This window comes from Mus caroli, unplaced genomic scaffold (assembly GCF_978045245.1).
Source record: "Mus caroli unplaced genomic scaffold, Mus_caroli_1 scaffold_18, whole genome shotgun sequence".
Lineage (NCBI taxonomy): Eukaryota > Metazoa > Chordata > Mammalia > Rodentia > Muridae > Mus > Mus caroli.
The window spans coordinates 71,732,279-71,792,685 of record NW_028227273.1 but is presented as its reverse complement, the minus strand read 5'-3'; the positions used below and the strand labels follow the sequence as shown (position 1 = coordinate 71,792,685).

Below are 60,407 nucleotides of genomic sequence, written 5' to 3'. Positions count from 1 at the left end.
CCATGACAGTAGGGCTCGATAAAGTATATTTTTTGGTTCAATAAATCGGCACTGGTTCCTCATATAATAGTATATACAAAGCTCTCTGGGGATGCCTATTAACCGGGCCAAAGGCATTCTCTTGAATAAGCAATTAGTAAAACAAGGCAAGAAAGCAAGCATAAATTTACTTTCCACTATCTTTGTAATTGGTACATTAGGAAATGGAAAATGCAACTGCTCTTTTACAAGTTTTTTTTTCTTCATGTTTTTATTGGATATTTTTTTTACATTTCAAATGTTATCCCCTTTCCCAGTTTCTCCTTCACAAACCCACTATCCCCTCCCCCTGCCTCTATGAGTGTGCTCCCCCACCTACCCACCCACTTCTACCTCAGCGCCCAAGTATTCCCCTACCCTGGGTCTTTGAACCTGCCCAGGACCATGGGGCTCCCCTCCCAGTGATGACCAATAAGGCCATTTTCTGCTACATGTGCAGCTGGAGCCATGGGTCCCCACATGTCTACTCTTTGGTTGGTGGTTTTGTCCCAGGGAGCTTGGGATGGCGTGGGGAGGGTGTTCTGGTTTACCAGTGATTTTATGACTGAATATTCCTGTAACTCTAAGATAAATTTTTAAAAATCACGATAAATCCCAGGTCACAGGATCTCAAACTTCCGGTCAGTGGTAGGACATCTACAACAGAACTGTGAGAGCTGAGTCCTTAAGAGCAGCTGAGGAAAACACCCCGCTGCTCCGCTCCCGCCCGCTTCCCAGACCCACAGAGCCTCTGACCTGGGACCTTCCGGGGACGCCGCCCGCCGCTGCGCCGCTGACTCTCCCAGGTCCACAAAACTGCGTCTGAGGAGATTTTTCCGGGTCCAGAGAGAGCTAGGACGCAGAAACCGGAAGGTAGAAAGAGGATCGAAGGAAGTTCCTGTTACTCGGGCCTGGAATTTAGGAGCTGCTCTGCTAGACCTGCCCAATAAAACGTGTTTGTGGTCACGTGGTTTCCCAAAACAGTTTGAGAGCAAGAGCTTTCCCCCTCCTTAATTACTACTGCTTTTTTTCCCTGTTCTGTTCAAAGTCCTGCTCTTGCCATTATCCCTGCCCTGGGGGTTCCATTCCCTCCCTCTCAGTCATTGGCTTCCTGCTGCTTGCTGACAGACTTGAAAAAAACTGGTTCTTAATGATGCTGCACTCTGACATCTGAGAGTGAGTCTGAAACCCTCAGATAATAATTAGGCAGCCTAACTTCTTAGCTTGGGACACTAGCCTCCTAGGCTACAATCGCACAGCAAAATATAACCAAGACCCTAAATTCATCCCTTCCTTCCTTCCTTCCTTCCTTCCTTCCTTCCTTCCTTCCTTCCTTCCTTCCTTCCTTCCTTCCTCTTTCTTTCTTTCTTTCTTTCTTTCTTTCTTTCTTTCTTTCTTTCTTTCTTGTATAGAATAGAGTTTATTTAGGGCATGGGGAGGGGAGTTAAGAGAGTAGTGGAGGCAGAGAAAGAAGGAGAGAGTAGGTAAGTGGAGGCTGGCCATGCCCTCCTGGAGAGAGGGTGGAAAAAATGGAGGGCACGGGGAGGCATGACGGAGGAATAGGCAAGAGAGACAAGACTTTAAGAGATAAATTCCAATTTCTTATGTTGCACCCCAACACACAATACTAAAAATGACTCACTAAGTTTAGCTTCCTTCCAAAGCAGGTATCAAAGCATACATGAAGTATAAGAGGGACCACTGGGATGAAAATGTGGATAAAAACAGATGGAACAGAGAATGGCGGGAGGGTGCTCTGCAAGCTCTCTGGGGAGCTCCAGGGACAAAGGTCACTCTGTGGAAACAAGCTGTACAACAGGGCAGTGGAAAGCACTGATGAAGTTAAACTCCAAGGTGTCATGGCCACAATAGCAAAGAAAATAGATAATGCAAATAGTTTGCACAAATATTTTCCTACAAATAGTCTGACAATCAACATGAATGAAAACATCAGCATCAGACCCAGTTCATGTAAGCAAAAATACAGTGATAGTACAACAGAATTTTGATAGCCAGGAAAAATAAAATGCCTTCTGACATGAGTTTATAGTACTTAAAATTCCATGCACATGGGATTCTTGGTCAGGATCAGAACGGTAAGGAAAATGGATGCAGTAATACTTGAATTTTCAAGGGAAAGGGCATTTGTGTCTGACACATCATTTTATCACTCTGGTCTATAACACAGAAGCTGGTATTTGGGTAAGGAATGCATTGAATATATGGATTTCTTTTGGTAGGATGGCCAGTTTTAGTATGTGAATCCTCCTCATCTACAAGCATGGGAGATCTTTCCACATTCTAGTATATTCTTCAATTTCTTTCTTTAAAAACTTGAATCTTTTATCATAGAAGTCTTACACTTGCTTGCAATGTGTTGTGGAAAATATATAATCTCAACTGTTGTTTCTACCCAGGTTTAGATTATTCACTTCCAAGGTAAAAGACACACAATCTTTATAATATGCCTTTATGAGTGCTAAAACTAGGAACGTATCTATCATCTATGCTATTAATATGTCTATATCCCAAATATTAATCCCACTATATTTTGCCATGTTTTATCTTGGCTGCTTTGAACTCCAATTGGCCAGCCAACATGGCCATTATTTAAGACTCTTAGCCCATGGTGGCTTCCTCTTCTTCCACTTTCTTCTCCCCAGGATTCTTCTCTGACACACTTCCCCACCAAGCCTATTTCTCTTCTGCCCATCTCTTAGCTGTAGGCATCTTTATTCACCAATCAGTGATAACTTTGGGGGCAAGGATAAAGTGCATCACTTGAGTACCTGCAGAATCTCTAATCCCTAGGAGGCAACCAGGCCTTGGGCAACTATTTATCATTACAATATGAGCAAAACACAGAACCTCAACAGCATAGAGTTAACACCAACATACTTTATATATTTTGAAGCTATTGTGAAAGGTGTTGTTTTCCTGATTTTTTCCTTTATTCAGTTTGTCATTTGTATAATGGGAGGCTATTGATTTTTGTGCATTAATTTTGTATTTACCTACTTTGGGGAAAGTGTTTATGAGTTATAGAAGTTTCTTGGTTTAAATTCTTGGGTCACTTATGTATACTATCATATCAATTATAAATAGGGTATTTTTAAACTTTCCTTGCCATCCAAATTGTATCTTCTCAATCTCCTTCAGCTGTCATACTGCTCTAGCTAAGACTTCAAATACTATGTTAAATAGATAGAGATTTTACTGGAATTGTTTGAGTTTCTTTCCGTTTAATTTGATTTTGGCTCTAGGCTTGCTGTAATCTGCCTTTATTATGTTCATTTATGTCTCTTGAATCTTTTACATCTACAGGACATTTATGGAGAAGGGGTGTTCTATTTTGTCAAAGGCCATTTCTGCATGTTATGAGATGAACATGCCTTTTTTTCTTCAGTTCTTTTTTTCAGTATGGTAGATTATTTTTATTGATTCTTGTATTTTGAACTTTCCCTTCATCTCTGAGACAAAGTCTGCTTGAGTGTTTTAGTGATACTTTTTATTTATTCTTGAAAGTATTTTATGGGTATTTTTGCATGTACATTCATAAGGTTCTGTAATTCTCTCTAGCCACTTTTTGTGCTTTGCTTTTTTGGCAACTGGAGCCTCATAAAATAAATTGTGGGAAATTCCCAATGCTTATGTCTGGTGGAATAATTTGAGGAATATTAATTTTAACTATTTTCTGAAAGTTGCAGAATTTCTGTGCTAGCATCATGTGGACCTGAATTTTCGTGGTTGGAAGACTTTTAATGACTGCTTTTATTTCACTATAGGTTAAATAGTCTATTTATTTATATGGTGTTGAGAAACATCACTTTCACTTTGGAAAGGGGTAGCTATCAATATTATCATCCATTTCCTTTTATTTTTTCCAGTTTGTTAGTGATTTTTTAAAGTATGATTCTCTGGATTTTCTCAATGTCTGTTTTTATATCCCCGTTTTTGTTTGTTTTAGTTAATTTGGATATGTTCTCTCCACAAACCACTGAGTTTTCAACAGGAATTTTCTATTCTTCATATTTGAGGTCCTTTGGAATACTTCCAGGTTCAAATACCCACTCCCATAATGCTTCTTTACATCTCCATACTCACAACTTTTTAAAGTACTGAATCCATTTCATGCTAGTTGTATGTGCATGAGAACATCTTTGAAGAGATCTTCCCCTCCTTCTTCCAAGGCCAGAGCTGCTGATAACATGTAGTGGTCAGACAACCCCTTTCTCCCATGCTGGGTTTTGAACTGAGTTAATCTTGTACGGGGCTTTTGCTTGCAGGCACAGCTTTGATGGAATTAGTTCTGTAATGACATTCGTGTGACAGGTATGGAAACCAGATCAGCTATGATAACTGTTTACAGGATGCTCAGCCTTACATGAGCATGATGTTGTAGATGATTTGCCTCATCTCATGTTTGAAAACACGGTTCTCTTGGACACTGGCAATTGCAAAGATCCTGGAATGTAACTTCATCCATTATGTCTAATTCTGTTATTTTACTAGTTGACTATTTAAGAGAGTGTCCTTACCCTCTGGTAATATGGCATCCCCAGAGAGTTTTTTAGATATTCATCACATAAGTATCCACTGCAGATTTGATTGAATCAGGAAGTATATTTTATCAAGCTTTAAAGCCTATGGTTGCAAACATTAACCTTTACTGAGGAAACATTTTTCTACAGCTAATTTTTGGGACATCTATTCAGTAACTCTTATCATACAAGTGTATGAGACAAATGGAAATAATTGACTTTTGGCTTTTTTTTCCTAGAAAAGCACACTCCCTATAACACACAACTAAACTGACATCCCTTTTTGTTGTTGTTGTTTTGTGGTTTTGTTTTTTTGAGACAGGGTTTCTCTGTGTAGCCCTGGATGTCCTAGAGATCACTCTGTAGACAAGGCTGGCCTCCAACTAAAAAATCTTCCTGCCTCTGCCTCTCAAGTGCTGGGATTAAAGGCATGCCCCACTACTGCCCAGCCCAAACTGACAACTTGTTGGGTTTTGGCTTTATTTTGTTAAAGAAATATATCACTCTTTTGTCATGTTTGCCTTAGATCTCACTATGTACACAACCTGGTCCCAAAAAGGATCTGCTTGCCTCTGCCTTTTAAGTGCTTGGATTCTATGCAGGGATTCAGATAGCTCAAACACCCCATTCTTTTGTTTTTTAATTTCATAATTTGTTGACAGTCAGGGCTGCTAAAGGGGTACTGACACAAACTTTTAGCCCCTGATGATGACAAGTGGCCAACCTACCTCTGAAATTGGACCTAGTGACAGCAGAATGGACAAACTACTTGAGGTTTATAGTGCCCACTGCCCTGCTAACAAAAGATGCAGACAAATTAATTTTGGGACAGACCCTGACCAAAACTATCCCTCGTGCCATAGAGTAAGTTCTCAATAGCCCCCTTAACTCTAGATTTCAAATTCCCAGCTAGCTCACTATGCCCAGTCTCTATGGTTTAACTGTCCCCAAGTGTCCTTTGTCCCTAATACCTCACTGAACCCTGCTACCCTGCTACCTAATCTAGACTTAGAAAACCCACTGAAATGTGAGTGAGTGCTTGGAAACCCTACAACATGTACATGGAATCCGGCCAGGCCAGTCCTACCAGCCTTAGCCCAATGTAGATCTCACCATGTGTGATGATGGAAGCAGCTATATAAAAAATGGATTCAGATATTCAGGGGGTGGTAGTGGTGGATTTGAACAATACAATATGGGCATCTCACCTCCAGTACTGGACTTTGGCTCAAAGAACAGAACGAATAGCCCTCATTGAGGAACTTAAATTGGTCAAGGACAAAGTGGTTAATATCTACACTGATAGTCAATATGCACATGTTCATGGAGCAGTGTGGAAAGCCTTTTGGAGTACCGCTTGGCATGAGTCTGACATTGGCTAAGGACAAGGAAATGGGCTTCAGGCAGAAATCTGACATTGGAAGTAAACTCAGGCATTAATTAATTAATCTGACATTAGGGCATAATAAGGAAGTAAGTTTCAGCAAGAATCTAACTTCAGGCTATGATAGAGAAGTAAGGTAAGGCAAGAATTTTAGTCTTAGGGTGGAACAGAAGAACTAGGCTTCAGACAAGATTTTGGGCTTGGATGAGGAAGTGGGCTCAAGTATTTCGGTCATTATTACAAGCCCTTTTAAACAACTGTCATGGGAATAATCGCTTGCTGCTTTGTTAGTTCCTTATTGTACTGCTTGCACAAAACACTTGCATGTAATTAAAATGGTATAAAAAGTGGACTGGAAAATAAAAATTTGCCTTCAGTCTCAGAATTGACTGGGGTCACACTACAATGTTGTCTAACTGTCTTTTTTCCTTTTAATCCTCACTCCCACACTGGAGAAACTGTTGACTGACTGAGCAGGCTTGGTCAGAGCAGTTTAAAGTGAAAGCAGACTATTGACTGAAGAAGAAAAGGCAATTAACCAACAGAAGATCTTAGGCCTCCTAGCTTCTCTCTGGCTTCCAAAGTAACTGGTCACCATACATTGTCCTGGACATCAACAGGACTGACCACTAAGGCCATCTATATCTGTAAAGCAGAACTGGTAGTGAAGGAGGCATCCAAACAGCCTGTCCCACATTTGCTGGTGACCCTCCCAGACGTAGTCTTCCCTGAAAAATTCAACCTACTCTAAAGAAGTTGACCAGGGTAATCAACCCTTAGCTAATACCCACACAAAGGATGGATGGCAACATACAATAGATGAAGAAAAATTCTAGCAAAAACTTTGAATAAAACTTTGGCTTGAGCTGGGCGTGGTGGTGCACGCCTGTAATCCCAGCACTCAGGAGTCAGAGGCAGGCTGATTTCAGAGTTCGAGGCCAGCCTGGTCTATGAAGTAAATTCCAGGACAGCCAGGGCAATACAGAGAAACCCTGTCTTGAAAAAACAAAACAAAACAAAACAAAACAAAACAAAAATGCTAGCACACACTCAGAATAAATAAGTTGAAAGAATTAATATGTATAAAGTTGTATATTCTAGGACTAACTAGAATAAAGTCAAGGAATTGCAGGACATTATTACTAGATGCCATTTTTATCAGATGACAAGTCCAACTCCCAAAACAACATATGCTAGAAGAGAAAGGGGAACTTCCCTAGGCATCTACTGGGAAATAGACTTCACTGAGGTAAAACCTGGGAAATTTGATTACAAATATCTTTTAGTGTTTATAGATATCTTCTCCGGATGGACTGAGGCATTGCCAACTGTATTAGTCAGGGTTCTCTAGAGTCACAGAACTTATAGGTAGTCTCTATATAGTAAAAGAATTTATTGATGACTTATAGTCGGCAGCCCAATTCCCAACAATGGTTCAGGCGCAGCTGTGAATGGAAGTTCAAGGATCTAGCAGTTACTCAGTCTCACACGGCAAGCAGGCAAAGGAGCAAGAGCTAGACTCCCTTCTTCCAATGTCCTTATATTGTCTCCAGCAGAAGGTGTAGCCCAGATTAAAGGTGTGTTCCACCACACCTTTAATCCCAGATGAAAGGTGTAGCCCAGATTAAATCTCCTTAAACTCGGAGATTTAATCTTCTGGAATCCATAGCCACTATGGCTCAAGATCTCCATACCAAGATCCAGATAAGGATCTCCAAGCCTCCAGATAAGGGTCACTGGTGAGCCAATTCTGGATTGTAGTTCATTCCAAATATAGTCAAGTTGACAACCAGGAATAGCCACTACACCAACCAAGAAGGAAACTGCTCAAACTGTAAGTAAAAAAAAACTCATTGAGAATATAATTGATTTGGAATTCCTACAACCTTTAGATTTGACAGTGGACCAGCCTTTATCAGTCACTGACCCAGGTATCCATCCCATAATCAGCCAGCAAACGCAGACCCTATTGCATATGCCAGCAAGATTTTGCTGAAAGGGCCGGGCAGTAGTGGTGCAGGCCTTTAATTCCAGCACTCAGGAGGCAGAGGCAGACAGATTTCTGAGTTTGAGGCCAGCCTGATCTACAAAGTGAGGTCTAGGACAGCCAGGGCTATAGAGAGAAACCCTGTCTCGGGAAAAAAAAAAAAAAAAGATTTTGCTGAAAGGACCCTGATATAGCTGTCTCTTGTGGGGCTATGCCAATGCCTGGCAAATACTGAAGTGGATGCTCACAGTCTTCTATTGGATGGAGCATAGGGCCTCCAATGTAGGAGCTAGAGAAAGTATCCAAGTAGCTGAAGGGTTCTGCAACCCTATAGGTGGAACAACAATATGAACTAACCAGTGCCTCCAGAGCTCATGTCTCTAGCTGCATATGTAGCAGAAGATGGCCTAGTCAGCCATCATTGGGAACAGAGGCCCCTTGATATTGCAAACTTTATATGCCCCAGTACAAAGGAACACCAGGGCCAAGAAGTGGGAGTGGGTGGGTAGGGGAACAGAGCAGGGGGAGGGTATAGAGGACTTTCAGGATAGCATTTAAAATGTAAATGAAGAAAATATCTAATAAAAAATTGGGGGAAAAATGGTCTGGCTCAATTACATACAGCCACATCAGTTTTAGAACAACAAGTAGACTCCTTAGCTAATGTGGTCCTATAAAACCATATAGCATTAAACTTGCTGTTCCTCAAGGAAGGAGGATTATATATGGCCCTAGGGGAGCAATGCTGTTTCTATGTCAGTCATTCTTGGATAAATAGAAACACTTTGGCTGAATTTAAAAATCCTCCACCTCAACAGGAAACAAGAGAGGCAACAAAATATGAATTGGTTTGAAATTGGTTTTATTTAATTGGCTCCCTTGGCTAATATCCCTAATTACTGCCTTACTAGGTCCTAATACTTACCTGTGGGCCATGTCTTAATCAATACCCTCCTGTCCCTCATCTGGAGAAGGATTGCAACAATTACACTCATGGTTTTAAAAACTCACTCTCATTCTTTTAAAGGATGGCATGGAGTCAATGATTCAACTTTAAGTTACAGCTCAAGGGGGAATGATGTGCTCTGATATAAACTTGTAGCCATTTTGTGTGTAGCCTCCAAATTGTTCACAAGGTAAATTAAGTCCATCTACCTTTTAGGAGTTCTCATTAATGGACACTAAGAAAATGTAACTAATAAGCCAAGAAGTTATGGTTGAATTATTTCTGCTCTGTTATCTCAATGTACTGGAACTCTCCAGTCCACTAACTCTACATTTCCCCTCTAAATTCATCTACGAGTAATCATCTTACAGGTTAATAGATAATACTTTGTCTAGTTAGCCAAATAGGATGTACCAGTCCCGATATTGCCTTTAAACTTTTTGACCTGGTTTTCCTACACAAAACCAGGACAGACTGTTACCACAGAATTAGGATCCTGAGTCCTTTTTGTAGTCCTTATTATTAGTCTGAAACAAGCATTCAATAATTTCTATTTTTTTGAGACAGGGTTCCTGTGTATAGCCCTGGCTGTCCTGGAACTCACTTTGTAGACCAGGCTGACCTTGAACTCAGAAATCTGCCTGCCTAGCCTCCCAAGTGCTGAGATTAAAGGCATGTGCCACCACAGCCCTGCACATTAAATAATTTTTATCATATCTGAGACTGGTATCTGAGTGGTCAGTAAATATTTAACCCCCTTCCTCAAAAATAACACTGTCTAGTCAGTCAAAATGTCATACTGCTTTCACCCTTATATTCTGCTTTTAGGCTTCCTATAAAAAAAAAAATGCCCTAAGAGCGAACCAGCATTACAGTCTAGCTCCAGACTCCTCTATGAGACCCTGATTGATTAGCCTAATTAAGAATTCAATAAACTCATATCTGAGATCAGTATGTGAAGTGACAAGAGTAAACCTTAACAGTATCTAGGCCTAGAAATTTTCAAGTTCTGAGATTTACTGCTGAATAAGGACATCCCTTCCTAGTTCTTACTGATCTCTGGCTGGCTGATTAAACTCATCAGTCCTGGCTCAAACCCTTCACCAAGCTGACTAATTCAATATGGCTTCTCTCAACTTCTTCTGCATCACTGTTTGGCCTCAAACTAACTTTGGCGATCTGTTCTAATCTTCAGGCTCCTTCTCATTCTCTGGATCATTCTGTGATTGCCTATGTCGGTTGGGAACAAAATTACAAAAGGGGTGGGGGCCCTGGAGGGAGGCCTGGGGAGAAGTGGGATAGGAAAAAGATGCCCACACCTTGTCAGTTTCCCTAGTGTCTGGACAGTCAGGGGTGGGAGGGCTGCTATCCACCCTATCCACTCATTCCTGGGTGGGCATTCATATATTTCACTCTTCAAGGGGTGTTCAGGGGGCAGTCCTTCCTGGGGACACCACCACAGCTACTTTGCTAAAGCCACAAGGGTTGTGGGAGAGAGGGAAGAGGAAGAAGTTCCCAACACTGACCAGAGTGTGCAGCAGAAATTGAGGAGCAGAGCAGAGACTCTATGGTTTTAGAGCTTTATTATATAAATGTAGGGTAAAGAGAGAAGTTCGAAAGAAGGAAGAGAGAGGAAGAGAGAGAGAGAGAGAGAGAGAGAGAGAGAGAGAGAGAGAGAGAGAGAGAGGAAGGAGGAGCAGGAGGAGGAGGAGGAAAGAAGAAGACAAAGAGAAAGGGAAGAGGAGAGAGAAGTGAGAGGTGAGAGGACAAACGAATAAGAGAGTAGGGGGGCTAAGCACCCCTTTTTATGGTCTTCACTGTTGCTAGGTGACTCTGGAGGAGTTTAGCCTGAAGGTCTGAAGCTTGGGCCATTGCTTAAGAGACTACTGAACTTGCTTCTCTTGTTGGGGCTATGGGAGGTGGTACCTCAGGCAGGGGCTGGAGTTCCAGGAGCATGAGAGAATGCCTACCGTGTCATGTAGGTGAATTATGACCTCAGCTCGACTGGAGACCAGCCTGCAATTCCCCACATATGTCTATCTTTTTCTCTCTTCAACTTGTCTCTGTTAAACTCTCCTGGTAAAACTGCCTCATAATTTGCTCTCTGCCTGCCCCCTTAAATAACTTCCCTTTCCTCTCTCCTCTTGTGAGAATTTGGAATATCCTATTTGGTTAAATGTTTGTCTAATTAACCACTCTATCTGCTACTCAACTAGATGTCACTTTCAAACATGAGTTCTTCTTCCATAAACTTACATTACCATCATTTTTGAATTAAAGGTGATTCCCCCAGAGTTTCTTTTATTGTTGAGAATAATTTTTGCTATTCTAGGTTTTTTGTTATTCCAGATGAATTTGCAAATTGCTCTTTCTAACTCATTGAAAAATAGAGTTGGAGTTTTGATGGGGATTGCATTGAATTTGTTGATTGCTTTTGGCATGATAGCCATTTTTACTATATTAATCCTGCCAATCCATGAGCATGGGATATCTTTCGATCTTCTGAGAACTTCTTTAATTTCTTTCTTCAGAGACTTGAAGTTCTTATCATACAGATCTTTCACTTCATTAGATAGAGTCACACCAATGTATTTTATATTATTTCTGACTATTGTGAAGGGTGTTTTTTTCCCTAATTCTTTCTGAGCCTGTTTATCCTTTGTGTAGAAAAAGGCCATTTATTTGTTTGATTTAGTTTTATATCCAGCTACTCTACTGAAGCTGTTAATCGTGTAGGATTCTCTGGTGGAATTTAGTTTTTTAAAACACAACACTTCCTTTATTATATAAGTTTGGCAAACAGCACAAAAATCCAGCAACATTTTAAACATGTAAAAAAGTCAAATGTCAAACAGTACTGAGTATAGTTTTAAAACATTAGAAATAATGAGTGCACGGTTAGGAGGAGTCTGCAAGCTGGCAGAGAGTGTGCTTGGCTTCTGAACATTTGCCATGAAACACACACTAAAGCACAACCACATCATTTATCTTTACAAAAATCACAGCCAGGCAACAGAAACGCACACTAATGGTGATGGTACTGCTCACATGTGCTCACTACGAGTGTCTCACACATGGAGATGCTACACCTCGTACCCTGAAACACCATGTGCACAGTGCAGAACAGAAGAAATGGAGGCTGCTGCCAAAGTTAAAACTTCTTATCTGAGAATAATAATGTTAAATTAATACACAACATCTCTCAAAAAGGGATGCTAGCCACCTCTCTCAGTGTGAATGCCAAGAATATTTTCTTTCTACTCAACCCTCAGAAAGTGCTAATGTTGGAGGTTCAGGTGATGTGGCTGATGGGAACCTCTCCTCCAGGATCCTCTTGGCAATGTTCCTTGAAAAGATGAAGTGGTAGTAATTGTCCATTTTCTCTTTGAGACTCCAAGGAAAGAGTCAGTTCTGCATATGGCAAAAGGCTAGATAAGACTGGAAAATTTTCAATCTCTGGAGGGTAGACTTTTTTTTTAATATCACCCTCTTTGAATATATTTTAACACATTATTTATTCAACATCTATACTGTTTAGAAGAATATATTTGTGTGTTACAGCTTCAATCACTCATGGGGTTAGACATAGGGCATGGGAATCACTCAGACTGTCACTGTCCAGTTTCTGAAACAAACTGGAAGTTGCATAAATTCAGTTTCCAAGGGTATCTGGGTTCCAAATAAATAAAAAAAAACAAGAATTATTTCTAACCCAATTTTCCAACGATTTCTCAATTTCATCTGCAAGCTGATGAGCAGTGGTTAAAAACTGAAAGCTCAGAGTGAAAACCATTAGCGTGATAAGAAGGTATGTCTCTGTGTTTGTGTGTGTGTGTAGGTGTGTGTGTGTGTATGTGTGTGTGTGTGTGTGTGTGTGTGTGTGTTTGTGTGTGTGTGTTTAATGTTTCGTGCAGTTAGGTTAGAAATGATTAGCCTCTAGATGGGGCTAAAAAGATACCACTCAAACTTAACTTTTTGCGTGGTATTTAAATCTTGTTTCCAATGAATTATCTACAGTGAAGTGGTCAGAAGAAAACAGTATGGTTTGCTAAAGCAGAAATGAACACTGTAAAACTACAGTAGTTATAGCTTTTAAAATACCTTGCCAATGTGTCCAAAGTCCAAAATACCCGAAGGTGCTAGAACAGTACCCCTGTAGTTCCTAGCACCAGAATGCCTCACTGCTTCCTTTTGCTTGTCTGTAAACCATTCTCTCCCCTGCCTCAGGGTTGTTGTTCTTCAAGACATCAGGTATGGCTGACCAGTACTGGATATCACTCCCTGGGATTATTCTTCAAGATTATCATTCTGTTGGATTTGGAATAATTGCTTACTCTGGAAGTTCTAAGAATGTGTCTTAGTCTGAAGTGTTCCTTCTGTAAAACTATGTTACCATATGATTGTATTAGCAATATTATTTAATTACCCATTGCTCAGAAATATCTAGAGGCTTTTATTCCATGATACCCAGTATAATTAGGACAGACAATGGTTTGAATTTTACTCCATTTTTTTGTCTGAGAATTTTGGTTATCTACATCACACATAGATATCCTTGGATGGATTCTGCTGTCACTTGAAGAAGTCTGCAGGAGAAGTTCTTCTGATTAGTGGATTTTCATGGAGCTTGAGTAGAAGCAAACAATGGAGGGGTCAGTTCCCAGGAGTCTTGAAGGAGTTAATGCATATCATCTTTGTCCATTGCTCTGGTTACATCTCCCAGACCTTTTTTGGAGGAAGTGTTTCCTTGGGCAGGGGCAGGAGTTGAGGTCTCTTAGTGCTCAAGTTCCAACCAGGATGGAAGACAGTCTGCTCCTGGCTGACTTCCGATCAAAATGTAGAACTATTGGCTCCTCCATAATCAAGTCTGCCTTCACAGTGCCATGCTTCCCACTATGACAATAATGCTCTGAACCACTGCAAATGTAAGCCAGCCACGATGAAATGTTTGCCTCTATAAAAGTTACCCAAGTCTTATTGTCCCAGCAAAGAGACACTAAGTAGGTCATGAGCACTATAAGGAGATACACTATTGCAATTTACTTACAAAGACTTGATGACCAACATACTTGAAAATAATTGCTTGCATTCCGAGTAAAGTGTTGTGCTTAGGCATCATCCCTAAATCTTCTTGCTGATGATATCAGTCATAAGGAAAGAATCATGGGCTAAATGATATAGTAAAAGCTATCATATTTCCCTATGATAAGTGGAATATCTATATCACCTGCACCCCAAAGATCAAGGAATTGTTATGGCTAGAGCAATCTGAAGCTTTCCTGAAGCCCTAATGTATGAAGGGAAAAAGTGAACACCAAGAATATTCTTGGCAGTTTCAAGAATGGTCTGAGCCAAGAAACATTGAGAATGTGGCTTCTAACTTGGAGAACCAAATGCTCTGTACCATAATGAACTGTGAATAACTGTGCCAAAATTGCTGTGTGCTTTTTTTCTGATGGTATTGAGATATCCTGTGAACCCATTTAATTCATTTCATTTTCCTGACATATCCCATTTTCACTTCCAGAAAATGTTTATAAGATGTTATACTTCTTAATAAACATGCTTGGCAAAAGTTATAGTTTATATAAGATCTCTTTATCTTAACTATTCTACCTTCTTTACTCAGAGCCTCAGGAGAGGCTTCCTACTCAGGAGACAGTCACAGAGGATTGTCCTGCTGGTCCAGGACAAAGGAATGCCATAGATAAAATAGTACAAAGAATGGTAGAACAATAATAATTAAAATATGATAAAGAATGCATGGAAAAAATTGTACCAGATGTGCCATTCTTGAACAATGCCTAATGAAACCGGGACTATAAATATTTCTTTATGGCTAAGAGAGGGATTATAAAAGTAACTTTTTACTTCCTGGTGTAATTGTTGTCTTGGAAGCTTTTGCCTCTGTCTGCTAACTTAGGCCTAGACCTGGAAGCTTTTAGACTTCCTTCAATCTCATCTAGGCATAGAATATTTTCAGCCTTCCTAGAGATCTCTGAGACTTACTGCTGAATGAGCCCATACCTTCGCAGTTGTTTATGATTTCTGGTTGGCTGATTCAACTCAACTGTTCTGCCTCGAACTCTACAACAAGCTGACTGACTGAATCAGGCTTCTCTCAGCTTCTCCTAATTGCTCTGCTTGGCCTGATACTACCTTGGTCAATCAGTCTGTCCTAATAGGACTGCTACTAAGTCCTTTCTGATGTCAAAACTGCAATGAGAACTCTGCCAGTCTTCAAGTGTCACTAGTTAATTGTTTCTGAGATAGAAAACAAGCATTTACAACTTACAACACATTCCAAGAGGTTGTAAAACAATTAACCAATGGTAATGAAAAGGACACAAACAATTTATTATATGCAAATACAGAGGAAGACATATTGACTGGGTTTATTCTGTCTAATACATGAAATAAACTGTTAGAGCAGTTGAATCATATGTTGTTTGCAAACAGGGTTCCCTTTGCTGTTTTTGCAATTCCAGTGCTCCTGGAGTTTACATTGATCCATGGTTTCTAACTCCCCATTTCCCCAGTATCCTATTCAAGAGAGTGGCTTTTCCCTTGGGGACTAGGCATCCACAGATAGCTTTGTAGATGACAATTCCTTATGAAATCAGTAGAGATACAATTAAATAAAAATATATATTGTATTATGTGCCACAGATATGGTTGTATAGTTGTTAACATTTACTCAATAAACCTTTAACTCCATATTAATTTTACATCTGAAATATATACACTATGTAAACTAAATATGGAAAATTAGAAATGTTTCTTCATGTGCTGAGTTCTTACTTTATACTTTAGGTCCATGCAAGTGTACTCTCCATCCTGAGAGCATATCAAGCCATACTATTTCGTAGTTAGCAAACTCACTTTAGGTTGAAACAAAATTAGAAAACATCCTTTGAATAATTGTGATCAGTTACCTGTACCAGTAAAAACGTCTCCTTGATTCAAAAGAAACACTCTTCTAATGCCCCCTTGGCCAAACTGTTCACCTCCCCTAGAACCTCCTGGCAGCGTTTATTGACATTCAGTGCTGTGACTTGGACTTGTAGGAGGACTAGGGTTGCCTAGACCCTGTTGGCAGTGGTTTGTTCAGAGATCTCCTATTGGAGAAGGACAACAGTCTCATTTATGAACATATTTTCATACCATTATTAAATGGTTTTTTTACTATAATTTTAGTATAGTATTTTCCTAAAATCATTGATGCTTCTTGGTTTTTGTTGCTCTCAGTGTTTTTTGAGCACTTTGTTGTTCTTTTAGGTTCTGTATCTTTCAGGGTTAATGTTTCCATTTTCTAAAACAATAGCAGGAGGGTTTTGGTAAGTTCTGCTTAATATCTCTGGAGAATATTAAACTCCATCTATATTGTATTCTAATTGATATGCCCTTTCACCCTTCTCTGTACCATCACTCCAAGATTTCCATCACTATAACTTTTCTATATTTTTAAATCACCTCTTCTATTATCCTTCTCTCATAACTGTTGAAGTCTTTATAGTTTGTCACAATTTTATAAATTTTAGGAAGATTTTTCTTCTATAAAAATGCGTATAAATTCTTGTTACAAAATGCCTGTAAATTCTTGTTACAAATTACTTAGAATCTTTACAGAACACAAATATCCTTTTATATTTCTTCCTGCTTGAATGAGAACATGTTAGTTATGAGTCCATATTCATGTCTCATCTTGTAGTTTGTTTTCTATCTTCTGTTAATATGAGTATTCCATTTCAGTCACACTTTTAAAAATTTGATGTGCTCTAGGTTTGAATATATGTTCTATTTATAACACATTAGGAAACTCGAGGCTGCTAGTTGAAGTTTGAGAAGATTGGGGATATTCTGCTGTTGTGTTCATGGTCTTCTGGAAGCTTGCTAGGCATTACTGGTTCTCCATGCTGTTCATGGCCATCTTTCTCAATGGTGGATGTGATGGTTTGTATATACTTGGCCCAAGGAGTGGGACCATTAGAAGTTGTGGTCTTTTGCGGGGTATATGTGTTTCTGTGGGTGTGGGCGTTAAGACCCTCATTCTAGCTGCCTGGAATGAAGTATTCTGTTAGCAACCTTCAGATAAAGATGTAGAACTCTCAACCTTAATATTATTTTTGACATGCTTCCCGGCCATGGACCACCAGAAGGCAATAAAGGAGCCAGAAAAAGAGCAGGATTGAAGCCATAATGTACATACTGTTTATTAATTTTTTTCTTCAGCCTGGGAAAGCATATAACTCTGGGCTTTGGTGCCCTCTGGGGCATTGGGCTATGCAAAGACAGTCTGGTCTCCAGTTGAGCTCCCAGTGAACACTGGGATCCAGTGTTGATAATTCACCTACATGGGATGGAAGGAGTTCTCTCATGTCTCCTGGAAATCTGGCTCCTGTTGAATTTACCACCTTCTCAGCCCCCACAAGAGAAGCATGGTTAGTAGTCAGGTAGGCAATGTCCCAAGCTTCTGACTTTCAGGCTAAACTCCTCCCCAGTTACTAAGCAACAATAAGATAAAGCAGCCCACTATATGAGGGGCTGTTTGGCCCCTCCTCATGCTCTTACTCTCTCACTCCTCTTGCTCTCTTGCTCTCTAGTTCTCTCTCTCTCTCTCTCTCTCTCTCTCTCTCTCTCTCTCTCTCTCTCTTTCTCTCTCTCCTTTCCCCCTTCTTTCCTCTTGGCCTTGGTCAGTCTCTCTCTCTACCTTCTCTCTTTCTTCCTGCATGTCTACAATTAAGCTCTAACACCATAGACAGCCTCTGCTCATCAGGGCCCGCTGCGCAGACACTTGCCCTTGTGGGAATCTCTCTCCCTAACCTTCTCTCCCATAACCCTGGGGCACAGGGTGTTGCCCCAGAGCTTCCAGGTTGGGGGCTGCCCCTGTTCCACCTCCTGTCGAGTGGGGTCAGTGGCTTATATCCCCACCTGTGCCTGAGTAAAAAGTGTCTGGCAGCTGTCCTATTTCCGCCTGCCCAGAGCATAGGAGGAACTCTGGCCGAATGTGGGCTATCCTCCCTCCCAGCTCCTTCCCCAAACCCATTTTAGTGACCACAGTGCCCTTGCCCTCCATTCTTTTGCCAATGGCAGTTAACTCCCCATACTACCCTGTTCTCTCCTCTTTCAATGTGAGTTTGGGTTGTCATCCATGGACTTAGTCACTACTACATGAGGATTAGAAGGCATCTGGCCCATGGAGGATGAGGGAACCTGATGAGGGAACCAGCCACCATTTGGATGACTGTGGTAAATACCACCACCCTTCATGCTGGCACTCTGATGACCCAGACTCACTTATAACCCCTACACAGGGAAAGAGGGATTTTGGTATTACAGCAGTCATCATTGTGGCCATCCTTGCAACAATAGCTGCTGTTGCCTTGATGCAGACAGACACTATGGTGGAGACTGTCAATGGTTTTGTAGTCTCTAAGTCAGCCGAGGCACCTCAGGTGCAGGAGGTACTAAATCAACATCTATATTAAGCCATCCACATTTTACAACAGATTGACTTACTGGCAGAAGAGTTGGACCTTGTTAGGGACATGTCTCTACTGGCATGGGAACCATTTCACTTAATTTGCCTACTTCATTACCAGGTACATTACACCACTTAAGCCCAACAACAGATGGCTCAATATCTTGAAGGTACCTGGTCAGACAAATTCCTTAATGATTCTGTACTCTTAAGGGAGCATATACTCAACCTCAAGGCAACTAGGGTATCTGTGATTTCCCTAGTTGTGAATTTCTTGGGAAAAGTGTGGAGCAATATTAAGAGGCTGTTTTACTCCTTATAACTGGATAGCCTCTTAAGCTATGATGAGAGGAATTGTCACCCTGATAATTATTTTGTTGAACTGTCTTGCACAACATAACTCTGGGCAGCGCTTCATAAATAAGGTGACCCTCCAGGTGCTGATGGTTCTCAAATGTTCTTATTATGCCCTCCCAGGAAGTGGTCAAAGTTTTGAAGGGAGAGATCCATGAGACCACCATGTAATCTGTTCCTCATCCCCTTGTGTAACATGCTTTCAGAGTGAGTTCTCTTTGATGAATGGTAGTCAATGACAGGTAAGATCCTGGAAGACAGGACAACTGACAGCATAGTCCAGTATACTGGGAATCCTCCAAGGTGGGCTCAATGATCTTGAGTCAATGGCAGCACCCTAGCTGGAACTAGATTGCCAAAATCTAAAAACAAAAGGATTTCCAATGTAGCAAGAACTGCAGGGCCAACTCTATATAAAGACCAGGGTCCGTGCAGCTATAAAGAATCTCCTATAGGAGATCCTAGATGAGGACTGCCTGAGAGACAAAGGATTGCTGGTCCAGACAATATCAATCCTCCTGGAATTGTGGTTTTGAAGAGATGCTTTCTTGGGACCAGTGGAACACTGTGTAAGTGTATTAATGGAGATTGGAGCAGCATTCAGATGAGCTTGCTGCAGCATTTCTCACCTGCTTCCACAGTCTGTGTTGTTGATTCTGAGCCACTACACTTTCAACGTAAGGGCTGGTAGGGTCAGGCAGCAAGTAGTCCAGGGTACAGGCAGCACAACAGGACATGAAAAACACCACTAGTTTGACTGGCTTCAAGACCCTCCAGATTGGTAGCCCTCTTTGTCAGGGGGAACTTCTGGACCAACACACTGAAATTTAGTACCAGGAAAATGTTAGTAATCCTGAAAACAAACAAACACACAAACAAACAAACAAACAAACAAATAAAAAAACCAACAAAACAGGAGCCAATCAGATGCAACTCATAGCAGGGTCTTTATTCTATTCAAGACAGCTCCCCCCAACCAAAGCACACTGCTGTCATGCAGGACAGTTTTGCTGGTGGGAGAGACCCAAATATCTATCTGACCAAGGCTTTATAGTAAGCAGCAAGATGGTGATAATTGTTCAGGCATCTAATTGGAAGCTACTGTGGCCTTTAACCTAATTGGCTGGTGCTGACAGTCATATCAGAAACTTAATTTCTGCTTCCCTCTGCATTGGTTGTTGTTAAGTAGGTTGTTGGCTTGTAATGTGATGGCTCCAGTTTGTTGAGAGAATACCTGCAAACACTGGTCTTGTTGAGGATGTAACCTGGAAATGCTGGCGTTCTTGGGGATTAGCCTAGAGACTGGAGTTAGGCTCAGGTTTTGTTGGGGGTGGGGGCTTGGAAACTAATTTTAGGGACCAGCCTGTTAGTTTACCAGAGATCAAACTTAGGTCAGGTTCTCTAAAATGAAGCCTGTGTTTAAAGATTTGGCCTCTCAAGAAATGATGGATTGTGGGGAATTGCAGTGTGCTATCCAGTTGAGCTGAGGTCTGAACCCCGAGGTCATAATTCACCTTCATGACATGGTAGGTGTTCCCTCATGCTCCTGGAACTCTGGCCCCTGCCTAATTCCTCCCCTCGCCACAGCCCCCACAAGAGAAGCATGGTCATTATTCATGTAGGCAATGGCCCAAGCTTCTGACCTTCAGGCTAAACTCCTCCCGAGTTACCTAGAAACAGTAAAGACCATAAAAAGGGCTGTTCAGTCCTACCTTACTCTCTTACCTCTTATTGTCTTTCTGGTCTCCTTCTTACCCCTCACTGCCACCCTCCCTCCCCTCTCTTTGTCTTCTTTCCTCTCTTCTTCTTACTCTATTTCTCTCTCTCCTTCTCTCTCTCTCTCTCTCTCTCTCTCTCTCTCTCTCTCTCTCTCTCCCTCTCTCTCTCTTTCTCTCCCCCTCCCCCCCTCTCTCTCCCTCTCTCTCTGTCTATCCCTACATTTCCATAATAAAGCTCTTAAACCATAGAGAGTCTCTGCTCCATCAAGATCCACTGCGCACTCACTCTGATCAGTGTTGGGAACCTCTTCCCTCATCCCTCTCTCCTATAACCCTGGTGGCTTTAGCAAGGTAGCTCTGGGGATCCCCAGGTTGGGTTGCCCTTTGGACACTCCCTGAAGAGTGGGATAGAGGAAAGCCTACCCAGGGATGAGTGGAAAGGGGAGGTAGCAGCCCTCCCAAGCCTGACTGACCAGAGAATAGGGAAAACTCTGACGGGGCGTGGCCCTTTTCCCTTCCCCCAGATCCCCAGGGCCCCCGTTTATTGTTCCCAACAAAGGAAGAATTTAAATTCGAGGATCTGTGCAATTGCAACAATATCTAAGATGAACCATGTTTTCAAACAATAGATGAGGAAAATTCTCTACTACATCATGCTCATGTAAAGCTGAGCATCCTGTAAACAGTCATCTTAGCTGATTTGGTTTCCACACCTGTCACATGAATAACATTGCACAACTAATTTCATGAAAGCTGTGCCTGCACGCAAAAACCCTGTACAAGATTAACTGAGTTCAAAGCCCCCCATGGGACAAAGGGATCATCAGACCACTACATGTTATTAGCAGCTCTTGGCCTTGGAAGAAGGAAAGTAAGTTCTTTTTAGAGATGTACTCATGCACATCCACCTAGTATGTTGATTTAGTACTTTAAAAAAAGTGAATAAGGAGATGTGAAGAAGCATTATGGGAGTGGGTATATGGAGCTGAGGAAGATGCAGTGCATTTGATCAAAGACAGGGTATGCAGACTAAGTTCCTAAGTTCTTCGGAGTCCCGGAACCAAGATGGCGCGCCCTGCTCCTGAGGCAGAGGGCTCCCTTGCAGGGCGGACCACTGTCCTCTGGCTGGGAGGGTGCTGGATGTCTGCAGCCCCAAAAGGGTGCTGCCTCAGCGGCTCTGTGGCTCCCGCCTGTCCCAGAAGCTGTCTGCCTCTGTGGTGCACACTCTCACTTGTGTGGACTAAGTTCCTAAGTTCGGCGGAGTCCCGGAACCAAAACCACAGCTTTATTTGTAATAGCCAGAAACTGGCAACCATCCAGATCTCCCTCAATCAAAAAATGGATGTAGACATTATAGTTCATTTAAATAATATAATACTATTTATTTATTTATTTAAAACAAATGCATCATGAAGTTTACCTGCCTGCAAATGGATGGAACTAGAAAACATCCTTTGTGATATAACACAGTTCCAAAATGACATGCTTGCTATATACTCAGTGATAAGTGAATACTAGCCATCAAGTACTGAATACCCATGATATATCTCAAAGACTCAAAGAAGTTAAACAAGAAAGAAGGACCAAGCAAAACTATTCTGATATCTCTAAGAAGGGGTGTCTTAGTCAGGGTTTCTATTCCTGCACAAACATCATGACCAAGAAGCAAGTTGGGGAGGAAAGGGTTTATTCAGCTTACACTTCCATACTGCTGTTCATCACCAAGGAAGTCAGGACTGGAGCTCAAGCAGGTCAGGAAGCAGGAGCTGAAGCAGAGGCCATGGAAGGATGTTCCTTACTGGCTTGTTTCCACTGGCTTGCTCAGCCTGCTCTCTTATAGAACCCAAGACTACCAGCCCAGAGATGGTCCCACCCACAAGGGACATTTCCCCCTTGATCACTAATTGAGAGAATGCCTTACAGTTGGATCTCATGGAGGCATGTCCTCAACTGAAGCTCCATTCTCTGTGATAACTCCAGCTGTGTCAAGTCGACACAAATCTAGCCAGTACAAGGGGGAATAAAATAGTCATAGGAGGCAGAGAGGGGGAGGAAACTGCTTGAGAGAGGAGATGGGGAGGGGAATGAAGAGTCGGGATTTGGTGTGGGGAGAGACTAGAGAAAGGGCCAGGAGAATGCATGGAAATCTGCAGTTGCTGGTGGTGGGGAAGTTGGGAGTGGAGGAATCTCTAGGAAGTCCCAGAGTCCTGGGAATGGTGAAGATTTCCAGTAGTCAATGTGGGTGCCCATAGCCAAGATGCCTAATAGTGGGGACACAGAACCTGAAGAAGCAACTTCAAGTAACCAGGCAGGACCCCCAGTGGAGGGATAAGGACACCATCCTACCCACAAAACTTTGGAGCCAGAGACTGAAGGAATGGCCAGACAAGGGCTAGTCTGACTGGAATTTCATCCCAAGGGCAAGAATCAATCTTTGACACGATTTATGGATCGATGTTATTCTTGCAAATGGGAGCCTAGCATAACTGTCCTCTTAGAGACTCTATCCAGCAACTGTCTGGAACAGATGCAGTTACACAGCTAGACAGTGGATATTTGTTTTATGTAAAAGTTGGGAGAAGAATAGAGGGACCCAAAGAAGACAGAGATTCTACAGGAATACCAATACAGCCAATTAACCTGGACCCTTGTGGGTTCCCAGACAATGAACCACCAACCAAGAATAAGCTAGGGCTGGACCTAGGTCCCTGCACAAAAGTAGCTGATTCACAGCTTGGTCTTTATACAGGTCATCCAACAACTGTAACTGGGGCTGTCCCTGAATCTGTTGCCTGCCTACAGGATCCAACCATAACAGTCCTCTGAGAGGCACTACCCAGCAGCCAATGGAAAGAGATTCAGAGACCCACAGATAAACATTTGATGGAGTTCTGGAAGCCTTATGGACAACTGGGTGAAGAATTGAGGGTTATTGAAGCTGATAGGAAGACTAACAAAGTCAAATAACCTGAACTCTTTGGGGCTCCTCGAGACTGAGCCACCAACCAAAGAGCAAACATGGGCTGGACCTAGGCACCCTGCACATGTATAACAGATGTGCTGCTTGGTCCAACAACTGAAAATAGTGGTGTTCCTGAATCTGTTAACTGCCTGCCTGTTTGTCCCATTCCTCTAAATGGGCCTGCCTTGTCTGTCCTTAGTGGGAGAGGATGTGCCTCTTGGGCTTAGGAAAGCAGTAACTGGAAGTGCCAGGGTTGGGGGGAGAAGTGGTCATAATGAGTATGTGAGTGGGGAGGGATGAAGGGAGGAGAGATCTGTGTTAGGGGTTACTAGGAGGAGTAGGTTGCTAATACTGGGATGCAAAGTGAAAATATAAATCAAAAAAAAAATTACAGAAAATATTTTGGCAAGATTTACATTTTACTATTATGGCTATTTCAAAGCTCTGTGAGTTTATTTTCATCCCTACTTTCTAATGCCTCTGTTCTACCACTTGTATTTTCAAGAGAAAACTGACTTTTTCAAATGCAGCTTTCCAGAGAGCTTGAACCATTACATACCCATCATCCTCTGTCCAATCTCTGGTTCTCCAGATTTTATTCCACCTCTTGTTTCATGTATGTTTTAGGGTTGGTTTTGTGTGGTTGTCCAGGTTGTCATATATTCATGATTCAAAATGCAATGTAAATGACATTATGGTTTACCATAATTAACTCCAAATCCTGTAGTGTTCATATTTTCCCAACTCTTCAGTAGTGTTTCCCACGATTCAGATGTTTTAATATGAGGTCATTTGCTATTTCTATCTTCTTGATGGAGAAAACACATAGTACAATGTTGAGCATATCCATAGTGTGTAACTAACATTTTGACACCATAGAATTTGAATCTACAGCAGGGCACTTTTAACAATTTCCTAATTATATGAGTCCTTCAATTTTTCTTGTTATCTTCACTATTGTAAAAGTAAGCATCAATTGCTTACTCTTCAATACTACAGCACAGTTAACAAATCACCAATATTTTAACAATGAACATGTGACTTATATGGTGAGGTATTTGATGGATAGAAGGTGATATGCCTTTCATTGTACACCACTTTACAAATTTCCCAAGCCTTTGGAAATCTCTGAGGATTTAGATAATGATATCAATGTCATCAAGCAGAGGGGATTGAGTTCATAAAATACCTAACATTGACATCACCTGTCTGTCCAAGTGCTTGCATTCTCAGTATTGTTTAGCGAAAGTCTACAAACTGAAGTATCCACTGTCTTCTAATTTAGGTACATTAGCCCAGATAGAGTAGCAATCGATGCCACAAAACTTTCATCAAATCTTGAGATTATATGTGTGTGTATGAGCCAGCATGTAGATTCACTGCCTTAATCACAGCATTCAAGAGGCTGAGGCAGACAAATCCACTCTAAGAATAGGTTTCATCTTTATGGTGACTTCTGTGCCAGACAGGGCAACAGAGTGATACAGTTATCTAACAAAGTAAACCAAGACCAAACAATAACATTGAGCTAATTTGCCCATTCATTTATGAGAACGGTGCGTTTGTTGGAGCAAGAAAACAAAAGATAGATTCTATAATTCTCATATAATTGAATAATATTATTTAATAGATGATTTATAATTTAGTTCTCATTGATAGAACAATTCCTAACTATAAAAATGTATCACAATATCCTCCCACAACATGCATACATTCTGTGCTATTTCAGATGCTAAGGTGTAACACAAAGAAGTCAGGAAATCTGTAAACATAAAAAGATAAGAAATAGCAACTTTCTCACATTGTATTATATCGATAGGTTTCAAATTCAATATGAATTCCTACCTATGCATGCCATAAATATTTAACAAATAAAGGTTTTCCCACAATTAAAAAAACAGAAGTCACCATGTAAATCGAAATGTGGTAACACATACTTTTAATCCCTCTACTTGGAAGGTGGAGGCAGGTGAATCTCTGTGACTTTGTGTCCAGACCAAATAGAGTTACACAGTGAGACCCTGTCTCAAATAAATAAATAAATAAATAAATAAATAAATAAATAAATAAATACCAAAAGAATGCAACATATAATGACACATTTCAGAATGCTGTGTTTACATTATCAAGGGCATTGGTATGATAGAAAATTAATACACAAAGTTAGTTTGTAAATGTTATTTTTATAAATAATTACTGTGTATTGAATAATGTCTATTCTCAGAATCATTTATATCTGCACTATTTCCTCATATAACTAGTTTCCTAACAGTTCTCAGAGAATGCCCAGTCCTGAAGGCAAAGGCACTTTCTTAAATATGTTGGTGAGGGAATACAGGTGACAATGCACCCACTTATTTACTGGTTCAAAGTGTCGATACAGTGGGTGGGAAATTGAACCAGGCTTGGTTTCATGGGGCAATAGCAAGACTGAGGCTATGACAATTTTATTGACATTTTATACCCTTAACAAAAATGGAATTTAGTGGCAAATGCCAGGATCAATCCAGTTGTAGGTACCAGGATGCAGTGATGTTTACAAAGTTTAAAGGGTACAAAAGGTAATGTCTACACAAACTGTTTTGTCAAGGTTTCACACTTCTGTGACTTCTAAAGGAATATATAGAGGAACACAAAATGTTCTGAAGGCTTCCCTTCCTTAAGAAGTACCACAGTTTCTCAGGAACTTTACTACACACACTATACCTGGAGCCCAGAACTCTATACTTCAAAAACAGTGATGCATATTCTGGAGGCAGGGAGGCCATGCCAACACCACAGTTCCATGCACAGGGTGGTTAATATGCATGTATGAATTTAAAATGTAGATGTTTGTAATTGCACAATAGCATGAGAACCATCATTGCAAACAAGCCATAATATCAATCCTCTACCAGATGATTCTTCTTGGTATCCGTACAATGAACAAAACAACAAAATACTCTGATTATTATCAGTTTATATATTCTCAAGTTCATCAGATTTCTAATGGGTAAATAAAAGAGCATATGAGGTGTGTCTCTCTTCATAGGAACAGAACAGTTAATTGCTTCAATGTTACAGTTCAATAAGCCTGTTTCTCATCCCTACACATCAGATGATCCCACTGTGCTGTTGTCTATGGACTATTCAAAGACTGCCCCCACAGTCATATTAGTGTTTCTCATCACTGCTAGATCCCATCACTCTCCTCTCTTTGGTTTTGAACAATGTTACTAGAGAGGTCTCATGGACCATCATGAGACCTCTCTAGTAATCATGAGACCATCAGGTCCAGGTAACCTGACTCCTGTAATTCATCTTTCATCATGTTCAAAATCAAAGCCATCAATAGCTGCTTGGTTATTATACATATGGACTCCAGAAGTCAGAACAGGTAGAAAAGATAAAAAGGACCCTAAATGAGACCTTAACTATATTGACCTAAGAGACTGACGATGACTGAGTAACTCTCGTCTTTGCTCTCTACCAGGTATGAATCTCCCCTTACCAGATGGGACTTATAGGGTTGTGGGTCCCTTGTCTACTCTGCCACAGGTCACAGCCACTCAGGGAGGCAGGACACAGGAGTTGACCATGCTTATCCCACATTGTCACCAGTGGGGTTTGGGATGAAGGGAAGCGCCACAGCGAGGGTGGGAAGATGCAGTCTGAGGTGCTGGGCAGCTAGCACTGGTTTAGGGGTCCCTGGGTCTGCAAGGAAGCTGGAGTCCTCTGGTTCTCAGGCTCTCTGTTCACAGACACCACCACTGGAAGCTTCAGAACAGCTGAGAATGGGGTGGGGGCATGCAGGATGGATCTAGACTGAGGCAAAGAGGGGCGACACAGCTCTGACTGTGGCGATACTTCTTGGCTTGATAGCAGCAGACTTGGGCTTGGGCTTAGTGACAGTCGTGACTGAGAGTACAGAGATGCCTTCTATGGAGATTAGAGAGGGGCTTTGTAGGCAAAAGCTGTCTTCAGGATAGAGCTAGTCTCCCAGGTCTGCTGTTAGAGGCTAACATAATCACCTGAGGAACAAGCTCTAACCAGAGACAACTATAACAACTAGCTCCAGAGAATACCAGATGGCAAAAGGCAAACGTAAGAATCTTACTAACAGAAACCAAGACCACTCACCATCATCAGAAAGCAGCACTCCCACCCCACCTAGTCCTGGGCACCCCAACACAACTGAAAAGCTAGACCTGGATTTAAAAGCATATCTCATGATGATGGTAGAGGACATCAAGAAGGACTTTAATAACTCACTTAAAGAAATACAGGAGAACACTGCTAAAGAGTTACAAGTCCTTAAAGAAAAACAGGAAAACACAACCAAACAGGTAGAGAAGTCCTTATAGAAAAATAGGAAAACACATCCAAACAGGTGATGGAAATGAACAAAACCATACTAGACCTAAAAAGGGAAGTAGACACAATAAAGAAAACCAAAAGGGAGGCAACACTGGAGATAGAAACCGTAGGAAAGAAATCTGGAACCATAGATGCGAGCATCAGCAACAGAATACAAGAGATGGAAGAGAGAATCTCAGGTGCAGAAGATTCCATAGAGAACTTTGGCAGAACATTCAAAGATAATACAAAACACAAAAAGATCCTAACTCAAAACATCCAGGAAATCAAGGACACAATGAGAAGACCAAACCTACAGATAATAGGAATTGATGCGAATGAAGATTTTCAACTTAAAGGGCCAGCAAATATCTTCAAAAAAATTATAGAAGAAAACTTCCCAAACCTAAAGAATGACATGCCCATGAACATATAAGAAGCCTACAGAACTCCAAATAGACTGGACCAGAAAAGAAATTCCTCACAACACATAATAATCAGAACAACAACTGCCCTAAATAGAGAATATTAAAAGCAGTAAGGGAGAAAGGTCAAGTAACATATAAAGGCAGGCCTATCAGAATTGCACCAGACTTTTCACCAGAGACTATGAAAGCCAGAAGAGCCTGGACAGATGTTATACAGACACTAAGAGAACACAAATGCCAGCCCAGACTACTATATCCGGCCAAACTCTCAATTACCATAGACGGAGAAACCAAAGTATTCCATGACAAAACCAAATTCACACATTATCTTTCCACGAATCCAGCCCTTCAAAGGATAATAACAGAAAAAAACCATTACAAGGACGGAAATCACGCCCTAGAAAAAGCAAGAAAGTAATCCTTTAACAAACCAAAAAGAAGAGAGCCACAAGAACAGAATGCCAACTCTAACAACAAAAACAAAAGGAAGGAACAATTACTTTTCCTTAATATCTCTTAATATCAATGGACTCAATTCCCCAATAAAAAGACATAGACTAAAAGACAGGCTACAAAAACAGGAACAACATTCTGCTACTTACAGGAAACCCATCTCAGGGAAAAAGACAGACACTACCTCAGAGTGAAAGGCTGGAAAACAATTTTCCAAGCAAATGGTCTGAAGAAACAAGTTGGAGTAGCCATTCTAATATCGGATAAAATCGACGTCCAACCCAAAGTTATTAAAAAAAAAGACAAGGAGGGACATTTCATACTCATCAAAGGTAAAATCCTCCAAGAGGAACTCTCAATTCTGAATATCTATGCTCCAAAAGCAAGGGCAGCCACATTCATTAAAGACACTTCAGTAAAGCTCAAAGCACACATTGCACCTCACACAATAATAGTGGGAGACTTCAACACACCACTTTCATCAATGGACAGATCGTGGAAACAGAAACTAAACAGGGACACAGTGAAACTAACAGAAGTTATGAAACAAAAGGACTTAACAGATATATACAGAACATTTTATCCTACAACAAAAGGATCTACCTTCTTCTCAGTACCTCAGGGGACCTTCTCCAAAATTGACCATATAATTGGTCACAAAACAGGCCTCAACAGATACAAAAATATTGAAATTGTCCCATGCATCCTATCAGACCACCATGGACTAAGGCTGATCTTCAATAAGAACATAAATAATGGAAAGCCAACATTCATGTGGAAACTGAACAACACTCTTCTCAATGATACCTTGGTTGAAGAAGGAATAAAGAAATAAATTAAAGACTTTTTAGATTTTAATGAAAATGAAGCCACAACATACCCAAACCTATGGAACACAATGAAGCCATTTCTAAGAGGGAAACTCATAGCTCTGAGTGCCTCCAAAAAGAACCTAGAGAGAGCACACACTAGCAGCTTGACAACACATCTAAATGCTCTAGAAAAAAAGGAAGCAAATTCACCCAAGAGGAGTAGACTTCAGGAAATAATCAAACTCAGGAGGGATAGGGAGTAAGAGAGTAAGAGGAGAGGAGAGAGTAAGGAGAGGGACAGAACAGAAGAGAGTAAGGTGGGGCTAAGCAGCCCTTCTTATGGTAGGCTGTTATCTATGATGTTGCTAGGTAACGGGGGAGGAGTCTAGCCTGAAGGTCAGAAGCTTGGGACATTGTCTACATGACTACTAGTCACAATTCTCTTGTGGGGGTTGTGGGGGGAGTAACTTTGACTCCTTGAGTCCAGAAGATATGAGGGAACGCCTACCATCCCATGTTGGTGAATTATCACCACTGGATCAGATGGTTCACCTCTCAACTTGACTGGAGACCAGCATGTCTCTGCATAGCCCAATGCCCCACACAACGTGACAAAGGATCATGTAATATTCCCTTAATGCTCATATCCTTGCAGTGTGGTTTTCTCCTGAACCACAGGGAGGGGCAAGAGATACTATAAGATAACTATTCTCCCCCACAAGAGCCACACAGCTGTAGTTCTACAGCATCTAATCTCTATACAAACCAAGATGCACATGGTCTACTTAAAGACCTTCTGTGAAGGTCCTCTATTTGCTGAAGGACTCAGTATCTAAACACAGAGTGTTTTATTCTTTATTCTGCAGAAATCCATCATTCTGGGGTCTACCAGCTACAAAAATGGAATTACCCCAGTGAGCTCACATCCCTGATTTGAAGCACATTTGGGAATTCTGAGGAGGTGTAGGTGACTTCTATCTTTATCTGTTGGCTCTATCTCTAGGGACATTCCAGAACAACTGCTAGTGTGGGTGTGTGTGGGGGGGGGGGGAGGGGGTAAGTACCTTATTTTTTAAAATCGGTGAAAAATTAGTGATGAAGATTTATCCACTGTAGCATATCACTTTGCCTAAAGCCAGAATTTTCTGAGTTTATCTGAATTTATTATAAACATTCTAAGACTTTTTTGGCTTGGCGTAAAGACTTTCTCTTCTTTCTTTTAGCTCTTTAAAATGACTTTCCAGGACACTTTGGGGGTTCTTAAACTTTACTTGAACATGTCCCTCATCTATTCTTCATAAGTTAGCTCTTTAAGGCTTCATGGTGTCATAGTATTTGTAGGAATGGACTCACATCTGAAATTAAGATAAAGATACTACCCGAGTAATACCAGTAATTCGGTTTTGTTTCAGGATGAATGTTATGGTATGTGTATGGTATTAGCATGCTGGAAATTACTTAACAAAATAAACTGAAATCTAATTGATTACTTGATGCATATAGAATTGAGAATTAAAGTACATTAGGATAAGAGGACTCGACAATGGTCTGTAGTATTTGCCCATGGATACTTTTGTTCTGAGGGTCGAATTCAAGGAAGGGAGCAGCATTATTGCTCAGGCTCCCAAGGCATCTACATTTTGTCTGTGGGGAGCCATTTGAACTGAAACTAATACTACTATGGCAGAAAGCCTGAAACAATGAACAAAATCTTCCCTATTTTATTCAACACAAATGCATTCTCTTTAGAACACTGGTGCCAACTCTCCTAATCCTACATCACTTTCATATAATTTAAAGTACTCTTATGCAAGCAGACTCATGTGGAGACAAAAGAAGGGTGTCTCACTCCTGAGACCACTGAAAATACATTTTCTTATGGTTTTTGGCAACCCCTCTGAGAAGTTCATTCCACCCTCAAAGGTGTTCTACCCAAGCTTTAAAAACATTGCTCTACTATTCATTTTATGTTGCAAGTTTGCAGAAAATATCAATGGGTTTAGCACACTTTTGCCAGAGATATTTTCTGGGGAGATGCCACATATATATTCATCTACCCATCCCAAGTGGAAAATGGAAACAACCAAGTTCAACTTGTTAAACCAATGAGATTTATTGGAGTCACATACAGGATGTAGGGGAAGCAGTTAGTAAATGAGAGCACAAGGGACTCAAAGACAATTGCTATCCTGAAACTGAAAACCAGCATAAGATACAGATAATGAATACTGGACACTGGGAACAAATATATGTAGGCGTCTCTACAGGATAAAGATCACCCTATCTTTGTGGCTCAGTTTTTCAAATCCTCTTTTAAGAAGTATAATTTGAGTATGTTCATTTGAGTTAAACATACAGAATGCTGTCAGTTTCATTAGCTATTTGAGGCATGTATTTCACAGCTTCTCTTTGAAATAGATCCATTCAGTCTCCAGGAATGTTTATACAACTCCATATTCTTTTAGCTTCTCCATCATGACATATTTAAAAGTGAACAAGTAAAAACTTTTAATGAAAGATTTCCTTCATTGCTGCATTTTCAGTTTCTCTGAGCATAAACCCTGAGTTGCTCCTAAGGTTTGAGGATTACTTAAATGTTTTCCCAACTTCCTCACACATATAATAATTCTCTAGTGTAGAGCTTCAAGTGTTGCAAACAATACTGCTGGAATAAAGCACATGCCATAGTTTTTCCAGTGGACACTTTTTTTCTGAATATAAATAACCAGGTATTTTCTTAGGTCTGAGATTTGGGTAAAGACCTTTCCTCATATATCACATTCAGAAGGGTTATTTTTTTAATCCTGAATGCATTGTTTGATGTATTTTAAGTGGTGAACCAACACTGAAGGATTTGAACATTTACTATATTTATAAGTTCCTTCTCCTATATGTAGTCTCTGATGAATTCTAAGGTGATCTTTGGGAATGGATTTTTCTCATTCACTTCATTTGTGAAGGTGTCTACTGTATGCATTCTCTGATAAGTGATCATTTTTGGCTAAAGCATTTGTCACATTCATTATATTTTTAAGATTTTCTTCTGCATGAATTCTCTGATGAATTTTAAGACTGCTTTTAGAGGTAAAGCATTTGTCACATTCACTATATTTGTAAGGCTTCTCTCCTGTATGAATTCTCAAATGAAGATGACGATTGAATTTTTGGGTAAAGCACATGTCACATTCACATTTGTAAGGTGCTTTCTCCTGTATGAATTCTCTGATGTTTTCTAAGATCACCTTTATGGGAAAAGTATTTGTCACATTCACTACATTTGTAAGGTTTCTCTCCTGTATGAACTCTCTGGTGCACATTAAGACTGCTTTTTCGGGTAAAGTACTTGTCACATTCACTGCATTTGTAAGGTTTCTCTCCTGTATGAATTCTCTGATGAATTATAAGACTTCCTTTTTGGGTAAAGTATTTACCACATTTACTACATTTGTATGGTTTTTCTCCTGTATGAATTATCCGATGACACCTGAGCCTGGCATTCAGGGCAAAAGATTTGCCACATTCATTACATTTGTAAGGTTTATTAGCTGAATGTATTCTCTGATGAGTTCTAAGACAATATTTGTTGGTAAAGCATTTGTTACATTCACTGCATTTGTAAGGTTTTTCTCCTATGTGAATGCGCTGATGAACAATAAGATGGCTTTTTCGAGTGTAGTATTTGTCACATTCACTACATTTGTAGGGTTTTTCTCCAGCATGAATTCTCTGGTGAATAATAAGACTGCATTTTTGAGTAAAGCATTTGTCACATTCACTACATTTGTAAGGTTTCTCTCCTGTATGAATTCGTTGATGAATTCTAAGATGGCCTTTCAGGGTAAAAGATTTGTCACATTCACTGCACTTGTAAGGTTTCTCTCCTGTATGAATTGTCTGATGACTTCTAAGACGATATTTCTTTGTAAAGCATTTGTCACACTCACTACATCTATAAAGTTTTTCTCCTGTATGAATTCTTTGATGAATACTAAGATCACTTTTGAGGGAAAAGCATTTGTCACATTCACTACATTTGTAAGCTTTCTTTCCTGTGTGAATTATTTGATGAATGATAAGACTGCATTTTAGAGTAAAGCCTTTGTCACATTCACTACATTTGTAAGGTTTCTCTCCTACATGAATTCTCTGATGAATACTAAGACTGCCTTTTTGGGTAAAGCTTTTGTCACATTCACTACATTTGTAAGGTTTCTCTCCTGTATGAATTCTCAGATGAATACTAAGACTGCCTTTGTGGGAAAAGCATTTGTCACATTCACTACATTTGTAAGGCTTCTCTCCTGTATGAATTCTCTGGTGACATCTAAGGCTGCTTTTGTAGCTAAAGCATTTTTCACATTCATTACATTGGTAAGGTTTCTCTCCTGTATGAATTCTCTGATGTCTTCTAAGATCACCAACTTGAATGAAGCATTTCTCACATTCACTACATTTGTAAGGTTTCTTTCCTGTATGATACCTCTGATGAATACTAAGACTGCCTTTTTGGGTAAAGGATTTGTCACATTCATTACATTTGTAAAATTTTTCTCCTGTATGAGTTGTCTGATGTTTTCTAAACCAGCATTTCTTGGCAAAACATTTGGCACATTCACTACATTTGTAAGGTTTCTTTACACTTTCGGTTTGTTTCAACATGAGGGTTTCTTTAGAGTCAAAAACCTTATCAAGCTTTGCACCATTGTATTCTTGCTTTCCTATGTGGATTCCGTGATTTAGACTAATGGTAGAGCACAAATTGAAACAGTTTACATGATTTTTATCTTTGCAAGGTTGTCTGTTGTTTTCAGTTTCATGTATGGTTAGGTTTGATGATTCAACAGATGTAGCCCTGAGGTTAGTTTTATAAGGTGTACTTCCAGTGGACTCATGGATGATTTTGTCAAGCTCATGACATTCATAAGATTTCACTTGGGTATTTAGATGTTCGTGGACAATATGCTGTAGGTCTTGATCAAACATGTTCTCAAATTTAGGACACATGCAATGATTCTCTGAAAAAAAAAATGCATTTAGAGATGACAGTGATTAGTGGATGAGTAAGACAATATCCCATGTTTCCTGAAATTTTCTAACGTAAATTAGTGATTCTCAAGCATGGAACTCTCAAAAGTGGGCTTTCTTGTTTCACAATCATTACATGGCTGCTTAGAACAATCTCAAAATTCATGCATATCATAAGACAGGAAACAATAGCCTTGTATTTCTTATTTACCACTGTGCTTGGCAGAAAGTAAAAAGAGTAGGTGATTTAGAAGTAAAGGACTTTGAGAATGAATCTCCCTGAAAGACCATGTAAAAAAAGTTTCTCTATTTTCTTGTTTATGTTTTGTGACAGAGTAAGGAAGTGTAGGTTGGGTCAGCTAGGAATTCATTAAGTAATCCACATTGGCGTGGAAATCATGATATAAAAGCCATGCTGTACCAGGACTAAACATAGAGACCACAGGTCAAAAACTAAATAATAAGTAACAACAAAATTCACACAAGCAATAGCACTTTCTGTATTTAGAACTTTCCCGATTTTTAAAATTCATAAACAATTGAAGACATTAATGCAACAGTAAAATTACTACAATTGTAGCAATATATTTTCTTGCTCTGACTATTCAGTGGTTTTTGAACTTTGAAGTTTTGATTAAAAGTAGATACCATGTTTTGAGAGATTACATAGAATACAATACTGAATACTCTTCCAACGAATGAAGAGAATTGTAAAGGAAACACAGTGAAGTACTTATGTTGGTAACCACGATTTCCTTTATTCTGGGAGTCTTTAGATATGTCAGAGGGTTTATATAAGCAAATAGTAGGTAAATTCAAAGAATGAGTCCAGAATTCTACAAGAAGAATATTCTTACCCACAAAAAACAGATTATTATAATTCTCCAACATCACCTCTATGTATAATGCCCTCTGAACACAGTCAAGACATTCCCATTCCTCCTGTGAGAAGTCCACAGCCACGTCCTTGAATGTTAACTGACTCTGTAATGGAAAATTACCTGTTCATCATACGCTCCTGAGCAAAAGTGTTTTCCTGGATAAAAATGACCAAAAGAATAAGAGGCACATTGTGATAAAAATGAGTCATGGGAAATATTTGAGGACAAACAACATCTTCTAGAAGTGCTATAGAAATGTATCAGAAGTTAAGCATTGTTGCTCTTATGAGACAATGCATAGGACGACATACTATATTGAGTCCATTCCTAAGGTCTCTCTCCTTCATGAATTTTCTGGTGTTTTCTAAGACCTTAGCAACAGATGAAGATGCCACTATCACTTCATTTGGAAATCTGTGTCCAGTTGGGATTCTATAATTCTAAATTGTTTCCAAGCATACACATGAACTACACAGCAAACTTTTGTTTCTAATCCTTCAAAAACTATTACTGATTTCTGAGCTCAACGGAATGGAGTAAAATATAGCAACATATGCATACATCAGGCAAATGTACCAACATACATAAAAGAAAACTGAAATTTAATTTTTAAAAAGGATGTTACTTAAAAAGAGTCATAGTCTTTATTGTACTCTCCTTTTCTCTGGAACAGGATTACATAATGGAGTCATAAACAGCAAGCTTTTAGGTAATATAACATACACATGTGAGGTCCACATGGAAGAATGTACCATTATGAAGTATGGGTCTCTATCAAACAGAATCCCAGTGTCACATCACAGATGGTCAAGTTACAAGGAGTAAAACTGTGCTTCTAAATTCTACAGCTGTCAGCCTTGCACAACTATGAACACTGTATCAATCTTGTCTTCAGCTGCGTCTCACCTGACTCTATTCTAAAATGTTTAGGTACAAAGCAGCCTAAGTGCAATGCTGTACTCTTTCTGGAATAAAGAGGTAGAATGTGAATGCAGAATTGTTAGATAAATTAAGAACCACAGTTTTTTCCTTAAATAGAAGAGTGTAATATCAGTGAACACATTCAACATTCCAAAGGACAGACAGAAGCAAGTACTTTGTAAAGCTATTTTATGAGACTATATTCACAACAATAAAAGATATAAGGAAAAAACAGATTTAGTCAGCATTAAAATTATTGAAAAATTTCTCAAAGTTGACCTATGCAATACAGATAATTAAAATTTCATAAAATCCATATGGTCTTTTACTACAAAATAATTAGACATGTATGTATAAATAAATGGTATATGTGACGATGCTCTCAGATGAAGTAGAATCATTTTCTTTGATCAAATTGTGTTATGAAATTGAGAAAATTATACTAAATCTTTTAAATATATTATTGCTAGTAAGAGTGACTTAACTGAAAACTTACATCATCTAGTTTTAACTTTCTTTTCCTTCCTTTCTACACACATTGCTGCTAACTACATGAATGTCTTCAGTCTCAAGAGAGTGATGCTGAATTCAGGGATTCACAGGCATGTCACTCACTATACATAAAAACATACAGATGACCACTTATATACTTAAACATTTAAATAAAACGCTATTGTAAAGAAGCAGTGCCACAAGTCCTCAGAGTTTTTCCCTATGCAATACATAGCTTGGAAGAGAGGGAAAACATATCCATATGGTGTATGGAGTATTCTTCCCATTAAAGAAAAAAGAGAACAAATTAAGAGGAACATTCATTCATGATTGAAATTACATGGCTTATAGGAAGTAACAAGGCAATACTCAGAAAAAAATTAGTAATATATTCCATGTGCTGCAATAAAAAGGTACACACAGTAGTGCTTACACTACTTCTAAAAAACGAAACAAAGGGGTAAAAGAAAATAATCATCTCTATATTGAGAACTGACCACATTGAGCACTATGCAGCCTCTTAGAGACAAACAGATTTCACTTGTCAACACACCCATGATCACTGTGTAACACAAAATGCCAAAAAGAGATGCCAGAATACTGCAATCTGCATGTCCTCACAAACACATCAATATTACGGTCAGAGAAAGCTACATTTTCCTTCCATCATCTGTGCCTCTATGGAGTTGAAATATTTACTATTAGGATTTAAGACGGTGAATATATTCTAATTCTTCTTCCCCATAAACTCTACTCATCCATATATTGCTCCGTGATGTCAGTGGCCATGTATTTGAAGAGCTACATTCAGAAAGATGTTTCTAGAAACCTTACTATTCCTGAAATGCAACTTATGTAGCACCTGAGACCTCCCTTCCCCAGAAATATAAAAGGGCACCTATGTAGAAATAAGTCATCAAAATAGTATTTGAGCATCAGCTACAATACTTTCTCTACCAGAACTGCAGGTCTTCACTCCTTGGAAATATATGTTCACATATTATAAAATCCAGTGAAAATAGAACAGCACAAGGCTGTGCTTGTCCCATTTGAAGTGAAAGATCTAAAGGCTTAATTTTGACCATTGGCGAAGAACAAAGATAAATTAAAGAAGCCAAACAGTTTTGGTAACATTACCAGAGGTAGAGAAGTAAAGTTTCAAATGGCTTAAATAATAAGAGGAATTTCTAAGAAATGTAGACAGGACACTGACCTGAGGAGCATTTAGGAGAGAAGCATTCATTCTTCTTGTTACTCTTACCTGAAAAATTAAAAGTGAAAATTAATACACCTCTGTTATGAACAGTGCTAAACCATATACAAACATAAAAATGAAAATGATACCAGAAACTTGACAACATTCCTACATAAAGGAGAACATGGATGATATATTTTATGTGGCAAGGAAAATGACTACAATCTGAGGCCTTTTTCTAACTTCAGCAGGCAGCAGGCACAAACAGAGCACATGCACACCTGCTGTAAAACACTATTACTCAGTTATTACTGGAAACTTTTCAAGGACTAGAGTCATAGGTTAATGACTAGTGGGGACTAAATGAATGCTGTGCATTAAATAGAGGTTCATTAGTCATCACACTAGAACACAATATCTGACCCTTTGGTCACATTTCATGTCATTCTACCTTACAGATACAGTACATCTATTTTCCATGTGTGTCCTGATGTCCTGATGTACAGACACAGATTCAATCCATAAAATATCATGTTTTCGGTTTTTTTCCCCCAAACTGATAAATCTTCAGATCGAGTTACAGCCACTTCCATCATCATCTAAGAAGGCTTTACATTGTTCCTGAGGTAAAATGTATCTTTCCAATAACTCTTTCTTTCAATGTGGAATTCTTTCTAAATTGCATGCACACCTTTGTGGGGGAATATTGACCAGTGAAATGCACATGAATGCATTTATAAGTAGAATATTACAATGTAGGACAAACCTGTCTTTAAATGGAATGTCCATGTGCTAAATGTTCTAAGCCAGTGGCTCTAGGCCTTTCTAATGCTGAAACCTTTTAATACAGTACAAGGAACTCATGAATTAATGTGTGTACATGAGGTAGGCCTATCTGGAGATTGATATAAAAGGGGTGTATCAGTCCCTAAGGCAATCAGAAATAGATCATTTATGGTAGCCTTAGGTGACTCCTGTGAAAGAGTATATGCCCCAAGGCATCATGACCCTCAGATTGAAAACTGTTCTAGGCAATGCCAAGGCAGAATCATCAAGATGCAGGTATGGCAAAAAACTCTCTGAGGGCTGCTACTCATAAGAGGATATGCATGAAGATAAAGTGAATCATTTCCACAGTACACACAGATTTATAAAGCACTCATTCTATATCATCTTTGGCCTGAGTATATTTTATTCCATATCTTAATTAATCTTCATGGCTCCATGGGAAAACATAATTTTCAGAGCAAATTACCATTATGATAGTGCAATTGTAAAATGAAACAGAATTTAGTATTTTCTCTATTTTTATATGTTCCATAGCTTTTAAAAAGGCTTTGCAGCATTTTTTTCAGCATCTACCTTTTTTTTTAACTTTATGCAATATTTATTTTTAAGCATATTTTATTAGATATTTTCTTCATTTACATTTCAAATGCTATCCCAAGAGCCCCCATACCCTCCCCACACCCTGCTCTCTACCAACCCACTCCAGCTTCCTGACACTGGCCTGACACTGAATATAAATTTAGAGAGATAATATTTATTTCATGAAATATTACTATAATTTTATATTAGTGTCAAGAATTCAGTGTGAGATTATCGAGACAGTATCTAAGCTAATATAGCAAGAGTGTAAATTTTCTTTTTTTAAGGATAAACACATTGATATGTGTTCTCCGGCAAATGGTTTTCTAATCAAAATAATAATATTCTAGAGTCTGAATCTCAGGCTTGTGAATCTGAGTTGAATTCTTCAGAGAAGAATTCAAGAGAAATAGATGTTTCAAACCATTTTGGGCTAGGCACCAGTCTATTATCTTAAAAATGAACCTAACAAACAAGCAAACCAAGAAAGGAATGAGCAAATACCACAACTGTGAATCATTGCTTGCATTTAGCATATACACGTTTAAAAGCAACCATGCTGTATCATCTTCCAGATTAATAGTAAGACAAGACCAAAGTGCTCAGCAGCACAGACAGCTGAGAGATAGGGACAGGATGGGAGAGGACAATAAACTTCATTTTGTCTTTATGTCATTACAATATTTGTTCCTCTTAGCATGTATCCTCATTTGCTTCTATAAAATACTATTTTATGAATTTAAAAAAAGAGTGAATCATTTCAGGGTATGCTCTTGGGATGATTCACACATTATGTCAGATCCATCAAAATCCTACCACTGTAGGAAACATCTTCCTGAACATGCATATATCTGTGTTTTGGTACTGTTCCAGGCAGTTCTGAGGTTCACAATTATAAATATACTTCAAGTGATACCCCTCAGTTCCTGGCTGCTATGGATTTCCCCTATGATGACAACCCTTGTAATTCCACATAAAAGTAAAAATGTGTGACATGGGTCTCCTCTTATATATACTTATACATATATACATTCACACGCAGGCATACAAATTATATATGTCTAAAAATAAGAACTCATTCTGAATGTTGAAATAGTATTACTACAGAAAGTTGTCATGATACTAGCATATATGTAACTCTTTTTATGTATTATATTGACCCAATGTTTCTCTCATATCAAATACTTCTCCAGACAATGAACAGTCACTAGGATGGTCTCTTTCTATGCCACTGCCCAAGTAGTTTAGTGTGACAATGGGAAATAGTAGATGGATGGCATGCTGTGGAAAGTCATACAAAATTAATGAGAATCAAAGAGGAAAAGGGCGATTTTTCTAGAAAAAAAGTGACTATCAACCGTTTATGTCATAAAACTAGGTCAGGCAATGAGCAAGTCCTGACACAGTATCTCCACTTACAATGTCTGCGGACTACATAGACTCAGCAATGAAATCTCCAATTCTTTTAGAAACCCCGAAATAATCTTAAACAGAGGATATTCCAGAATATGCAGAATAATGAAAGAAAGAGGGTGTTAAGACAGTCATCACACAAGTGACTTTACCTTGACTTAAAAAAACAGATGAACAAAAAAATTACAAAGGAAAAAATTATAGAGTAGTTGCAAGGATTTACATTAACAAACAGATACTCTATAATGGATATGGAAAGGGAACGAGTTGATTTCATACCTATAATATAAGACTGCTTCAAGATCCACAAAACAAACAATTCAAAGCAAAAAATATGTAAACCAGTGAGGGAAGACACACAGCCATGTCAACATATCCATAAAACGTCTGGGGCAAAATGTCACATGGGTTCACTATGAAAGCACTGAAGAATATGAGAACAGAAGGAATATACCTCAGCATAATCAAGATATAGTCAACATTCTAACTCGTTATTGCAGAATTTGAACACAGCCTCCATCATTTCACTGTATTCAGAAGAAAGGAAGGAACATGCAATGGCTTCACACTAACTCATAACAGTGTATCAGTGCTTCCAAAGAGCAAGTAACACTTAGAACATTTTCCATGAACCAAAAAAGAAAACGATGCATTTTCCCAAATTACATAATTTGTGAAACATGATTATTCAATTCAAAAATTATAAACATTTCACAAGAAAGCTCCAATCTGATAATACTCCTAATAAGCTGTATAAAATTACAAGAAAATATCGCTTGGTTTTATATATTGTTGGAGAATATGCTGAGAAATCAGCAGACCACTCATTGTCTAAAAATGTCATGGATACGCTGGTGTAGAATTCAAAATGCTAACAGGGCCTTGTAAGGTACTGGGCAAACAATCCATCAGTGGCTATCCTCAGATGTTGAATGCTAGTGCTGCAAAACAAACATGTCCAGCAAAGTAGGATCACCATCATAATAGTCCCAAGACAACCTTTAAGTAAGAGAAGACTTTCTGGTTTGATAAATTACCTTGAAATTAGGACAGATCCTAGTAAAACTTACTGCTACATACCTATCTACATCATCCATATGATAAATCTTTGCCACATTACAATCTACATGAGATATTCGCCACTCTAGAGTCCATGTACAAAAACAACTTTATCACACACAGGGACCACTCTTAACTCTTCCAATGCTGACATGAAGGGATCTGACAGCAATCCTGTTCCATATCCAGGCTCCATATTTAGTCCCACAAGAGGAGTGACAACTCTATGTTCCTTCCTTTACTGTTATCTTGACAGTTTTCAATACCTTCAGATTGTTTGCTGTTTCTTTTCTTAAATAAGGTTTATTATTTTAAGTTGAGTATTTTTGCCTCCTCATTGGTCTGGGCAATTCATGCACACAGCCTCCAGGCGGCAGAAGAGAGATGGAGTCTGAATTCTGAATAGATACAAAGTTTCCAGGCAAACACAGGGAACAGAACCTGGAAACTGGAAGAACAAGCACTCTTAACAGTTGAGCCATGTCACCTGCTCTTAATTATTCCTAATTAACTGCTGTAGAGACTTAAATCAAAGAACAGTGAGATAGAATTCATGGAGCACCAAGGACAATTTCTTACAGTGCCAGGGTGAGTGCCAGTTCAGGAAAGACAATCATACAGAAGTGTTGTGACAGAGACACATTAAAAAGTTTGGCAGCTTCAAGTTTCTCTCCATTTAGTCTGATGTTGACTATTGCTTTGCTGTATATTGCTTTTATTATTTTTATGAATGGGCCTTGAATGACTGAGCTTTCCAAGACTTTTAACATGAACGGGGTGTTGCATTTTGTTAAATGCCTTTTCAGCATCTAATGAGATGATCATGTGGTTTTTTTTTTTTTTTTTGAGTTTGTTTTGAAAAAGTGAAGGAATTTATCCTTCAGATGTGATACCATTTACGAGTTAAAAGGATCAAGTAAGCAACGGCCCAACCATGGTTATACATATAACTTTATTTAAATACATAAACTTAGTTAAATTTTTTTTAAAAAGTAGATGAAAGGAGTAGAATTAACTTCGTTTTTGCAGTTGCCTTCTGCATTATCTGTTCAAAAACTGTTAATCAAATTAGGAGAGGGTCCAGAGTAACTGGATCTCACAGGTACCCTATTGATATCAGGTTTCGTGATGCTGTCTATGCACCCCCTGCATCCAAACACACACATTAGAGTCAAAGTCTGAACATTCACCCTTCCAATCACAGATGGGAAATTCTTTCTCCTGTTTAATGCAGTTGTCTCCACATTTGTTCAATATCAACCTAAGTTTTTCTTTTACAAGAAACATAATGAAATGACAGATGCTGATGAACGATATCTGACAGTCAAGAACATGCGACAGCTCGTATGTGAGCAATACTAATCATAGTTGGGTCATATTTTGTGATTCATTATGAAATCAATCTTCTGTCTGGTATCTCCATGTTACACATCTTTAATAATAAACATCATTCTCAATTAATGTGCATGAAGGATCTCATTTCTGATAGTCAATGTCTGCATTCAAGGTTCTCTAGTAATTTATCTTTCAGGAAAAGCAACAGAAAAAGCTGAGGAACATAGAGTCAGTAGTGATCAAACTTCCTGCATTCACCAAGCAAGTCAGTGTACAGATTCTTCAATAAGGAAACAGCAAAGAATTCGCATAAGTTTCAACTTTCACAGGCGGTTTTGTATGAAATAACTTCTTCCTGTACAATCCTGAACTGATAAATACTCACTGATTGGTAGGTACGTAACAGTAACAGCATATCAAAACTAATTACAGACATGACATGACACAAGGGTAGCATGTTCTCTTTCAAACACAGGAACATGCGACAAGAAGGTTTCTGATTTGTAAAGATTCAAAGCAATGTGTTTATGAACAAGGTAAACCCGACTACAGGTAGAATTTTGAGAAAGCACAGACCATCCAAGACCTTCAAAATATTAAACCAAGATTTCAAAATCAAAATTATTTCAGTTGAAACCATTAAGAAACAACAGGAGAAATCAATGGTAAGATAAGACACACAGTTTCCCATTCTGTAGAGATACTAAACAATCCTTATCAAGGTCCTGCTATCATTGTATCAGTAAAAGGGAAACTGACCACAAAAGGAAATGATTATAAAGGAGCTACTGAACCCTTCAAAGTTAAAAGATCAGGAAAGAAACCTTGAGGCAATAATGCTTAAATGAAGGTAATTAAATTTAGATATTATTGATATGTACACCAAAAAAGTGATACTAATGGAATAAGGATATCATCATACACATGCAGTCAAAAAAAGTGTATTTTCTGTTAGTATTAATTATTACACAGAAAGTCAGTAATGTGTATAATAAGTCAGTAATATGTGTAATAGGCTAATCATGAGATGATTCACAGTAGAATATTCCAAAACCATTTCTATATAAACAGAATGGGGCAAAACCAATTACATGTCACATTTGATCTCACTGCTTTAAAAAATGTTTACAATGTTTTTATTCTAGCTTATGAGTAGGAGTGTTTTGCACCATGTATGTATGAGCTCTGTGTTTGTACATGGTGGCTGGTGAGGTCCAAAGAAGGCATCAGATCTCTTGGAACGGAATACATAAATTGTTTCCGGACATCATGGGGATTCTGAGAACTATACCCATGGCTCTATAAGATGAGGAAGTGCTGGTCACTACTGAGACATCTCTGCAGTGCTCCTCCCATCCCATTTCCACTGTCACTTGCGTTCCCCACTGATTCTACCACAATTCCTCCAAAATATACATGATCCCTTTGCTACAGTCTTTCTTTATACCTTATAGGAGTCTTTGTTCTGCTTCACAGTGAGAACAGGTTTGGCTAATCAGTTAGATCAACATATAAGAAAAACATTCTCGATCTGGTTTTCTAACATGTTACAGTGCCAGTAGACAAAGAGGATTCTACAGCCTGCCATCTTTCTTCTGAGCCCAGCTGTGGCTGCTAAGGGCTCCAGAGTGATCTCCATGCAGCTGGACCTTGGGATCACCTCGGGCTCACGGGTGAGTGGAATGCAACAACAGCTCCAAAGAATTGTGGAGGGTCTTGTGCCCACAGGAACAGGGACAAAGGAACCCCACCCAACCAGAGGCTGGAATCCATTCAGGTAGAGGCCAGCCCCGCTATCTTTTGCATGAACCCAGCTGAGGGCATCTAGGGCACCAGAGGACTCTACATGCCGCAGGACCCCTAGCACACGCAGGACCTCTTGATCACCTGAGAGCATGTGGGCGATAGAAGCAACAGAGAGTATTGGTCAGGGTCCTTTCGGGCCTTCATCCTCAACCAGGAGGCAGAGCTGAGTCCCAGACCCCTGGGTACATTCCTTGCAAGAGGAGAGTCTGCCTACAGGGAGAGTTCTGACTCCAGAACTCAGGAGGTGGATTAGAGCTCCAGATGGCTGGACACCTGCCCTGAAAGAGGAGAGCTTGCCTGCAGAGACTGCTCTGACCACTGGAACTCAGGAGAGAGCTGGACTCCCAGGAGTGTTGACAGAGCAAAAAGAATCACAGGAGGATCAAGCTCCAAACAGAGACACCTTGATCATTAACAACAGAGATTTCCAGATGGCTAAAGGAAAACGTAAGAATTTTACTAACAGAAACCAAGAACACTGGGCATCATCAGAACCCAATACGCCCAACACAATGAGTCCTGGAACCCCAATACACATGAAAAGCAACACACGGATATAAAATCATATCTCATGATGGTGGTAGAAGATATTAAGAAGGGCATTAATAACTCACTTCAAGAAATACAGGAGAACACTGCTAAACAGGTAGAAGCCCTTAAAGAGGAAGCACAAAAATTCTTCAAGGAATTACAGTAGAACACTGCTAAACAGGTAGAAGTCCTTAAAAGAACTACAGGCAAACACTGCTAAACAGGTAGAAGAAACACAAAAATCCTGTAAAAAATTACAGGAAAGCACAACCAAACAGGCAATGGAATTGAACAAAACCATCCAAGATCTAAAAAATGGAAGTTAAAAACAATAAAGAAAACCCAAATGGAGACAACTCTGGAGATAGAAATCCAAGGAAAGAAATCAGGAACCAGCGACAGAATACAAGAGATGGAAGACAGAATCTCAGGTGCAGAAAATTCCATAGAGAACAGAGACAAAACAATCAAAGAAAATGCAAAATGCAAAAAGGTCCTAACTCAAAACATGCAGGAAATAGGAGTAGATGAGAATGAAGATTTTCAACTCAAAGGGACAGAAAATATCTTCAACAAAATTATAGAAGAAAACTTCCCAAACCTAAAGAAAGAGATGCCCATGAACATTCAAGAAGCCTACAGAAATCCAAATAGACTGGACCAGAAAAGAAATTCCTCCCCACACATAATAATCAAAACAACAAATGCACTAAATAAAGATAGAATATTAAAAGCAGTAAGGGAAAAAGGTCATGTAACATATAAGGGCAAGCCAATCAGAATTACACCAGATTTTTCACCAGAGACTATGAAAGCCAGAAGATCCTGGACAGATGTTATACAGACACTAAGAGAACACAAATGCCAGCCCAGGCTACTATACCCAGCAAAACTCTCAATTATCATAGCTGGAGAAACCAAAGTATTCCATGACAAAACCAAATTCACACAATATCTTTCCACAAATCCAGCCCTTCAAAGGATAATATAGGCAAAACACCAACACAAAGATGGAAATTACACCCTAGAAATAGCAAGAAAGTAATCCTTTAACAAACCTAAAAGAAGATAGCCATAAGAACAGATTCCTAACTTTAACAACAAAATGATAGGAAACAACAATTACTTTTGTTTGATATCTCTTAACATCAATGTACTCAATTCCCCAATAAAAAACATAGACTAATAAACTGGTTACACAAACAGGACCCAAAATTTTGCTGCTTACAGGAAACCCACCTCAGGGATAAAGAGAGACACTATCTCTGAGTAAAAGGCTGAAAAACAATTTCCCAAGCAAATGGTCAGAAGCAACAAACTGGAGTAGCCATTCTAATATTGAATAAAATTGACTTCCAACCCAAATTATAAAAAAAGATGAGGAGGGGCACTTCATACTCATCAAAGGTAAAAATCTATCAAGATGAACTCTCAATTCTAAATATCTATGCTCCAAATGCAAGGGCAGCCACATTCCTTAAAGAAACTTTAGTAAAGCTCAAAGCACATATTGCACCTCACACAATACTAGTGGGAGACTTCAACAACCCACTCTCACCAATGGACAGATCCTGGAAACAGAAACTAAACAGAGACACATGGACACTAACAGAAGTTATGAAACAAATGGATTTAACAGATATCTACAGAACATTTTATCCTAAAAGAAAAGGATATATACCTTCTTCTCAGCATGTCATGGTACCTCCTCCAAAATTGACCATGTAATTGGTCACAAAACAGACTTCAACAAATACAAAAATATTGAAATTATCCTATGCATCCTATCAGATCACCACGGACTAAGGCTGATCTTCAATAACAGCATAAATAATAGAAAGCCAACATTCACATGGAAACTGAACAACACTCTACTCAATGATACCTTGGTCAAGGATGAAATAAAGAAAGAAATTAAAGACTTTCAGAGTTTAACTAATATGAAGCCACAACATACCCAAACTTATGGGACACAATGAAAGAAGTCCTAAGAGGAAAACTCATAGCCCTGAGTGCCTCCAAAAAGAAACTAGAGAGAGCATACACTAGCAGTCTGACTGCACACCTAGAAGCTCTAGAAGAAAAGGAAGCAAATTCACCCAAGAGGAGTAGACATTAGGAAATAATCAAACTTAGAGCTGAAATCAACCATATGGAAACAAAAAGAACCTAAGGAAATCCAAAATATCATCAGATACTACTACAAAAGGCTATACTCGGCGCCACAGTGTGATGTATGACCGTGGGCCCTAGAGCACTCTGGAAAACAAAAGTCCTCTTGCAGTTTGCAAAAAGAAAAAAAAAAAAAGGCTCTACTCAACAAATCTGGAAAACCTGGATGAAATGGACAACTTCCTAGACAGATATTAGGTACCAAAATTAAATCAGGATCAGATAAACGATTTTAACAGTCTCATCTCCCCTGAATCAACAGAAGCAGTCAATAATAGTGTCCCAACCAAAAAAAGCCCAGGACCAGATGGGTTTAGTGCAGAGTTCTATCAGACCGTCAAAGAAGATCTAATCCCAGTTCTTCACAAACTATTCCATAAATAGAAACAGAAGGTACTCTACCCAATTCATTCAATGAAGCCACAATTACTCTCATACCTAAACCACATAGACCCAACAAAGAAAGAGAACTTCAGAACAATTTCCCTTATGAATATTGATGTAAAAATACTCAATAAAATCCTCACAAACCAAATCAAAGAACACATCTAAATGATCATCCATCATGACCAAGTAGGCTTCATCCCAGGGATGCAGGGATGGTTTAATATACGGAAATCCTTCAATGTAATCCACTATATAAACAAATTCAAATACAAAAACACATGATCATCTTGTTACATGCTGAGAAAGCATTTGACAAAATACAACACCTCTTCATGATAAAAGTCATGGAAAGATCAGGAATTCAAGGCCCATACCTAAATATAATAAAAGCAATATACAGCTAACCAGTAGCCAACATCAAAGTAAATGTAGAGAAGCTAGAAGCAATCCCACTAAAATCAGGGACTAGACAAGGCTGCCCACTTTCTCCCTACCTATTCAATATAGTATTTGAAGTCCTAGCCAGAGCAATTTGAGAACAAAAAGAGATCTATGGGATACAAATTGGAAAGGAAGAACTGAAAATATCACTATTTGCAGATGATATGATAGTATATATAAGTGACCCTAAAAAGTCCACCAGAGAACTCCTAAACCTGATAAACAGCTTCAGCACAGTAGCTGGATATAAAATTATCTCAAACAGATCAGTGGTCCTTCTCTACACAAAGGATAAACAGGATGATAAGGAAATTAGGGAAACAACACCCTTCACAATAGTTACAAATAATATAAAATATCTTGGCTTGACTCTAACTAAGGAAGTGAAAGATCTGTATGACAAGAACTTCAAGTCTCTGTAGAAAGAAATTGAAAATCTCAGAAGATGGAAAGAACTCCCATGCTAATGGATTGGCAGGATTAATATAGTCAAAATGAGTATTCTACCAAAGCTATCTACAGATTCGATGCAATTCCCATCAAAATTCCAACTCAATTCTTCACTGAGTTAGAAAGGGCAATTTGCAAATTCATCTGGAATAGCAAAAAACCTAGGATAGCAAAAACTATTCTCAAGGACAAAAGAACCTCTGGTGGAATCACCATGCCTGACCTAAAGCTGTACTACAGAGCAATTGTGATAAAAACTGCATGGTATTGGTACAGCAACAGACAGTTAGATCAATGGAATGGAACTGAAGACCCAGAAATGAACCTACACACCTGTAGTCACTTGATCTTTGACAAGGGAGCTAAAACCATCCAGTGGGTGGAAAAAAAAAAAAAAGTATTTTCAACAAATGGTGTTGGCATAACTGGCGGTTATCATGTAGAAGAATGAGAATTGATCTATTCTTATCTCCTTGTACAAAGCTCACGTCTAAGTGGATCAAAAAAATCCACATAAAATCAGAGAACTGAAATTTATAGAGGAGAAAGTGGGGAAAATCCTCGAAGATATGGACACAGGGGATAAATTCCTAAACAGAATAGCAATGGCCTGTGATGTAAGATCAAGAATTGACAAATGGGATTTCATGAAATTGCAAAGCTTCTGTAGGGCAAAAGACACTGTCACTAGACAAAATGGCCACCAAAGGAATAATATCCAATATATACAAAGAGCTCAAGAAGCTGAACTCCAGAAATTCAAATAACCCCATTAAAAATGGGGTACAGAGCTAAACAAAGAATTCTCAACTGAGGAATACCAAAGGGCTGAGAAGCACTTGAGAAAATATTCAACATCCTTAATCATCAGGGAAATGCAAATCAAAACAACCCTGAGATTCCACCTCACACCAGTCAGAATGGCTAAGATCAAAAATTCAGGTGACAGCATATGCTGGAGAGATTCTGGAGAAAGAGGAACACTCCTCCATTGCTGGTGGGATTGCAAGCTGGTACAATTACTCTGGATATCAGTCTGGCGGTTCCTCAGAAAACTGGACATAGTAGTACCACTAGGTCCAGCATACCTCTCCTGGGCATATACCCAGAAGATGTTCCAACTGGTAATAAGGACACATGCTCCACTATGTTCGTAGCAGCCCTATTTATAATAGCCAGAAGCAGGAAAGATCCCAGATGTCCCTCAACAGAGGAATGGAAACAGAAAATGTGGTACATTTACAGAATTTCTGGAGTTCAACAATGGAGTACTATCAGCTATTAAAAACAATGAATTTATGAAATTTTTGGGCAAATGGATGTATCTGGAGGATATCATCCTGAGTGAGGTAACCCAATCACAAAAGAACTCAATGATATACACTCACTGATAAGTGGATATTAGCCCAGAAACTTAGAATACCCAAGATACAACTTCCAAAACACAAGAAAAAAAAAGAAGGAAGACCAATGTGTGGATACTTCATTCCTCCCTAAAATAAGGAAAAAAAAATATCCATGTAATTGCAGAGAGAAAGTTTGGAGCTAAGACAAAAGGATGGACCATCCAGTGACTGCCCCACCCGGGGGTCCATCCCATAATCAGCCACCAAAAGCAGACACTACTGCATATGCTAGCAAGAGTTTGCTGAAGGGACCCTGATATAGCTGTCTCTTGTGAGGCTAATCCAGTGCATGGCAAAGAGAGAAGTGGATGTTCACAGTCAGCTATTGGATGGATCACAGGGTCCCCAATGGAGGAGCTAGAGAAAGTACCCAAGGAGCTGAAGGGATCTGCAAACCTATAGGTAGAACTAAAATATGAACTAACCAGTACCCCCAGAGCTCGTGTCTCTAGGTGCATATGTAGCAGAAGATGGCCTAGTCGGCCATCATTGGGAAGAGAGGCCCCTTGGTCTAGCAAACATTTTATGCTCCATACAGGGGAACACCAGGGCCAAGAAGTGGGAGTCAGTGGGTAGGGGAGCAGGGCATAGGGGAGTGGGAGGGTATAGGGGACTTGTGAGATAGCATTTGAAATGTAAATGAAGAAACTATGTAATAAAAAACGTGGGAAAAAAAGAAAAAAAAAAACAGAGGGAGGGAGATGGGATAGTGGGTTTACAGAGGGGAAACCAGGAAGGGGGACAACATTTGAAATGTAAATAAATAAAATAACCAATTTTTTAAAAAAGAAAAACAAAAGAGGATTCTACAAATGATTCTCCAACTGTGCTGTAGTGTATAAATACTGAAAATGCTCTGTAAGGATCTTGGAAGCAGGAGATGACACTTAGACCATGGCGGAGTGCTATTGATTTGCTTTCTTTACATGGTTTGTATCACTATATCACCTGAGCTATCTCCACTGCTCACAGCACCATATCTAGTATGCTCACATCACTCCTGTATCTACATGGTAGATCATAACCATGCACAATGTGATCTGATGCCCTCTTCTGGCAGGCACGTGTGCACATGTACATGCCGAGAGAGTGGTCATAAACATAAAATAAATAAACCTTTCTTAAAATGTAAAAATACAAGTAGAATTTAAAGAGATATTTCGAGGGTTATATAGAAATTAATAAAATTGACTGAAAGATAATACAACCATATAGTTCAACATAACAGACATGTCTCTGCAGAGATTAGGTACTGACAAAGCAATGCTCAGCTACTCGAAACTTTTAAAAGAGTGCCAGGCAGTGGCAGCACACTCCTTTAATCCCAGCACTTGAGAGGCAGAAGCAGACAGATTTCTGAGTTCCAAGCCAGCCTGGTCTGCAGAGTGAGTTCCAGGACAGCCAGGGCTATACAGAGAAATCCTGTCTCCAAAAATACGAAAAACAAACAAACAAACAAAAAAAAACAAAAAAAAAAGAAAGAAAGAAAGGAAGGAAGGAAGGAAGGAAGGAAGGAAGGAAGAAAGAAAGAAAGAAAGGAAGGAAGGAAGGAAGGAAGGAAGGAAGGAAGGAAGGAAGGAAGGAAGGAAGGAAGGAAGGAAGGAAGGAACTAAAACAGTGACTCTCTGTATTAGAACTAGAGCTAAGAAGAGGACCTGGGAGAGAAGGTGGACAGTGTGGGAAGGGGAGTGTGAGGGAGAGGGAAACCTGATCTGATATTGGATGAGAGAAAAGGCCTGAAGCCCTGAGGACCAGCAAAAAGAATGTAAACAGGCAACCTCAGGAAATACAAGGTTGAGGGGACACCCCAGAATGCACCAGAGACCTGGGAGGTGAGAGACTCCCAGGACTCAAAGGGATGGACCTTAGATGAAACACCCAACAGTAGGGAGAGGGAAGTAGAGCACACCCACACCAGGAAAACAGGACATCAAGAGAGGGATGGAGTGGCCAACCCACAGTCACAACTCTGACCCATAATTGTTCCTGTCTGAAAGAATTACAGAAATGGAAAGGGAGAGGAGCCTGAGGAAAGAAGGTCCAGTGACAGGCCCAAAGTGGGATCCAGCTCATGGGGAAGTCCCAAAGCCTGACACTATTACTGAGGCTTTGGAATGCTCACAAAAAGGGACCTATCATGACTGACCTTCGAAAGACCCAAGAAGCAGCTGAAAGAATTAAATGCAGATGTTTGCACCCAACCAATGAACAGAAGCAGGTGACCCCTGTTGTTGAATTAGAGAAGGCTAAAGAGGAGGAGAAGGGCGATCCTGTAGAAGGACCAGCAGTCCCAATTAATCTGGACCTCTGACATCTCTCAAACACTGGACCACCAAAGAGACAGCATACACAAGCTGATATAAGGCCCCCAACACACATACAGTGGAGGACTTCTGGGTCTCTGTTCATTCAGAGATGATGCACCAAACCCTCAAGAGACTGGAGGCCCCAGGGAGTTTAGAGGTCAGGTGGGGTTTGGGGTGGGGGCATCCACATGGAGATGGGTTGTGGTGGGAGGAGGTGTAGGATGTGGAGCAGACGGAGGGTGGATAGGGAGCAATGGGGGATGGAATATGGAATGGAAAAAAAATAAAAATAAAATTTTAATTTTAAAAAATGGGTCACTGCAACATATGACAATGACATCAGTGTTACTATATGCAGGTCTGAGGAAGATCATACAGAAATGAATCAGAATTGAAGAGTTCCTAGAAATAAGTGAATAAATCAACCTCCTACATCATAAAACTAGAACCCACATCAAGCAAGTGCACAGACCCAACCAGGAAGGGTTTTCTCTAATGGTGTCTGACAGATTAGCACAGAATTCTCCTTTCCTTAGACAAAGCATATCCTAAACATGAAAGCAGAATATTGCCATAATCACAAAAAAGTGGAACATTAGAAAGTCATCATACAAGGCTGGTGTTATCTTGACACACAAAGCAGGTGAGCCCAAACAAACATATGGAGAGAAAAACCTCAAACCAGTTGCCATGATTTACAGACAGAGACTGTTCTAAATTACACTGAAATAGAAGAAAAGCTGAGTTCACACCAAAAATGCAAGACTGCTTCAATACTTACAAACTAATCAATGTCAGACACCAAATGAGTAGACTCAATGAGAGGAGAAAAGGGATTATGTCAATAGATACATGAAAGCCCTGCCCTAAACTATGGCATTAGCACAGTACAAAAGCTCTTAATAATGTGAGGACAGAAGGAACATACCTCAGAATAATAAAGACAAAGAGACACAAAGCTAAAGCAAATACTGAAGAAAAAAAAAGGAAACTAATTATTCCATTTACAACTCAACATAGTGCCTCACTTAGTACACAATTTCAGGACTGAGAAAACTGGACAATATAGGATAGTCAAAAACCCAGTGAAACTTCTTGAGGAAAAGAAATACAGCTCAGATCAGACAATTCACACTTTCTACAAATGCCTAGCACACCCTGTCCGTAGCATTCCCAATCTCAAAAAACTACTATGGAGACCTGGCCAGTGGGCAGATTTGGATCCTGTGTGGTACAATCCCACAATATGCCCAAGAAAGCCAACCCAATGGAATAATAGAGTATCATAGATTATTTTGTGGGTTATTATTTTAAAGGTTTTCTGGTGCAATCTCAGGCCAGCTACACAGAACAAAAAAGTGTGGCCTATACTGGAAACCAGGCCAAGAGTCAATGATATCTATAGGCCTCACAAGGGAATCTACTACTGACCTTTGGAACATGTTCAAATGTTTCAGTTCACAACCATAGCCTGGTGCTGCTTTCAGTCTGGGTCAAAGACACTTTATTTAATGGGCAACAGTCATTTCAGAGCTTCAAAACTAACAAAAATACATGATTACTTACTGTACAGCCTATAGCTGGAAATACATATTACCATACATAATATTATTCTCAGTGAAATTTTCTATAATCATTAATTAAAGAGAAATGGGAAAATCTAATTCATATCCATTTTCTCCTGTCACTTCAACCCACCCCTTGCTGAATTCTTCTAACATACCTGGTTCCTTGGCTATAGTTTCCTCTGTGTTCACCATCCAGGGCTCTTAGTTCTGATCAACAGGTGAGCAGATCTGACTGAACAGTAGGAGACCTACATATAAGAAGGACATACTTCTGAAAATACCTGGAACTTTTCATGGAACAAAAATGAAAGAAGCTCACATCTGTCAAAATGATACACACAAAGGAAAGAGAAAAATATCAGGATAAATGTTTCTGAGAGCAAATGAAAGACTTGTATAATAAAAACTTCAATTCTTTGAAGAAATTGAAGACAATAATAAGAGATAGAAAGATCTCCCATGCTCATGGAGCAACAGGATTAAAATACTAAAAATAAATAAATGAATAAATAAATAAATAAATAAATAAAGAGCCACCCTACTAAAAGCTATCTTCAGATTCAAGACATTTCTCATACAAATTCCAACTCAAGTCTTCATGGATTTTAAATGGGCAACTGCACTTTCAATACATAAACAAAAAATGTACAATAGCTAAAACAATCCTGAACAATAATAGAACTTCTACAGTTCTCTCAACATTTCCAATTTCAAGTTTTCTACAGCACTATAGGATAAGAACCTCGAAAATATTGGCAGAAATAGCCACAGTGATTAATGATTATGAATTTAAGAACTACACATAAATATGTTTGGCCACCTTATTCTTGATAAAAAAAAAAGACAGAAATAAAAACTGAAAATATATAGCATCTTCAACAAAGATTGGTAATGGATCCATACTTATTCTTATGCCCAGATCTCGAGGTCCTCACAGATCACCAGAAACAACCAGGAATCCAACTCATTCATACAAAACCAAAGTATTTTTATTTAAGCTTGAACTTGGACCCTCCAACCTCTCCCATGCAGCAGTAGGGTGCTAAAGCCTTGCCTTATCGTCACCCTTAGAGCAGAGTAGGACAATTTCCAACTTTACAGTTACATGATTGATTGACTTGTGAAAATTGCAGCTTGATGCATTTGTATTGGCTACTAATTATTTTGGCTAGATAAACAGTGGTTGCTAGCTTAAGCAATCTCTTTTGAGACATCTGGACCTTTTGGTACTTTTCTCCTAAGAGCTAATTGGCTATCAATAGGGAAGGTGTAGGAGATGCTATGGATGTCTCAGATCCTAGAACAAGTTGATGTTTTTTTCAGTAGCTAAATTCAATCTAAGGTCAAGCTAAACATAAAATGGAGCCTAAAAGTAGCACGGGCTTTGTGCAGCTAAGCAGAGCCATTCACTTATAACCCAGCACAAACCACAAGTACAAGTGGGTCAAACACCATAATGTAAAACCAAACACATTGAATCTGACAGAAGAGAAGAGTGGGGAAGAAAAGTGAACATATTGTCAGAGAAGACATTATTTAAAAAACAAAAACAAAAAACAAAACAAACAAAAAAACACAAAACACCAATAGCATAGGCACTGAGATCAACAATTAATAAATGGGATTACAGGAAACTGAAAAGCTTCAATAAGACAAAGGACACCATCATTCGGACAAAGCAGAAGCCTATAGAGTAGGAAAAGATTGTACCAATTCTACTTCCAATAGAGAACTAATATCCAAAATACAGCAAGAACTAAAGAAACTAGATGTGAAAAGAACCCCAATAATCCAAATAAAAATGGGTTACAAATCTAAACAGAGGATTCTAAATGGAGAAAACTCAAGTGGCCAAGAAACACATAAAAAATATTCATCTCACTTAGTCTTCAGGGAAATGCAAATCAAAATTACTTTGAGATTCCCGTCTTATACTTGTCAGAATTAATAAAATCAATAAAACAAGTGACAGCTCATGCTGGAGAGGATGTGGAGCAATACAAACATTCTTCCATTGCTAGAGGGTGTGCAAACATGCACAGCCACCAAGGAAATCAGTGTGGCAATTCCTTAAATTGATGGGAATCAAACTACTTCAAGATCCACCCATAGTGCTCTAGGATGTATACCCAAAGTACACTCCAACCTACCCAACGAACCTTGCTCAAACATGCTCACTGAATCTTTATCTTTAATAGGCAGAAATTGAAATCAACCTACATGATCCTCTACAGAAGAATAAAGAATAAAAAAATAAAGAAAATAATTCTGTTATTTAAAAGAAAAAGAAAAATGTGACACAATACTTCATGTCTCCAGAGCCACCAATGCCTCTGAGGCTATCACTATGCACCATTACAACATCACTAACTTTGTTAAAAAAAAAATAAAGACTACTAATTGCTAGGACCCAATGAAGTTTTTTAAGGATTTGCTGTCAGGAGGGTTGGAAACAATTATCGAAGGTAAGAGGAAAAGCAAAATCAATCAACTTATAAGCAAAGTATATTAACAAAAGATCAAATGGTATATTTCCAAAAAACTCTATGATCAACATGAATGCATTTCACAAAAGTTTCCAAATGCATTAAACAATCATGACATGATTATAGGAAACAGATAGATGGTGATGCAGATAAGCTTCAATATCCACCATTTAGAAAGACAACCATGAACAGCAATGAAAACCAGTAATGAGTAGCACACCTCTGGAAAACCATCCACACAACAGGAGAACAATCTTCTCAAACCTCATGCAGAAGTCTCAAGTGTGGTCATGTCAGAACAAGTCAGAAAGGCCAGGTGGTACAAGCCTTTTACACCAGCACTGGAAAGGCTGGGGCAGCGGATGTCTCAGTTCAAGCATTGGCTTATTTTCTGAATTCCAGAACTTCCAGGACTATCTAGACAAAGTGTCTCAAAAAACAAAAATAACAAGAAAGAAAAAAATCATCTACTTAAGACTGCAAAGTAGAAATGTCTTCTCCACACCTAACCCTCAAGAGACGTGAGGCCTCAGGGAGTGGGTAGATCAAGTGGGGAGGGGATAACAGGTGGGGATGTCCTCTTGGAGACTGGGAGAGGGGAATGGCGACAGGACTGTGAAAAACAAAGAATAATAATAATAAATAATAATTGAAAACATTTTTCTATAAAAAATCTGGAATGTTGACATCAGTTGAAGACACAGGAACACATAAAAGACTTGCAATCTGAGTTACTGTTAGCATGTTCTCAGTCAAACATGAATAAATATAAAATACCAAAATCACAGAGACATTTTTAAATATAGAGAAATCATTTCAACAATTTATAAAATGTGAAACCACAAAAAATTTTAAATATATGAGAAAAGTATGAAACCCAAGGGTGATTTCAAAGTATATTAAAATTATAGCAATGCAAATCTTGCAAAACCGACAAGAATACAGACTACAGCAGGTATCAGTGGGAAGGTAATATAGACAGAGTTTAATACTATGCAAAGTTACTAAACAAATCTTATCAATATCTTGCTGCCATTATTTTAGGGAACTGAGAAATTAACCATAAAAGAACAACTGAAAGGAACTACACAATGCTCCAAAACTCTATGAGCAGAAAAAAACTAACAGGCATCAAGTGTTCTGACTAAACAATACATTAAAATTATAACAAAGAAAATATTTAATACTGGTAAAAAGATATGATTAGGGATGTGAATGGGAGGGGGACAATATCCCTCACATACAAACCAATTAAATTACATTTGCCTCTGTGAATTAATTCTTACATGAAAGGTCTTCTAAAAATTACAGTGGGAATATTCTGATGTTATTCTCACTGCAATTATCTAGAAATATTTAGAATGATATAGAATCTGGCAAAACAAATCTCATGTCCTCTTTTATGGGAATTGAGCCCTTCCTCATCCCTTCTTCATTCTCTCTAACATACCTGGATCCTTTGCTAGTTTCCTTTCTTCACCATCCAGGGCTCTCAGTTTCACAGGTGAGCTGAACTACCTGAGGAGTGTGACACCTGCACAAGGGAAAGAGTCTTCAGAAAGCACCCAGAACTTTTCAAGGAACAAAAATAAAGGATGCCTAAAAAAAGGATAAACATGAAGGAGAGAGAAAATATCAGAAATAAAATGTCTCTTTTCCTCTAAGCATGTAGGCTCAGACACATGCACAGTCATTCTTCCTTGAACCCTGAGGAAGAGCTAGGGAGACTTCAGGAAAACTATTGTCATTAACAGAACACAGACTGCTGCACTGTCCAAAAGAGATCTCTGCCAAAAGCCCTGTCTGCAGGGTCTAGGAATTCCCATTTCCCCTACAAGAAGTCCACAGACACAGCACTGAATGAAAACAAACCCTAAAGTAAAAAACAACAGCTTGGCCACCTATGTGAAGGCAGAGTGCTTTCCTTCAAACAAAGAGACAATTTTCTGACACAGGGGAGTGATCATAATTATTCAAAAGATGTTTTCTAAAACTTTATTTTAATCTATATTCTGGTCTAAGAGACTGCAATATTGGGCTTGCTTGGACCCAAGGAGTAACATAAGAACTCAGCATATGAAGACATATTTCTGAATGTTTTACTTACATCCTAAACTGCATACAACTCTGATTAAAAAGGTCATGGCCACTAAAAAGTATGCTTAGTAAATATTAGTGTTTACACCCATAACAGTAGGGCTCGATAAAGTATATTTTTTGGTTCAATAAATCGGCACTGGTTCCTCATATAATATTATATACAAAGCTCTCTGGGGATGCCTATTAACCAGGCCAAAGACATTCTCTTGAACAAGTAATTAGTAAAACAAGGCAAGAAAGCAAGAACAAATTTACTTTCCACTATCTTTGTAATTGGCATATTAGGAAATAGATAATGCAACCGCTCTATTACAAGTTTTTTTTTATTTATTTCATGTTTTTATTGTTTTTTTTTTTTTTTTACATTTCAAATGTTATCCCCTTTCCCATTTTCTCCTCCACAAACCCACTATCCCCTCTTCCTGCCTCTATGAGTGTGCTCCCCCACCTGCCCACCCACTTCTACCTCAGTGCCCTACCATTCCCCTACCCTGGGTCATTGAGCCTGCACAGGACCAAGGGGCTCCCCTCCCAGTGATGACCAATAAGGCCATTCTCTGCTACATGTGCATCTGGAGCCATAGGTCCCCACATGTCTACTCTTTGGTTGGTGGTTTTGTCCCAGGGAGCTTGGGATGGGGCGGGAGGGTGTTCTGGTTTACCAGTGATTTTATGACTGAATATTCCCGTAATTGTAAAATACATTTTTAAAAAATCACGATAAATCCCACGTCACAGGATCTGAAACTACCGGTCAGTGGTAAGACATCAATGACAGAACTGTGAGAGCGGCGTCCTTAAGAGCAGCTGAGGAAGACACCACCCTGCTCAGCTCCCTCCCGTTTCCCAGCCCCGCAGCGCCTCTAACCTGGGACCTTCCGGGGCCGCCGGGCTGCTGTGCCAACAGTTGCACTGCTGACTGCCACCTCTCCCAGGCCCCCCGCAAAGGAAATGCTTCTGAGAGACTTTTCCGGGTCCAGAGAGAGCTAGGACGCAGAAACCGGAAGGTAGAAAGATGATAGGTGGAAGTTCCTGTCACTCAGGCCTGGATCTTAGGAGCTGTTCTCCTAGACCCGCCCACTAAGCCATATTTAGGGTCACGTGGTTCCCCCAAACACGTCGTGAGCAAGTGCTTACTCAACCTTAATTTTTAATTATTTTTTCGTGTTCTGTTCAAGGTCCTGCTCTTGCCATTATCCCTGCCCCGGGGATTCCATTCCGTCCCGCTCAGTCATTGGCTTCCTGCCACACAGCTCCACCTGTGGACCTGCTCTGCACAACCTCCCTACTGCTTGCTGACAGACTAGGAAAAAAAAATGGTTCTGAAGGACTCTGCACCCTGACATCTGAGAATGAGTTCTGAAACCCTCAGATAATAAATAGGCAGCCTAACTTCTTAGCTTGGGACACTAGCCTCCTAGGCTACAATCGCACAGCAAAATATAACCTAGACGATAATTCCTTTTTTTTTTTTTTTTTTTTTTTTAAAGTATAGAATAGAGTTTATTTGGGGCATAGGGATGGGAGTTAAGAGAGTAGTAGAGGCAGAGAAAGACAGAAGGAGAGAGTAGGTAAGTGGAGGCTGGCCATGCCCTCCTGGAGAGATGGTGGAAAGGAGAGGAGGGCAGGGGGAGGCACTAGGGAGG

General features: G+C 39.3%; 1 protein-coding gene across 1 annotated transcript; it reads right to left on the bottom strand.

Annotated features, from left to right (window-relative positions):
* Nucleotides 1–31,507: 31,507 nt before the first annotated feature.
* Nucleotides 31,508–59,756, bottom strand: LOC110288080 (uncharacterized). Its single transcript, XM_029473807.2, has 6 exons — nt 59,630–59,756; nt 58,112–58,195; nt 54,331–54,423; nt 37,952–37,999; nt 35,302–35,428; nt 31,508–34,434 (listed from the first exon to the last, which is right to left on the bottom strand). The coding sequence occupies exons 4-6, from the start codon at nt 37,979–37,981 to the stop codon at nt 32,606–32,608; spliced, it is 1,986 nt and encodes a 661-aa protein (XP_029329667.2). The 5' UTR covers nt 37,982–37,999; nt 54,331–54,423; nt 58,112–58,195; nt 59,630–59,756; the 3' UTR covers nt 31,508–32,605.
* Between the last annotated feature and the right edge of the window lie 651 nt (nt 59,757–60,407).

What these genes read in the sequence shown, in the direction of transcription:
- LOC110288080 (XM_029473807.2), bottom strand. Translation starts at nt 37,981, where the DNA reads ATGAATGCTTCTCTCCTAAATGCTCCTCAG. An exon ending in CTCTCCTAAATGCTCCTCAG is followed by an intron (nt 35,429 to 37,951) that starts GTCAGTGTCCTG and finishes TTTCCATTACAG; the next exon opens with AGTCAGTTAACATTCAAGGA. An exon ending in TAATAATCTGTTTTTTGTGG is followed by an intron (nt 34,435 to 35,301) that starts GTAAGAATATTC and finishes TTTTTTTTTCAG; the next exon opens with AGAATCATTGCATGTGTCCT.